Raw genomic sequence first — 72089 nt, forward strand, 5'->3', positions numbered from 1 at the left:
GTGATGAACAGAGTGTCTGAATTGCGATTCTCCTATTTACATGACCAGAGAATCTGGATTTCATTAAAGACACGGAGGCTAACATTATGCATACAACTTTTAATGCAGTCCAAGCATAGCCGCATATGTCACAAAGCAAAAGTTCCAACTTAGAATACATATGAATCAACAATAGCATGAATCACTAGGCAATCAGCCTCTTTTAAATGTGGTGACAATGAAAAAGGAAAAGTCCAAACAAATCCAATGAAACATCAAACTTGAAGAAGGATGACGGAAGAAAACACCATCCACGATTGATCCACAGGTGTGAAATCAAGAAGACAAGTTATCTGCAAGGCAAAGAAAGGTTGTTAATAAATCCCAATAAAAGTATTAAGGACAAGAATAATAAACAATCATCTAAATAACAATTCCTGACAAAGAAAAGGATGTAAGTAATCCTGCAAAGGAAAATAATGTTTGTTTGTAAGTAAAAAATTCAAATAAGCATATCATAACATATATTATATATATATTATATCATTTAATCAACCACCCAGGGAAGGGTGGGAGGGATAATGTTAGCCTCCGTGTCTTTAATGAAATCCAGATTCTCTGGTCATGTAAATAGGAGAATCGCAATTTCATTACAAGACCGGAGGCTACCATTATGCATGTTGGTAGCCATGTAAATCAACATCAGACATGTGAGAAACAGGTTTGCAATAATGATGAGCAAAGGTTCTAGAATTAGACCAATCAGCAGCCTTTAGAATATCATCCAACATACCACCTGAGCAGAATGACTTACTGGCCATTGCGCCTCTAATGGAATGTGGTTTAAAAATATTCAGATTGATTCCAGGAAGTTTCATGACTGTTTTAACCCATCCAGCAATAGAGCTAGAAGAAATTCCTTTATGGGGTTTAACAAAAGAGAGGAGTAACTGAGATACATTCAAAGGACGAAGAGAGTTCATTCTCACATCATATTCTTTCATACATTGAACAACACAGAGTTTAGTGTAAGTATCAAAACGAGGATAGAAAATAGAATCTGACATGGTTTTAGTTCTTCTATGTATTTCAAATTTGACTCCAAACATATCGTAAGATCTAAAAGAAATATCTAGAGCTTTAACATCAGAGACTCTAATGCATGAACTTAAGCAAAGAAGAGTAGCTAATTTGATAGAAAGATTCTTCCTGCTGAGAAGAGAATTAACTGGCCAAGAACAAAAAAGGTCAAGAATTAAATTAACATCCCGAAGAGATTGATAGCTAGGTTGAGGAGGTCTTCTAAGTCTGATACTTTTAAGTATTCTACAAATATTAGTATTTTTACCTACCGTTCTATTGTTAATTAGAGAATGTCCTGCAGAAATAGCAGATCTAAAACAATTGAGAGATTTGTAACTTGAACCTCTATCGAATTGTTCTCCAAGAAAATTAACTATATCAACAATAGGTGCCTCCACGGGATCCAAGTCCCTTTCCAAGCACCAACGTGACCAGACTTTCCAAATGTTGTTGTACCCGTAATGTGTTCCAGGGGCCCATGACTCTCCAAGGAGAGTTGAAGCTGTTGACGAAAGTCTAGCGAGATCGTTAGACTTGGGATGGCCAAAAAGGAGTTACTAGGACAATTGAGGATCGTTCTTGTCTCACTTTCTGAAGGAGTCTCTGGATCATTGCAAATGGAGGGAAGGCATAAGCGTTGATCCCTACCCAAGGTTGGAGAAAGGCATTCACTGCTAGAGCACCAGGATCGGGCATCCAGCTGAAATAAGATATCAATTGGGTAGTCCATCTGCTCGCAAATAAATCTATTTGGGATGGGCCCCAGAATCGATTGAGGGAGTTGAAAACAGAAGTGTTGAGCTTCCAGTCGCTGTAATCCAAGATGAATCTTGAATTCCAATCTGCGCAAAGATTGGATTTCCCTGGAATGTATTCTGCTCTCAGAGAGATTTTGTGTTCTAGGCAGAAAAACCAAAGCTTCTTTGCTAGAATGGAGAGGTCTTCTGACTTGGTCCCTCCTAGACGGTTTATGTAAGCAACGGCAGACATATTGTCCATTTTCAATATGACTGATCTTCCTTGAAGAAAGCGTTTGAAGCTCATTAGAGCATAAAGTCCTGCAGTTAATTCTAGATAATTGATGTGGTGCAGGGACTCTTGTTGGGACCAAATTCCTCCAGTGTTCTGGTTCTGTAGACAAGCACCCCAGCCATGAAGGCTGGCATCCGATTCTAGAATAAAATCTGGTGCTGAACCAAAGATCGCTCTCCCATTCCATGCATCTAGATTGTCTAAACACCATGTTAAGTTCTAAGATTGCATCTGGGTTTAAGGAAATTCGATCTCCGTACCAAAGACCTGACCTGAGAGCTCTTGCTTTTATTCTCTGAAGGGCTCGATAATTCAGTGGTCCCGGAAAAATGGCCTGAATGGAGGAAGATAGAAGGCCTAGAAGTCTTGCTAGTTCTCTTAGGGAGAGATTTTCTTGTTTCAATACATGTCTTATCTCCTTTATTATTTTGGCAATCTTCTTGGGAGGGAGAAGGAGAAGACATTCTGTTGTATCTACTGTGAAGCCCAGGAAATCCATCTTCTTTGAGGGGACTAGAATGGATTTTTCCCAGTTTATGATAAAACCCAGACTTTCTAAGAGGTCTATAACTGTCTTCAGATCTTTGATGATTTGAGCATAGTCTTGAGAAAGAATCAGGATGTCGTCTAAGTAAATGATGAGACAAATCCCTTTTTCTCTTAGAAATGAGGCAACTGCTCTCATTACCTTGGGGCTGAAGAGAGGCCGAAGGGGAGAGCCTGAAATTGAAAGAGATGGTTTTTCCAAATGAACTGAAGCAAGGGTTGGTGTTCCTTTGTCATGGGAATTGTAAAGTAGGCGTCCGTCAGATCTAATTTGACTAGCCAGTCTCCTTCTAGTAAGAGGTCTCTGAGAAGATGGATGCCCTCCATCTTGAAATGACGGTAGACAAGGAATTTGCTGAGTTCCATGAGATTTATAACCGGTCTCCAACCCTTGTCTTTCTTTTCCACAAGGAAGAGAGTACTTATGAATGTCATAAATTCCTTGGGTACCTCTAGAATTGCTCCTTTTTTTTTTTAGCATTGAGGAAATTTCTTCTTCTATGATTTTTTCTTGATCTAGTGTAAGGGGTGTCGGTCTTGGAAGAGAGTACTGTATTGGAGTCTTGGTGAAATCTATACAAAAACCTTGAACGGTGTTCAGAACCCAGGGATCTTGTGTGATAATTTTCCAATTGTGGTAAAAGAATCTTAGTCTGCCGCATACTTTTGGATTCAAAGAAAGGGAAGGGGAAGGAGTACTCACTTGAGGGGTGGAGTCAGCAGGTGCTCCTCGTGCTCGGAATTCTCTGGAGCGGAAACCTCTTCCTCTGGGTGGATAAAACTGTGGTTAGTTGGGTGGTTGGTACCCTCTACCAATAATTGCCTCTGTTTCTTGGGAAGGGGCGTCGATTAAAGCGGCCGGAAGATTGCCCCCTTCTTCCAGCCCTTCCAAAAAGGTTGTGTTGTAGTTAAAAACTTTTTTCATGTTTTGATGCGCTCTATCTAAAGCGGTAAAGGTTGATACATATTAAAACTTCTCCAAAAAGTAAACCTTTTGGATTAATGGAGGTTTCTTTTTCAGCCATATCGATTAATTTTGGACTAATTTTATTGAGGACTATTCTTCTTTCACAATTAAGTCCTGCGTTGGCATTTCCTAAGAGGACAAGTGCTCTTTGGCCCCATCCTCGAATGGAGTGTGTGTCAAGAGGGGAACCATTAAGGTAACTCTCCTCAGCTGCGTCGATTATTTTAGTAAGTGGACCTAGGATGTCGAGAACTTTATCTTGGCAGAGCTTAAGCGACCTTTCCAAGCCTTTGCGTGGGTCTCTTCTTAATTTAAAAAGATAAGTAATTAGTTCCGGATCAAGGTTAGGAGTTTGACAGACTTTACCTTCAATTGAAGGTCTGGTGCATTCTGCCCTCAAAAGATTGCAAGTTTCCCTTTCTAAAGGTTTCCTAATCCATTTAGAATTGAATTTAGAAACGTGCTCATGTGGAGTCCACTCTGAGCTTCTAGGATGTTTAATGTTAAAAGGGGAGAACATTTCTTCCCCTAAACGGTCCAAGATACTATCTTTAGAAGATGAAGGACCATTGTCGTCATTCAAGAGAAAGGAATCAATATCTTGATCGTCCTCATCTAGGTCAAGAATATATTTGTCAGGAAATTCTGAGCCATCAATATCACTTGGATCATTATCTAGAGCACTTTGGTGAATTGTGCCGCGAGGGACACCCATCAAATTTGTGCCGCTAAGGACACCTTTCAGATTTGTGCCGCTAAGGACACCTTTCAGATTTGTGCCGCTAAGGACACCTTTCAGATTTGTGCCGCGAGGGACACCTGAGGCAAATGAGGTGCGAGGACCTCCTGTAAAATTTGAAGTGCTACGACCTCCCGTGCTCTCTGGGGTATAATCAATATTATTACTTTTTTTTATGCCTCTTACCCCATTTTTCGGTGAGATCATTAATCTCAGCTATGTCCAAGTCAGATAGGTCATCATTATCATGGATCAAGGGTCTCTTAGATGACATAACTTGGGAGAGAGTAGAAAACATACATGATCTCATCTCCTTGTGGATAAGTTTTTTGATGGCATCATTATTAAAATCAGATTCAACAGTAATACTGTGAATTGAATCAGAATCTGACTCAGACATATTTTGAATTGAAAAAATAAATATATAAGAATGTCTGAAGCTTATATAGAATTCTTAACCTTTCTCTATAAACTTTCTATATATGTACAGCCTTTTTTTTTTATATGTTTATAGTAATCTTTTCAATATATATATATATATATATCCTCTCCCTTTTTTTTAATTTATTTTTTATTTTTTAATATTACCTTCAAATTACTTTGTAAATATCAATCCTAATAGACTGATTATGGGAGGGAGGCGAGGGTAACACGGATAAATAATTAGATAAATTCACAAAGCGTCGTACCTCACAAGGTTTTGACAAAGTCTAAGGTATTGGGCACAATTATGAACGTCTGGGAGATTGTTCTGAAAATAAAAGCGGGTCACTGTGTTTTTTGAATAATTCGCGCGCGAGAGGAAAGAATTATAACTTTAAAATAAAGACAACTACAGGAAAGGAAAGCGGAAGCCAACCTCCGTAAATTGGAGGTTGGGGGTCTGGGTATAAGGAGTAAAAAAGTGTTACTCTACCTTATAAGATGGTATATAAAACAGGTACATTGTATATATATATAAATATTACTCCTGTAGGGATTAAGGGGTTAATCAGTATATAGTAACAAATATAGATTAATAATAAAATACAAGTCTTAAACATGAAATTACAATATTATAAAGAGCTAAGTAAGGAGGTGACTTATCTTGCTTGGAGCCGCATTTAAAAGAGGCCGATTGCCTAGTGATTCATGCTATTGTTGATTCATATGTATTCTAAGTTGGAACTTTTGCTTTGTGACATATGCGGCTATGCTTGGACTGCATTAAAAGTTGTATGCATAATGGTAGCCTCCGGTCTTGTAATGAAATTAAGCAGACCACTCTTACCCAGTCCAAAGATCAGGGCTTGATCCATCACCGTTATTTAGCTCACTGCCCCATCCCAGCTCAGAACCTGGCTATATGCAAATTAGTCTGTCCCTGGCCCAGTGCATCATGGGAACAGGGCAGACCAAACTACCAAGCCAATTCTTCACCAGAAAGGAGACAAGCTACCGGGGACCGGTTTCTGGCTGGGTAGGAGTGTTCTGCTTAATTCAGATACTCTGTCCATCACCACCCCCTTTCCAGTAAAGAATTGGCTTGGTAGTTTGGTCTGCCCTGTTCCCATGATGCACTGGGCCAGGGTCAGACTAATTTGCATGTAGTCAGGTTCTGAGCTGGGATGGTGCAGTGAGCTAAAAAACGGTGATGGATCAAGCCCTGATCTTTTGACTGGGTAGGAGTGTTCTGCTTAATTCAGATACTCTGTCCATCACCACCCCCTTTATGAATCGTTGCGGTATATTTACAGCCTTGGCTTCACAGATACAACTGCGGACCCAAGAAGTGGCAATAGAAGAGCTGCAAGCCAACCAGTGGTTCACAGAGGGACACTTGCGGGCCCAAGAAGGTTGTTGGGGGTATGCTGGTGATGTGAGAAGAGGGTGCATTACCTGCTGATGTGGGGAGAGGCAGCATGAAAGGGGTATCTCGCACAGACAGAGCTCTGGTATGTTTACAGAGTTGCCTCACAAAGATGGGAGCTGATAGACAGAATCACAAAATGCCTTTTCAATGCTCATAGTGTAACTTATCAACAATTCGTACCCAGGCTCGCAGAGGGACAGCTGCGGCCCCTTGGCTCAACTCACAGAGGGAGAACTATGGGCCATCCGCTCCCAAAGGAAAAGTAACGTACTAACTCGCAGAGGTAGATGTACAGCAGCGTACTAGTTTGCAAAGGTACACAGCTGCGAGCCAACGGACTGGCTTCTAAAGGCATCGCTGCGAAATGGTGATGTTGGGCAGAGGGAACGTAAAAGGTGTATCTCGCAGTGAGAGACCTGCGGTATATTTCCAGTCTTGGCTTCACAGATACAACTGCAGGCCCGATAAGTCACACCGGAAGAGCTGCGAGCCCACCAGTGGTACACAGAGGGAGAATTGCTGGCCCAAGAAGGTTGTTGGGGGTATGCTGGTGATGTAGGTGGAGGGTGCATTACCTGCTGATGTGGGGAGAGGCTGCGTGAAAGGAGTATCTCGCCCAGACAGAGCTCCAGTATGTTTTCAGAATTGCTTTGCACAGATGCGAGCTGGTGGACAGAATCACAAAATGTTTTTCAATGCTCATATAGTGTGACTTATCAACAGTTCACACCCAGGCTTGCAGAGGGATAGCTGCGGCTCCTGGGCGTGACTCGCAGAAGGAGAACTACGGGCCGTCCACTCCCAAAGGAACAGCAGCGTACTAGCTCGCAAAGGTACACAGCTGCGAGCCAATGGATTAACTTCTACAGGCATAGCTTCAAAATGGTGATGTTGGGGAGAGGGAATGTGAAGGGGGTATCTCCCAGAGAGAGACCTGCGGTATATTTCCAGTCTTGGCTTCACAGATACAACTGTGGGCCAGAGAAGTCGCACCGGAAGGGCTGCAAGCTCACCAGTGGTTCGCAGAGGGAGACTTGCGGGCCCAAGAAGGTTGTTGGGGGTATGCTGGTGATGTGGGAATAGGGTGCGTTACATGCTGATGTGGGGAAAGGCAGCATGAAAGGAGTATCTCGCACAGACAGAGCTCCAGTATGTTTTCAGAGTTGCCTCACACAAATGCGAGCTGATGGGCTAAATCACAAAATGTCTTTTCAATGCTCATATAGTGTGACTTATCAACAGTTCGCACTCAGCCTCGCAGAGGGACAGCTGAGGCCCGTGGGCTCCACTCGCAGAGGGAAAACTACAGGCCGTCCGCTCCCAAAGGAACAGCAGTGTACTACCTCGCAAAGGTAGAGCGCTGCAAGTCAACGGACTGGCTTTTAAAGGCATAGATGTGAAGTGGCAATGTTGGGCAGAGGGAAAGTGAAAGGGTTGTCTCACACAGACAGAGCTCCGGTATATTAAATTGCCCCCGGGACCTTTCTTTTATATTTTCACTTGATGCGAGGCACAAAATGGCTGCTAACACTTCCTGTTTTGAAGTGTTTGCAGCCAATCAGAGGACACTTCCTTGTTTGAAGTCTTAGCAGCTAATCAGAGATAAGCTCGTGCTCGGGAGTTAGGCTCCGCCTATATATATATATATATTTTTTCCTTTAATATCGCAAAAACTACTCACCGCATTTACACCATTTCAACAAAATCGCGCTTTCTGGACTAAGACCTTTCTACCTGCCAAATTTAGCATAATTCTGTTCAGCACTTTGACCTGTAGCCTTCTCTAAGGTTTCCTGTGTAAAAGGCATGAGAAAACACATTTTGTGACCCCCTTTTTTCTCAGCCTCCCTTGACCAATCACCCCCAAACTTTCAAGATAGGAGCTGATCAAAAAAGAGAAACTTTTTGGAAAATTTCACAGAGATTCGTCAAATTATGCCAAAGTTATAAACACATAGAGGGCTCCAAGAGGGGAGCCGCGCAACCCCCCTCCCAACATGAGTGAAGCCCCGGGACTGCAGGGACCCTAGCGAGCCCCCACTATTATTTCTTAGGAAATGGCCTCGGAACCTAGCCCACCCAGGGACCTCATTAAAATAAAACGCGGGAACCCGCAACCCCAGCGTGAATTGCGCAGATTTTCTTTTCTTTTTTTAATGCTTTTTTGGGACCCCTTGAGCAGTTTAGGGTTCACGGTGCTTCTACCCTGCCTCCTTCTCTTGTTTTATACCTTTGTTTCTCTGCTTTCTAGTTACTTGCTTCTACCGAGCCACACGATGGCTGCCAACACTTCCTGGTTTGGAGTTCTGGCAGCCAATCACAGTGAAGCTCGTGCTCGGGACTTAGGCTCCGCCCAGATATTGAAATTTTTATTTTTCAATTTTCTCAGAAACTACTGAACAGATTTACACCATTTAAAAAAAGGTTGCTTTCTGAACCAGATCTACCTTTTTGCCAGATTTGGTGAAATTCTGTTCAGCAGTTCGGGCTGTAGCAAAACTTCCTATGGAAATGAACATGGAGAAAATGCATTTTGGGACCTCCTTTTTTTCCTCAGCCCCTGCTTGACGAATCACCCCCAAACGTTCAAGATAGGAGCTGACCTGGATAGACTTTTTGTTTGGTGTCGTTTGACAAATCTTTATGAAATTCTCCAAAGTTATTAGCAAATCAAAAAATGCTTTTCCTATGGAAACTAGGTTCTAACTATAACTACCTACTGGCGACTGCCAGTAGGATGGATATATATATATATATATATTTGTTTGTTTTTTAGATAACTAATTATTAATCAGAAAAGTATTGGTAGTGGGGATCACCTTATCAGAGTTGGAATACCACTCTACGAAATTATTGCATTGACAGTAATTTCAGCAACTATATCAAGGCAAAGAGATGTAGAGTTAAGAATAGTAAATCTATACTTCCCAGATGTACTTACTATGATGATCTAGGCCCCAGTTAGAAATCAGGTAGAATGGAATTTCTATATGGACTTCTGCTCCACCTAATCATGAGCAGTCGGTTTTTTGTGGTGCGAGAACACTGGACCTTATTTTCCTGGCCGAAAAAAAATGGCTGATAAATTTGTGTTTGGTTTTGCAACAACAGCCAAGCCTTGTCCCATGGCTCTACTTGGCCTCCTTTACTACATAGGAGGAAAATGAAATGTTCCCCTTGCCATAATACTCCTTCCACTTTGTTCCCATAACTCAAAACAGGAGGTAAATGTATGCGTGAAACCGCTCACCATGACCTAATTCACATTGTTATTCCCCACCCCGAACGGTCTAACTCACAATTGCATATTACTGCAGGCAATGTGGAATCCTGGCTATATTGATAGTCAATATTGTGGATGCAATATTTTAGTCGACCAATGTTTTTAGCATGATTTAAGGTCACACAACAGTGAAAACATGTCAAATTCACTCATATAAAAACGCAACCAGTACCTTTGGATTAATTTGCCCAATAGGAAGACAAAGTTGGCAACTTACACTATTCATAATTCCCTTGTGACTAAACAGTCCATATTCTGATCGAAAATAATATTTAAAGAGGTGCATTTAGAGCATTTTAAACAGAAAAATCTGCCCTGTATAAATGTCTTGGCCGTCTTGTATCCGCCTTGGCACTTTCGTTGTTTACATTGAAATGCATAGGATTATTCCCTGAACAGAATTATGTGGTACATTTTCATAAAGAAAAGTACTGTCGGCTTGAGTGAATAATAGGCTTTTTCCTGGCCCAAAACCTGAGGCATAAGCATATTTGTTCTCGATTTGCTTTGTTCCATAGAGCATGGTGGTTTGGACTTGCTCCCCAGGGCAGGCTTATAGCTTAATGCACCAGCACGGTTGCTGTAACCAGTTAGGGCTGCAGTGTTTTCATGCAGACAAGAGCAGGATTTACAATTGCTACACTAAAGCTGAAAATCAAACAATTTAAAATCCTTCCCTTAAGCAGAATACTTGTCTATACATGGAGCCTATACGTAGAAATGTATGCCAATAAAACACAGTGGGGTTTGACTGTTTTTAGGTCAGGCCATTAGGCGCCCTTTCCTATTCAAGTCTTGTTTACGAGGTTCAAATTGGCCTATTGTAAAGAAAATCTATCACAGATCATAAGAGCATCATAAACACTGGGTCTGCCTGAGGGACGATTTGAAGGATCCTGCCAATTGTAAAAGAGAGAGAGGAAAATATAAGCACTGACAAAGTCACAAAACTAGAAAACACACTTTCTGTAGTGCTCTACAAGCAGAAGATGAAACAAGTGTACTTGAAAAGACAATGAGTCCCTTATTACAATGTCGGGTGGACTTGTGTCTGCCCAACACTGTTGTGGAATTGGGACCGCATTATTAGGATGCGACCGCACATGATGTGGCCGCACACTCCCATTTCTCTATGGGAGCTTGTGCTGCAGCCGTAAACCAGCCGTAGCACAAGCTCCCATAGAAACATCAGTGTTTTTGTTAATCCCTGAACAGCGCAATAGGCATCTCGGGCAGAGATTAACATTGGGGCACTAAAGGTGCACCTCTGTCCACGAACCGGAGGCCTATGGTCGGAGACTTTCTGACTTACATCGTAATAGGGCCCAAAGTGCTTTTAAAGGAGCCTCCTACAACAGTGAAGGATGGACTCCCCTGTTTCATTGACTTCTCCATCTGTGCACTTGCCACCAATATAAGCATCCTCATCAACTTTGGTTACATGGGCTCACATTAGACCACAAAAGGTTGAGATGCCTGACTCTAGCTAGCCTCTGCCTCCAAGCAAAAGTTGTGGCATTACAAGTGGTGGGTGCATGCACCAAGAATGCTACCAGTAAAAGGGAGATACCTCCATCTGAGGGAGGCTCAGGAGCAGAGCATTGGTATATGCCTTCTCGGTTTTCGCTACTTCCTAAGAAGACATTGAGAGGGATGCTATAGCGGGACAAGAGGACGCCCAAGGCAGTGATGGTATATGCAAGGTTTATTTTGATAGTACACACAGCAATTGAAAGAAGAAAGTCAAAGTCTCTTTAAGCCAAAGAGGGGGGGAATTAGCTCTCCGCTTCTGTCCGGGGTCGCGTTGTCTTCGTCACGGACTCTCCGGTCGGCCATAAAACAAAAGGAAACACAAAAAGAACAGCCTTAGTCTCAGGCTATATTCCGAGGACTTGGGGAAGGAAGTGTAGGAGCACCAGTAGGGACGGGGCCGTGAGGGACAAGGAGGAAACCAGACCCAAGGATCGAGGGTATCCCGTCTTGACAAAAGGTGGGGATCCGGCCCTGCTCAATGGCCACCCCGGGAGGAGCTTCCCGCCCTGGGTCCCGACCCGCGGAATCTATCACGCACCTGTTTTAGCCATGAACTCCCGAGTCCGTGGCTGGGCGCTGCGTGGTGAAGGCCTCCTGGCTCCTGAACACTTGGCTCCGCTTCAGAATCGGCTCCCACACACACCGTCCTGTCCTCCGGTGTTTCGGCTCCGTCCACGGTCTTCTCTCCACAGGCGTTCTCCTCGACGGTCGCGCCTTCCTGGTTGAAGCCCCACGTCTTATGAGCCAGCGAATCCCTCTGGGAGCCGCTGTCGGGGGAGGGGCTAAACGGTGAGTTGTCCTCGGCGTTAAAGGGCCAGAGGCCCGGGATCTCTTGGGTGTCAGGAACACAAACCACCGTCTTGGGCAGCTGAAAGCAAGCGAGGTGTTTATCGAAGGTGGTTTACCAACGGATCCCAGAAGGTCAGGAGGGGTGGAATCATGACACCTCCCCCCATGAGTAGTCCCGTTCGGGGACGTAAGGGATCCGGGAGATAAAGTCAGCATTGGAGTTGTCAGACCCCTTCTTTTGGTAGACGTCAAAAGCATAAGGTTGCAACAAAAGAAACCAGCGCATAACACGTGGGTTGTTACTTTTGTTCCTACTCATCCATACCAGGGGGGCGTGGTCCGTATATTAGCGAAAGCGCTTACCCTCCAAGTAGTACCTCAATTTTTCTATGGCCCATTTAACTGCCAGGCGTTCTTTTTCGATAAGCGGATAATTCTTTTACCGGGGGAACAATTTCCGGCTAATAAAAAGAATGGGTCTCTCAGTACCATCAAGGGAGACCTGAGAAAGGACAGCGCCGATGCCAATCTCAGATGCGTCGGTCTGTAGTATGAAAGGCAAGTCAAAATTGGGGGACATCAACACAGGTCCACTAGTGATAGCTTTTTTCAGTCTGCTTATGGCCTCCAGAACCTGAGGAGAGTGATGTCTTAGGGCGTTGTTGGGGGTTGAGGTCTGTCAACGGTGCTGCTATTTCAGAGTATTGTGGGATGAAGCGCCTGTAATATCCCAGGAGACCCAGGAAGGCACGGACTTCTTTTTTTGTGACAGGGATGGGAACATCAACAATGGCTCTTTCTGGGGCTCAATACACCTGTTTCCTAGCATTTACCCTAGGTATTTGACCTGGTGAAACCCTACCCGAGACTTTCCGGCGTTGATGTGTAGGCCATCACTTTGCAACTCCTGTACTACCAGACGACAGTGTTCCAGATGGGCCGCCCAAGAGGGACTGAAGATCACTATGTCATCGAGGTAGGCCGAAGAGTATGCCTAGTGAGACCTCAGAATTTTATTCATGAACCGTTGGAAGGTCGCGGGAGCACCTTGCAGACCAAAGGGCAAAACAGTGAACTCAAACAGAACGTCAGGGATGGAAAAGGCGGTCTTTTCTTGGTCACTGCTTCGGAGGGACACCTGCCAGTAACCCTTAGTCAAGTTCTGAGTAGTTACATACTTGGCGTTTCCTAATTTTTCCGTCAATTCATCCACCCGGGGCAGGGGGTCTGCATCCAGTTTGGAAATGGCGTTCACTTTTCTTAAATCGATACAGAAGCGAATCGATCCATCCAGTTTGGGCACCAGGACAATGGGAGAAGACCACTCGCTTTGTGATGGCTTAATCACCCCCATCTGTAACATTTTGCTTATCTCTTCCGAGACGGCTGCCCAACGGGCGGCCGGAATCCGGTAGGGTTTTTGTTTGACCACTTTGCCTGGTTGGGTGTCTATATGATGTTCTACCAAACCCGTTTTCCCTGGACTGTCGGAAAAGAGATTCTGATAGGGGAAAAAAAGGTCTACGAGGTCAGTGAGTTGTTCACTAGAGAGTTCTTCATTGACCACTAACTTTTCCAGGGTGCAGGGAGATCTTCCTTCATGGAGGGACAGTTGGACATTTTAAGGAGGGGGCCCCAACCATTTTTTCAGGAGGTTAATATGGAAGGATTGGGTTTTCTGGGAGTTACCTGTAGACAGTACGTGGTCCATCCTATGGTCTCTATCACCCTGTTGGGTCCCTTCCATTCACTTTTCACCTTGGACAGAGAGGAAGGCAAAAGAACCAAGGCCCAATCGTTGACCTGTAAGGATCGCCACCTTTTTCCTTTATCGTAGTGGTATTTTTGCTTTCCCTGATGTTTCTCTAGATTCTGGTGAGCGAGGTCCCTCAGCTTACCGATCCTGGACCTCAAATGTAGCGAGTAATCAAGGAGGCTCTGGGTGTTGTTCTCTTCCTTTTCCCTAGTCTCCCTTGTCATCTCCAACAGAGTCCGAGGCTGTCGGCCATAGAGGAGTTCAAAGGAGGAATACCCCAAACTGCTCTGAGTCTGTCCTCGGATGACAAAAAGGGCCAGGGGAAGGAGGCGGTCCCAGTCGTTCCCTTCACTCGTCAACATTTTTTTCAAGGTTAACTTTAAGGACCCGTTATACCTCTCGACCAAGCCGTCTGTCTGTGGATGATAAACCGATGTGTTGATGTGTCTAACATCCAACAGTTTACACACCTGGGCCATCAGCCTAGAGACAAACGGGGTTCCTTGATCCGTTAATATCTGCTGGGGAAAACCAACCCGAGAGAAATATTCTAGCAACTTGTCTGCTATGACCTGGATTGTGTGAGTTCTGAGTGGGAAGGATTCAGGGAACGGAGTGCAATAGTCCACTAGGACAAGAGTATATTGATATCCTTTTGAGGAACGGGGAAGGGGGCCTATGAGGTCCATGCCTACCCGTTCAAAGGTTTTCCTATGATGGGCAGGGGTTGTAAGGGAACCTGCGGTAGACGATAGGGGTTTTTTAGTTGGCAAACTGAACACTCCTGGCAGTATTTCTTAATCTGCGCATATATGCCCGGCCAATAAAATTGTCTTAAGATATTTTCCGTGGTTTTCTGTGATCCCACATGGCCAGCCAATAAGTGGGAGTGGGCAAAGAACATGACTTGATCCCGGAACTCTTGGGGTACTAAGATCTGGGAAGCTGTGGTTGGGCCAGGAACCCTATAAAGAAGGCCATTCCTTACCGAAAAGGTGGGGTAGGTTATCTTATTCCCGGGTGGAGGGTTTCTGGCTTCCTGCCAGGCATGTGAAAGGGAAGCATCATTAACTTGAGCCCAGTGGAAGTTCTTGTCTATTACCCAGGGTTCCTGAGGCAAAAAGGCAGGGGTGCTATTGTTTTGGCTTGTGCAATGTACTGTTTTCAGAAAGAGAGAAAGAAAGTCAGGGTTATCCGTGCCCAGTATGATGTCCTCAAGGAGATTAGCCATGATACCTACAGTAACGAGGGATGGGTTATCTCTACCCTGACATTGGATAGGCACAAGGGCAGTGGGATAATTGCGTACATCTCCATGAACACAGCGTATGGCGACCTGTCCCCCCTGGTATTCTTTGTTCAGGTAGGATAAAGTGGCTCCTAATCATGGATTGTCGACAGCCCGAGTCCAGCAAAGCCGTGATAGGGTGGGTGTTAACTCTAACACTTACGTAAAAACAAGACCCCATCTCAGCACTATACATGAGGTTGAGAGGTACGAAGCTAACATCCATTGGTTCCTCGGTTTTGTTTCGTGGGCAGACCCTGGCATGTGGCCCCACTCGCCACATTCATAGCACTGGGGCTGTCGAGGAATAAGGGGTTCAGGTTTATGGGCTTTGACTCTCTCAGGTTCTTTTATTGGCCTAAGGGGTCTTCTGGGTAAGGGGTTGACTTTCATCCCTTTCTCCGGCTCCCAAGGGAGAGCCTGTGGTTTTGCTCGTACAAATGAGGTTGCCATCTCGACGGCCTTCTCCATAGTCAGCCCCGCATGTTGTCTCAACCAGCGTTGAGAGGCATATGGAAGAGATTCCAAAAACTGTTCCAGGATTACCGCGTTCATGATGTCATCCTTCATCTGATCCTTGGGTTTTAGCCATTTTTCTGCAGCAAGCTTAAGCTTGAGATATAGAGTCTTAGGGCTGTCCCCGGGGCTTCCTTTTTCTCTGCGGAACCTTAACCGGTATGCCTCAGCATCCATTCCTAAGTGCTCGAGGATTATTGTTTTCACATCCTCATAGGGGGTAACCCCCCCTGCGTTGGCCACCTGGTAGGCGGCTTGTGCCTCTCCTGACAAGAGGGGAGCTAGAAAGAATGGCCATTTTGACACGGGCCATCCTGAAGCCCGGGCCGCCCTTTCGAAATTCAATAGGCAGGCGTCCGGGTCCTCTCCAGGAATGTACTTATGTAAGGAGACAGAGGGCCAGCTTACAGAGGCGCGAGTTATCTTATGGGCAGCCTCTGAGGAGGGAGATTCTTCGGCCACTCGCAACAGGGTGTCAACCTGGGCCCGCATTTGGTCTCTGAAGGTGTCCCTATCCGCCTGGGCGCTGTTGAGCTGGCGCTCTACCGCCCATTCCAACTATTTCTGTCCCTCAACGAGGTGTTGAATGAGCGCCTCCATTTGTACGCGTCAATGGTATCCTATGCCCGCATTCTCCACCACGTGTAGCGGGGCAAGAGGACGCCCAAGGCAGTGATGGTATATGCAAGGTTTATTTTGATAGCACACACAGCAATTGAAAGAAGACAGTCAAAGTCTCTATAAGCCATAGAGGGGGGGAATTAGCTCTCCGCTTCTGTCTGGGGTTGCGTTGTCTTCGACACGGACTCTCCGGTCGGCCATAAAACAAAAGGAAACACAAAAAGAACAGCCTTAGTCTCAGGCTATATTCCGAGGACTTGGGGAAGGAAGTGTAGGGGCAACAGTAGGGACAGGGCCGTGAGGGACAAGGAGGAAACCAGCACCAAGGATTGAGGGTATCCCGTCTTGACAAGAGGTGGGAATTCCGCCGTGCTCAATGGCCACCCCGGGAGGAGCTTCCCGCCCTCGGTCCCGACCCATCGGAATCTATCACGCACCTGTTTTAGCCACTAACTCCCAAGTCTGTGGCTGGGCGCTGCGTGGTGAAGGCCTCCTGGCTCCTGAACACTTGGCTCCGCTTCAGAATCGGCTCCCACACACACCGTCCTGTCCTCGGGTGTTTCGGCTCCGTCCACGGTCTTCTCTCCCCAGGCGTTCTCCTCGACGGTCGCGCCTTCCTGGTTGAAACCCCACCTCTTATGAGCCGGCGTATCCCTTTGGGTGCCGCTGTCGGGGAGGGGCTAAACTGTGAGTTGTCCTCGGCGTTAAAGGGCCAGAGGCCCCGGATCTCTTGGGTGTCAGGAACACAAACCTCCGTCTCGGGCAGCTGAAAGCAAGCAGAGGTGTTTATCGAAAGTGGGTTACCAACGGATCCCAGAAGGTCAGGAGGGGTGGAATCCTGACAGAGGCGCAGTTTTGATCTACACTATTTTAATGCAATCAGATATACCCCAACCAGTGGTCTGAACCGAGGTTTCCAGTGCTCGGCACCAGCACTTAATTGCCCACACCAGTACTTATGACAGACTGTGGCAAGGTTGTGCTGTTTGTTTAAACTAAAAATGAGCACACAACAGATGTTTATTAATTAAATAAACATTTAAAAGGTCTAATACCTGCTGCCCAGGTTAATCTCATAGCTTTGGGGGCCTGGAATAGTCACTATTGTAGGATTGTGATAGTACGTAGCTGTGTTGGTACTAGCACTAGCAGGGCTGGCAGGGACAATAGGTGGTGCAAGCTGAAGAGACCCACTGAGGTGGGCCCTGGCACTTCTTTTACATTTTTATTTTTTACAAATTAAGCACTGGCCTTAACCACAAATGCCACTGCAGAATGCAGCAGTTCACTCTTCTTTTTGCCACAAACCCTGCCTCCCAAATGCAGAGCACTGAGAATTATGATTTCAGACTCTCCATGCAAACTATATTGGGCCTGCTAGAGTTCTCCTCATACACTGAAAAACATTTTCTCTCATTTGTAGTAATTTATCACCAACACTAGAACCGGATTCACCCACTTACTGGGTCTCGGCAGCGGGGGAACCGTCCAAGACTTCCATACCCTTCATACGTAGTAAAAGGAGACACAGGAGCCTTCGTCTGCAGGAGGAACCCAGATTTATTCAAATAGCCCGGGCTATGGAACAGAGTCCCAAGCTCGTCAGAAACAAGACAGAGGAGGCTGCTGCTTTACTCGGCAGCTTACAAGCCTTTTATACTTTTTCATCTCAGTCTTTTGGCTGTTAGTTCATTGTTCAATCAGGGCAGTGTTTGCAATTGATAACCAGATCCAGATGACGTTCGTAGATGGTGACGTGGTCAAGTCTTGGTACACAAATCATTGTTCACTCGGCTTGATCAAGGATCAGTCTTTCAGGTCATTGTTTAATCACCTTAATCAAAGCCCGGTCTTTCAGGTCATTGTTTAATCACCCTGATCAAAGCCCAGCAGTCAGACCATTGTCCAGATAACCTGATCACAGTGTCAAGGATATTTACCAGGCTGGGAGCAGGAGATGGAAAACAAATCATTTACACAGGGTGTGAGTGTCTCATAGCTTTCTGTTGAACTGCAAGAACAGGGGGGGGGTTGGGTGTGCGACAGTTCCTGGGCAGAAATGCAGGCTGCAAGATGGCTGTTGTCATGTTAGTTAGATTTTCCTGAGGCATCAGCAGAAACGACCAGAGGGGTCGTGTGGAAGTGTTTGACAGGAGATGGCAATGAAAAAGCAATGGAGTCCCAGTACAAATGATGCCGATCAGAAGAACACTTTTCCTCAGACCCTCCTTTTGCCATTGAGTGGCAAATACTTCAAGAAATGTAGACTAACATATTGTTTCTGGATTCGGGTGTTTTGGCAGCTGCCATTGTGCTAAGCCAGGGACCTCTTGTGGCTGTCTGTGATTGGTGGTTGCTTCACTGGGCGCAGGTGCCAAGTAGCCCTATGGCGTACCTTAGTCTGACACACCAGCACTACTCTCAGCCGGGAAGATCACAGCCCTACAGCCTACAGGCGCTTGGCGAGGTCAAGGGCAAGCCTTCCCTTGGGGGCGCAAGTATTATCGGTCGGAAGTAGGGACAGTATGGTCGGGAAACAATTGTTCTTGGTGTTGAGCAGAGTTAAGGGAGGGTTCCACCCTTCCTTTCAGTATGCTGTCACTCTCTGCTTCCGTAGAAGCTCTCATATTTCCCCAGACTTAAAAGCCTTGAACTGGCTTCCGTTTGAAGACAGAATTCACCTAAAGATAGCATGCATGACTCATAAGGCCCTACACCACAAAGCACCCAGCTACCTCGCACAGAAGTTGACGATCTCGGGTGGATCAAGAGCTTCAAGAAACGCTGAAAACCTGCTACTGAAACCCCAAAGATTCAACAGGAAGAAAACATATAAACGAACCTTCTCTGGGATGTCGCCCAGGATTGGGAACTCACTGCCCCCATAAACCAGACAAAAAGCCTCTACTGTTTCATTCAAAAAGGAAGTGAAAGAGTTCCTCATGGCAAAACTCACCTACCCTTAGTCCAAGGTATCTCTTTGACCAAGCACCCCCTTTCCTTTGACACCCACTTGGACAAAGGTCCTCCAGACTTTTTAGGTACGCACGCTGACCACTACCTAATTCAACGTTCTCATGTTGTACCCTTATGCCTCACTTTTGTACTTTTGTACTATGTGATTTGTATTCTTGATGTGCCTACATTTACACGTTTGTATACCTAGCTTAACTGATTGTAAAGCGCTCTGATATCCGCAAGGATCTTGTTCGCACTATATAAGACCTTCAAATAAATAAATGCAGTCTGGCATCGCTGAATGGGACAAACGTCAAGACTATTTCTGTTATTAAGTCTCCTTGTCCTTCCCTCACCCACTGATCATAGGGGAGGGGCAGAGGCACACGCCTGCAGTGCGACGAATGCACCCAATTCTTCCAACCTTCTACTTTCACAGCGGTGCAGGTGGACAGCAACACTTGACAGGGCTGTGTCCAGCGGGGCTTGAGGCTCTTAGTCCGTTGAAAATGTTTCAATAAGACATATTCACCAGGTTGGATGACGTGTCCTGGGCCCTCGCTTTTGTCAGGTATGACCTCATGCACCTGGTGATAAAGAGTACGAAAGGTATTAGTTAAACTGTACAGATAATCAGTTAATACAGGGTATTCAACATCAGACAGTTTCTTAGGCAGTGGGACACCCCATACATTGTCAGGCCTCCCAAACACAATTTCATGGGGGGATAGCCCTATTCTGGTGTGGGCCGTTGTTCTTGTGGACAGTAGGGCTAAGGGCAGAGCATCAACCCAAGTGACACCTGTCTCGGCTACTATTTTGGCCATTTTAGTTTTTAGGATGCCATTGTACACCTCCACTAGATCTGCTGACTGGGGGTGGTTAGCTACATGAAATTTGTGTTTTATACCCAATGCTGTACAGACATATTCCATAATTTGAGCTGTAAAGTGGGTCCCGTTGTCACTCCAGACCAAGCGGGGCAAACCGAATCGTGGGAGGTACTCTTTTAATATAACTTTGGCGGTAGTGACAGCGGTGCAGTCTTTGACGGGGTAGGCCTCCACCCATCGGCTGAAGGTACAGACCACCGCTAGGACATATTTCAAATTGTTACATCGGTCTGGATGTAGTCCATTTGGAGGACATCAAAAGGGAAGGTAGGAGGAGAGAATCCTCCCTTAGGAGTAACTGTGCCTTTTCCTGGGTTATACATTAGGCAAATCATGCATGTTTTAACTAGCTTGTCAGCATATGGTGGTATCTTAGAGTTGTACCATGTAGGTTCCAACAGTTTACATATCCCTTTTGCCCTGATGTGAGCAGGACCATGAGCCATCGTAACTACTGGTAGCACGTGACTGTCAGGTAACATCCATTGTCTTTCCATAGTTGTACGGACCCAACAACCATAAATTCCCTCCTTTGCTAATTGCTCCTTCCATACCCTCAGTTCCTCAGGAGTAGTATGGGACTGAATATCAATCACACTCAGTACTGTGTTTTCAACAATGCCCTCGTCTGCCACCCACCTAGCGGGACCTCCTACATTCATTCCTTCCTTTTTCTTAAGAGCTATTTGTCTGGCCGTCTGGTCAGCCAGGGCATTGCCTTTCCCAACATCATCTGTCACTTTCTTATGGGCTTTAAATTTTATGATGGCCACCTTTCTGGGGAGTGTCAGGGAGTCTAACAGTCGGTGAATTAGGGTGCCATGTTGAATCTTGGTCCCATGGGAAGTAAGGAAATTCCTTTCTTTCCACAACCTCCCGAAGTTGTGGGCCACCCCGAAGGAATATTGGCTGTCAGTATAAATATTTACCGTCATCCCTTTGCTTAACTCACAAGCTCTAGTGAGGGCCACTAATTCTGCTACTTGAGCAGAGCACTGCGGAATCTACTACTCGCCCTATTGTCGTGAGGGCGTAGGCGGCTGAGGTGTTACCATCTGGCCCTCTGAGACATGATCCGTCCACATACAGTGTACCTTCTGGTTCTGCCTTCGGGGTATCCTGTAAGTCAACCCGTCCCTTCATCTCCTCCTCTGTCCTTAATATGCAGTCATGTGGGTCTAAGCTAACCCTGGGCGTAGTTCGCGTAGCCGCACTCCGCGAAGCTACGCGAAGACGCACTTGCACTCCGCGAGCTACGTGTAGCTCCGCGGACATGCGTAGTAGCTTGCTAGACCCGTTCGCGCGCCGTTTTTCATCTTCGGGAGCGCGGTGCGCGTGTTCGGGGCGCTGCCTGCATGCTCGCAATAGCTAGCGCGCTAAGTTACTCAATGAGGTTTGTCCCGCCCGCTTGCGTTCCCTTATTTCCGGTTCCGGGTCACAAGTAACGTGTTCGCGTTGTGTTAGACATGTTCGGGAACTCATCTTCTCGTTCGCACTGCCAAAGTGCGTGATCGCGTCAAATATCGCGCGAACTTACCGCGGCGGTCGCGACGGGCAGAGCCATCTTCGATTTCACACTCTGGCTATGGTTTTGGGCCTACTTCAGCATCTCACTCCTATCTCTTCCATCCTGGTCTTTTCCCTCAGTTTTTCTAACTTTCTTTACTTCTTACCTATTTCTGTCTGTGCCTAGGTGTATATTTCTCATTTTATTTTTACTTTTACCACTTTTTTTGCAACTTTTCTCTTGTTTTATATTACTTCCTTCTTTTATCTTTCTTCTTTCTTCCCCTAACCTTTTTGTCTTCAACTTTCCTTCTCCCCTCCACCCAGAACCATGGTGAAGGGTGCCAGCAGAATCGGCGGCTCAAAGGGCAAGGCGGCTGTGCCTAAAAAAAACAGGCTGCCTTGCGGCAGAATGCGCCCGGCAGGAGTGACGCCCCGCCAACTTTTTGGGGAGGAGGAGTTGGCCGCCCTGGTCTTTTTTATCCAACGTCACCTCCCCTTGACTTTGGCAGCAGGCGGCAGGCCCGGCTCCGGATACCAGCACATTGAAGAGCGTCTCCGGCGGTGGGCGAAGGTGCGCCGTGCAGTCTTCCGCTGCTCCGGTATCCGGCGTACCCACCATCAGCTGTCCCACCGCTGGGCCGACATTTTGGACCGGGAGCAGGACCTGTTGGACCTGCTTGGTGTGGAGGTTGTGGGTCTTGGTGAGTGGCTACCCCAAAAATAAAGTGTGTATATATATATATATATATATATATATATATATATATATATATATATATATATATATATATATATATATATATTATATACATATAGATTATATATATATATATATATGTATATACATATATATATATATATAGTTGTATAAATATTGTTATTGTATCTTTGTAAATATTGGCTGAATAAGTAACGCGATGACTGTTGCCCCTAGTTACATTTGCGATGTATTCCGGTATATCTACTGTCATTGTATGACAGTGTTCTTGTTCTTCACTGGCTCTTGCGTGTTGTTTCAACTTGGCGCTAGCTGTTGCTGTTTATTGATGTGAGATTTTCTTTATTGCTGAGAACTGAAGTTAGTTAATGCTATTAATAGAGTCTTGTCCTTCCTTTGTCCGTCAGTGAAATAACGGTGGATGGATAATTGTACGTTGTTTGCATATTGTAGCATTTTTTTCACGGCCTTCTCTTCTGCATGAATGGAATCCTTTTCTTGCAAAGAATGCTAACGTTACTTTGTTCTTCTTACCTCAGCCAGGGCCGGCTCTAGGGGGCATGTGCAAGCTGTGCAACTGCACAGGGGCACCAAACTTCAGGGGCCACCGCACCAATAGATATCCTTAATTTAATAATACTCTAAGGATGGATACATATTTGCGTTGCGGCCCCTGGCATGGATTTGTTGCCTCCGGCTCTGTTCCACTGTAGCAGTGTGATTTGCAATTATGTCTATGTTTCACATCACTCAATGTATTTATCTATGTTTATTATTTTAATTTTTACATGAACCACAGAACCCAGGGGCAAGCAGAATACAGGGACCGAGTCGGCGGGTGAACCACCAGTTACACAGAGCTCCTCTACTGAGGATCCTGCTGCTGTCCCCAGTAAGTCCAACAGTGCTTGTTTTTTCCTCTGTAATGTGTCTGCAGTGCTTTGTCAATTGACAGCAACCAAGTAGGCATCCAGAATGATGTTTGTCTAGTATTTTTGTAAACGTTAGTATACCACTACTAGTCTTGTGGGTATTCTTCTATCTCCTATGGAGTTATATACATATTACACAACTATGTAACTATGCACACGAAAATTGGATGTTGTTGGTACTGATAGGCAGGTTGGACCTTACTTACACCTCAGTCACAGAACTCTGAGGAACGCACAATTCACTGAACGTCAGCCTATATGGCCTGAGTCATTGGTCTATTGTTCAAATCACACTCCTGAACCCCAATACCAAGATGCCGAATGCTTTTAGGACACAAACCGTTACCTAAGAAACCCCCTTTTGCTCACTCACTCGTGTGAGTCTCTAAGACAACAGACACTGAAAATAAACTTCAGAGTCAAAGTGGTCATTCAAAAGCTTTATTTTGTTAGAAGTAAGTAAGTAACATCAATGTTTTTAAGTGCTTCCGTCCAATACGTTGAAGGGCCCACCAGAAAAAATCCAGAGTTAAAACAGGCATAATAAAGTAATCAACATTTGTACAGCTACTAGTGCACAATAGGGAAATGTGGCAACTATCGGAGACCTCTCACCAACGTATACTGGTCAGATATTCCTCTTTTTTTGTAAGCTATGGAAATGTCCGCTTCGTAGAAGGCAATCTTCTCACCTGCCGAAAAATAATGACAAAAGTGGTGCACGTTAGACAGTATTAAATACATTTATGCCAGTTTTATGCAGCCATGCTAAAAAGAAGTTGTAACCTGTAAGCAAACTCTATCCCACAATCCACATAGAAAACTTAAATACGGGCCCTTTTACTTTCCCACCTCTTCAGGTGTATGCATTGAACAATGATGTGTTGCCCCAGAGCGTCTTCTCGTACTGCGCAACAAGCTGCGAGTTAACACATGCGCAAAACTGGATACATTGATGTACAAAGGTTACATAGTTCACTTCCAATTTCCAAGGACTAGAGTAGCAGGACAGATGAGATGAGCTTGGGTACCATACCATAACAATGAATGCTAATAATATGTGTAGTGACTCTGCTGTACTATGCAATGTGGACTCATACTGATTACGTACGTTGGACTTAACTGTTTTGAAGAACTCCATTCTTGGTGAACAAGTACAAAGGGGGCTGTGCATCCATCTAAAAAGGCGTACTTATTTTTATAGGTGCAGAACCCTTACCATCGACCAGTGCCGACGGGGACAGCGGCGCTGCTTCAGCGCTCCCGGCGGGGACAGGAGGAACAGAGGCACCTACACCAGCAGCAGTGGGGGGGGAGCCAACAGCGGCGGGCGATGGTAAGTTACATTCAATAGTGATCTGCATTACTTGGTGGGAGGGGAAAACTTTCTCACTGTACTCTACTGGAAAATATATGATGTTACCTTTACTTGTCATTAGCATGCTAAGCATTACCACTACAGTAATGCAAGTGCCTGATAGCAGTCGGATGCATGGGTTGTTGTTAAAGCATGTAAAGGGGAAAACACAGCTGCCAGCGTGGTTGGGAGACACACCCAATACCGGTGGTTAGTGGATAGTCTCAGCAGCTGCGGTGTTTTGGGCAAACCCAAAGGCAAGGGAAGGAGGGGACGACTGGGTGCATGGGTCGTTGCTGGTGAAACACAAACCAAATAAGGTTTGTTGCGCGGTATAAAGTATTATAGTCTTTACTAGACATGTGCTACTAGCTGCCCCCTGTTAATTAATGTTACTTTGAGAGTGTTCCCGCCTTCCCGGAACAAAAGGAGATATGTAAAAGACAGGTGTTCGTTCTAATGTGTGTGACCGTTGAAGTACACCCATGCTAATAGGGCAGGCATAAAGCCGTGACAAAAAGTCCGAAAAATTAATAGAGGCTGTAGAATGTTCAAGATAGACGCAACACAATTTCTGGTACTCAGCTTGCTTGCTAGTGCTACTGTGCCGCCCACTATGTGTTGAATCAATGTTGTGTTCTTGATTTGCGGGGAGTTTGGATTAACAATTCTGTTTCTTTCTTTATAGTTACTCCTTCCCAAAAACCAACCAGGAAGGAGTTGGCAGTCCGGGCCCGGCAGCGGAAACTGCAGGCAATTGTAGAGGCCTACCGCCGGCTGGTGGATCAGGCCGAGGAGGAGGAGGAGGAGGCGGCGGCAGCAGCTGCTGCCTCTTCCAATGCCCCGGGCCCCAAGCCTGCAGGACTACGTCGCCGTGGTCAGGCAGCCGCCCGCCGCCGCATTGTTACATCTTCGGCGGCCCCCCCACAACAACAACAACAACAACATGCATGCAAGTGTAGGTGCCGTGATTTCAAAGCAAAGATTCTCCGCCGGGTAGCGAAGTTGGAGGAGGAGCGGAAGAAGCAGGAGGACGGTCTAGAGGAGCGTGTCAAGATACTGGTGGACAAACACCTGAAAGCCCGCCGGCTTTGAAATGGACCCTGTTTTTTGCCCCTTTTTTAATCCTTTTGTTGGTGGGTGGGATGTGGGAGTTGGGGTGTACATTTGGGTTGAAATTTGGTTGGGGTTAGGGGAGGGTAGGGACAGCTCTGGGTCAGGGGGTTACATTAGTTATATATTTTATTTTTCTATTATCATTATTAAAATATAAAAATAAAACAAAGATATTATTTTCACAAGAAAACATTTGAAGTTCATTTGTGTTTGTTGGGGGGGTGGAGGGGGGACTGTTTCACCAAATAATGTACGTTGTGCAACATGAACATGCACTACGAACGATAAATTAAGTACTGACTGCACCTGTAGTAGTAGGGTCACAAGTGCATAAATAATTTATATCATTAAATAACATGGGAAAATTGCCCATCACGTGAGTCTGAAGTTACTACTAGTATACTTTAATTCCATGCACATTTGCTCAGAGTCGGCTAAACAATCCTATGCAATGCATTGCATCATTCCTTTAACATACCTGTCCTAGTTGTCAGGGAAGAGGAGCTCGTCCTCAAACTCTGTGCGTTCAGACAGAAGTAGGTCATGTAACCCAGTAGTGAGGACGTCTTCTTCACACTCGCTTTCTTCATCCGGCGGTGATTCACGTACTTGATAGTCTGGTGGTATGAAGCGTTGATTCATTTTTATCATTGTCAGCCGCTCCACGCTTTTGGGGGAGAGACTAGTCCTTTTCGATGTGACAATGGCACCAGCAGCACTGAAAACCCGCTCAGAGGAGACACTGGCTACAGGACAAGCCAGATACTTTATCGCCAGCCTGCTCAGCACTGGCCACTGTCTCCTTCTTTCATACCAATAGACCAATGGGCTTTGCTCCATGAACACCTCTGTTGTGTCATCCAGATAGGCCTGAACCATCCGCTCAATGTTCATTGGTGCTCGGCTTTGCTGGTCCTCTTTTCCCTTTGCAACAGCAACGGACTTACCCATCCCTTTCTGTATAAAAAAAGCAGTTATGCTTTTGGTTGGGTCTGCTGAATCAGATCGTGTAGGTGCTGCTTTTGGTACTGTTGGTGCCTGCTGGAAAGCAGACGCACTGCTCTCACGCTGTGAAGAACTTGCGTCAGGAGTACTTGGACTGGCCTGGGCTGGCAGTGGCAGGCCTTTAAGTAACAGCCGTTCAGTTTCTAACTCATTAGCTTCCGCAGCTATGGAAGTTTTGTACTTGTCAACATCCTCATCTGAAAATGGAATTACTTCGTTACTGCTGACAAATAATTTGTACCGTGGATCCAAGATTGTTGCAGTTATGTAATGTTCACCTGACACAATATTGTTGAGCCTTACATTTTCACACAAGCGGTTGACTAAGCCCTTGGCTAAGGTATATGCATCAACTTTTTGTTCGTCACCTTCGTATGTTTCACAGACCTCCTTCACCTGTTGCTCAAGCATGTACAACAATGGGATGGCTTGGCCCATAGTACAGTCCTCCCTGCTAACTGCACGTGTGAAGACCTCAAAGGGTTGTAGCATCTCTGTGATGCATTTAATGAGGTCCCACTGCCACATCTCAATGGTCAGGGCTTTAAGATTAACAGTAGGATCCCCTAATCTTCTTGACATGACATAAGCATTCAGTGGGATGTACTGCTCAAAGAGACGCTCAAGCATGAAATAAGTTGAGTTCCAACGTGTTGGGACCTCCTGTATCAGTGCTTTGACTGGCAACCTATGCTCTTGCTGAATGACCCGTAGCAGCTTCCGTCCTTTGAAAGAATGGTTAAAGTGCGTGCATATTCTTCTGCAGATGGCCATTATGTTGCTGACTTTGGCTTCATTTTTCAGAAAGTCTTGCACGACTAAGTTTATGCAGTGTGCCAAACAGGGTACCCTGAAATAATGTCCTTCTCTCATTGCCTTCACTACATTACTGCCATTGTCGGTGGAAACAAAACCAATCTTAAGGCCTCTTGGTTTCAGCCATTCAAAGACCTTGTCATTAAAGTCAGACAAAATGTTTTCAGCAGTATGACTTTTGTCCATACCAAACATGGCTATAGTTGCATGTCTGCGCGTATCATTAAAAATTCCAGCAACGTCACGGAGGCCTGAAGTTAACTTGTCTTTAACACCTGCAAAAGAGATCCAGTGTGCGGTGATGCACATGAAATCTGTAGCATCGCAACTGCTCCACATGTCTGTTGTCAGGTGGATACAATGGACAACACTCTGTTGTAAGGCTTTCCCAATCAATTCCAGCACATCGTGGTGTAGTGCTGGAACAGCCACTCGGGCAAAATAGTAGCGACTGGGAACGTTCCATTTTGGGCAGAGGGTTGCCACTAATTCCAGAAATCCAACAGCCTCAACAAATGAAAATGGGAGAAGGTCCAGTGCTAACATTTTCGCAAGTTTGGCATTGTATAAACGTGCTACTGGGTGGTTCCGCTCGTACTTTCCCTCCTGCCTTAACATGCTAGGAATGGTAAGCTGCTTTGCATGTCTTTGAGTTGTGCTAGACGGACCACCTTGCATCGCAGACTTTGCACTCCTTGGTGTTTCCAGCTGACTCTGGTGCCACTGAGAAGTTGCAGATGCGGAGGATGTGGTCTTTACCACTCCAGTGCTGGCGACAGGGGTCGATTGTGTACCACTCCTAGATAGAAGGTCATCGTCTCCCTCTTCTTCTACCTCCTGATCAACCATGAGTGGACCTTGTACCACTGTATCCCCACCAACAGGAGTGCTAACATTTTTTAAGCTTGCAAGGTGGTTCTCCCACCTGATCACGTGTGTTTTTTTCAAATGGGTCGTTTGGCCTCCAGTCCCATAGTTTGTACCAAGCTTACCACGACTAACATTGGCATGACAAATGGTGCATACAGCAATGTTCTCCTGAACTGGGTGAACCGTAAAGAAGTCCCACACTGGGGAGGTAAACTTTTGTCTCCTGCCATAGGAAGAGGAGGACCCACTGCCAATGCCGGATGGACTGGAGGATTGTGGAATTTCACTATGGGACAGCTCAGTCCTAGTACTGCCACTACCTCCTTCTGTTGAAGTGGCGCTTCTGCTGGATGTCGGATGCTGCCGGGCCTTCGCTGTTGAAAAAATTGGAGCTGGTGTTACTGTGGGTGTTGAGTGTGTAGGAGTTATGCGTGGTACCTGCTCATCAGTCATTGCAGCATTTCTGGATAGGGTGAAAATGTTTGTCTCTACATCCTCTGCACCAGGAATAACGCTTGTGATGATGACAGTGTCAGACCCGTCTTTATCACCAGCAGTATCCTGCTCACCTACATCGACCTCCATAAGTTCAAGCCTGCCTGGAAACTTCCTTTTTCCTAGCATGGTCTTCTTGGGATGTCTCTCCTTTGAATGCGCAGATAGTTGTGGCTGCCAATCCGTATCAAGGTCATCGGAAGGGATGCTTTGCGAAGAACTCGATGCACTAACCCTCCTTTCCCTTGGTGAATTCGAAGGAAATAGATCACCTACAGAAGTGGCTTCCTCTTCTTCTTGCTCGGAAGGAGGCTCTACTTCCTGAACTGCCCCGACTTCGGGAGGAACAACTACTACTATTTGGTGCGGAGATGGTGGTTGTTGTTCTTGAGGAAGTACTATTGCGGGCTGGGGTTTTTCAACAACAACTGTTGCGGGCGGTGGTTGTGGTTGTTCAACAACTGTTGCGGGAAGTGGTTGTGGTTGTGGGTGAACAACTCCTATTGCGGGCGGTGGTTGTGATTGTTGAACATCTACTGCTGGCGGTGGTTGTTGAGCACTTCCATCTTGCGTGGATTGTGTACTACTTTGAGACAGCGATAAGTTTAGTTCTGGCTCAGTATCACTGCTCGCAAGCAAAAGGCTGGCTACCTCTTCGACCCTCATCATGTGCTTGGCCCTGGGATGCTGGCTTGCCCCCACTAATGCAGATGTGCTGGTCCCAGCTTGCACCCCAGACCCCGCTGCTGCAGGCGTACCTTTTGGGGTGCCAAAAAAGGTTTTGGGGTCCATACCAGACTTAAGTGACACTTCCTTCTGCTGTTCCTTCTTCGCAGCAACTTTCTTTGTGGTGGAGGACCTGGTAGCTTTCTTAGGGCCCATCTTCTTCTGATGTCAGTCAGCTCACAGCAGCACAAATTGCAGAGATGTCTGGTCAGATGAGTCACACACCACACGTGGCGTACAACTGAAGGAAGTCCGTCTGGCGGTAGAACGAGCGATGGATGAAAAAACAACCAGCACCTCCTCAGTCTTTTTTGTGCACCTACAAGTAAAGAAGGCAGAACAACATCAGTCAAACAAGCAGTAAGGCAACATGAACAATTGAAAGACACACAGGTCAATGTATAAAAGACAAAACAGAAGACTAATAATACCAGTCCAGCAGCACCACAGCTCAAAGGCCACATGAAGTCCAGAAAGAACCAATAAAGTGAAGCAGGCCTATAGATACCAATATGGACAGAAAAACGAGGATGCCTGCTGCACATGACAGGTTAATGTGCAAGGAATAAATAGCCCATGGCTAAGACAGAGGTTGTAAACATAACACCGCAAAAACACATACAAAGAAACCCCTGCCCAGGCTCCCAAAACAACAACCAAATGACAAATTCTGTTTTTTTGGGTGCACAAGAAAGACCTGCAACATTTTTGAGAAACTTTTATGCAACTCGGGACATATTGTCCGCGAGAATGCTAAATCGGCATGTTCGGCAGCGCGAACGGAATAAAAAGTCGTGTTCGCGTTCCCGAGCAAGTACATTGAGTGCGCGAACACGACAAAAAATGTAAGTTCACGTGCTCACATGGTGCGAAGTTACCAAAACTACCCAAGCTGTATTCCTAGGGTTACCTAATGGCAGAAATTGACAGAGTATTTAAAGTTTAAACACACCCAAAACCAGAAATACCCCACACATAAAAATAAGATTTTCTATATCAATCCAAGCCATCCATGATTTTTACATTAAGGGTACACCACAAAAACAGTTGATTAACTTTCATGACCCTATGAGTAGTACCTATGGCCTACTGCCAGAGTAGGCCACAAGGTTGGAGGCCTATGCCTATGGCAAAAGCACAAAGGAAGGACACACAAAATGGCCGCCGACATAGGGCCTGGCCACCAACAACAACATGGCAAAATCACAAAGGATGTATACACAAAATGGCCTCCACCACATGGCCTGGCCACCAACAACAACATGGCAAAATATATCACAAAGGAAGCATACACAAAATGGCCGCCACCACATGGCCTGGCCACCAACAACAACATGGCAAAATCACAAAGGATGTATATACAAAATGGCCTCCACCACATGGCCTGGCCACCAACAACAACATGGCAAAATATATCACAAAGGAAGCATACACAAAATGGCCGCCACCACATGGCCTGGCCACCAACAACAACATGGCAAAATCACAAAGGATGTATATACAAAATGGCCTCCACCACATGGCCTGGCCACCAACAACAACATGGCAAAATAAATCACAAAGGAAGCATACACAAAAAGATCACCACCATAGGGCCTGGCCACCAACAACAACATGGACAACTTTACAAAATGGCCTCCACCACATGGCCTGGCCACCAACAACAACATGGCAAAATAAATCACAAAGGAAGCATACACAAAATGGCCGCCACCACATGGCCTGGCCACCAACAACAACATGACAAGAAAGAGAAGACAGACAATAATGCCTATGGCAAAGGGACAATGCTTTGCTTCAGAAAATGGACACACCACACCACCGCCCAAATTGGTCACCCCACCCCAAAAAAAAAAAAAAAATAACAGAGGAGAGAAAATGGAAGTGGTCCATGCTCCAAAAAGAGAAAAGTACTACCAAAATGAGAACATAACATAAATGAGGAATTTTTAGGTGCACAAGAAAGACCTGCAACATTTTTGAGAAACTTTTATGCAACTCGGGACATATTGTCCGCGAGAATGCTAAATCGGCATGTTCGGCAGCGCGAACGGAATAAAAAGTCGTGTTCGCGTTCCCGAGCAAGTACATTGAGTGCGCGAACAAGACAAAAAATGTAAGTTCACGTGCTCACATGGTGCGAAGTTACCAAAACTACCCAAGCTGTATTCCTAGGGTTACCTAATGGCAGAAATTGACAGAGTATTTAAAGTTTAAACACACCCAAAACCAGAAATACCCCACACATAAAAATAAGATTTTCTATATCAATCCAAGCCATCCATGTTTTTCACATTAAGGGTACACCACAAAAACAGTTGATTAACTTTCATGACCCTATGAGTAGTACCTATGGCCTACTGCCAGAGTAGGCCACAAGGTTGGAGGCCTATGGCAAGAGCAAAGTGGCTGGAAACATTAAATGGCCGCCAACACATGGCCAGGCCAACCACAGAAAGTTAATACAATGAACTCATGCATGCCTACACACTAACTACATGGGGTACTAGGGTCACATATTGGCTTAAAAATTAGAAACATTTTAAATTCCACAAAATGCAATGTTAGAAAAAAATTACAATTTGGGACCTCATGAAAGTACAGGCCTCCATCAATAATTTCATTCCAGGATTGAATACTGTTGTTAAAAAAAAAATCAAATCAAACAAGCACAAGTCTACATCACTCATACATTACACAAACTTACTTGAAAAAGAGAATTCCAATTCAAAAAGTCCTCATTAAATCCAAGGTAAATCAGTAATGCAGCCAACACAGACAGAAAGTGATCCTTCCAGCTCAAAATCCAAAGGAAAGTGAGCACCACATGGACAAAGCACTGGGAGGAGCCTGGTGGACAGGAACAGGAAGTTGTAAACTCAAGAGCCCTTCCTCCTTACTCTGCAAAACAAGAGTAGAAACAAAAAGAGGGGTCCTTCCCCCCTAAAAATAAAGCCAAAGGTACAACTTTAAGGTTTTTTGCTTTTTTTTCCTAACCAAAATGGTAATTTATTATGGTTTTAACATGCTCGCGAGTTATTCTGTGCAAGAATGCAGTTTCTGCGTGTTCGGCAACTCGATCTTACCAAAAAGCATCCTCGCGCATCCTTATGACGCTATCTCGCATCAAAATGACGTTATCGCGTTCGCACAGTCGCACGGGACTGTGCGAGAGTGTTTCCAAACATGGTGGCACAAGCGACCAGGAAAAAACGAACACAGAACGAAGGTAAGCCATTGCCGCGCACGCGATAATGTTATTCAGCGCGCGAGAACTACGCTACGCACCGGATCGCGGAGTTATCGACAGCTACGCGTTCTCCGCGGAACGCGGAGCTGCCGAAACTCCGCAAGCTCCGCGAACGGAGCGTAGTTCTTCGCCCAGGGTTAGTCTAAGCGTGCATCCTGAGTATCCAGTGGGAGTAATGTGGTGGGGTTTAGTACAGTGCATCTTTTGATTTTAATGTGGCTGGAAAAGAGTGTCAGTTCATATCCTGTGAGTCGAGCACTAGTGAGGTACTGTGTCTTGGTGTTATTAAGGAGGGTATCTACAGAATGGGGGACCATCAGAGTCAGGGGGGAGTTCATGACAATCCCCGCACTCTGACGGACCATAAGGGCGGCTGCAGCGGTCGCCTGTAGGCATCCTGGGAGAGCCCTTGCAACAGGATCTAAGGTGGCTGAAAAATAGGCACATGGCCGATGATGACCCCCGAACATCTGGGTCAAGACAACGCATGCACAGCCGTCTGTCTCATGTACAAAAAGAAAAAATTGTTTGTTATAATCAGGAGTACCAAGGACTGGAGCAGTACACACAGCCTTTTTTAAATCTTGGAAAGCCTGTGCATGCTCTCTTGCCCATGGAAAGGAACTGTCTGATATGTCTTTAGTGGTGAGGGCAAGAAGAGGTTTGACCATGGCTGACAAATTGGAAATCCACTGTCTACAGTATGAGGTTAGGCCTATGAAGGCTTGCACCTGCTTTTGTGTTTGTGGGGCCGTCATAGCATTGATAATGACTACATGATCAGCGGTGAGCTGCCTTCCCTCCTTCGAGAGGAGATGACCTAAATAGGTCACCTTCTCTTGACAAAACTGAAGCTTTTTTAAAGAGACTTTGTGATTATGGAGGGCAAGGTGGCATAACAAACAGAGAGTAGCTTCTTTACATGCTGAGGCAGAATTTGCAGCAATGAGGAGGTCATCTACATATTGTAATAGTGTGGAATTATCAGGGAGTTCCAAGGAATCTAGTTGACTTTTTAGGGCTCGACTATAGATACTGGCGCTCTCGGTGAAACCTTGAGGGGCGTGGCAGAATCTAAAGCTCCGCCGACCAAGGGAGAAACCAAAAAAATGTCTGCTGTCAGGATGAATAGGAACGCTGAAAAAAGCATTCTTCAGGTCTATGACAGAAAAGGGCGTAGCGTCAGAAGGGACCATCGTTAAGAGGGCTGTAATGTCAGGGACAACAGGATATTGGGAGATTGTTATTTTGTTAAGGGCTCTCAGGTCAATCACAAATCTGTATATTTTAGGGGAGAGAGCATCTCCATTGGTCTTTTTAAGAACGGGAATAATGGGACAGTTGCAGATATTGCCACGTGTCTCCTCCACTGCGCCCTTGTCCATTAATTCAGATATTATTGTTAAAAGGACCATTTCTCCTTCCGCAGGCAGCGGGGGAGAAGTGCACCTGGCTGGATGCGTACCACATGAGGGGATATGCTGAGACACCCTACATCAGTGTCTGATGATGCCCAGAGGGAGGAAGGTAAAGACTGCAACTCTGTTGGGAGGGGACCTGATAGATACATATAGGAAGCTGCGGAGGGGGAAATTGTAAGGGATACACCTTGGGGACTACATGATATGGTCGCATACAGAGCTTTCAGTAAATCCATGCCTAACACGTTTTCACTGCACCCTGTAGTAAGGATCAAGGGAGTGTCAAAATGTGCAGGGCCAATATCAAGAGGAAGGGGTTCAGAGACAGGGCTGGTCACAGGTGTTCCTGCAAAACCCACTGAGACATTCATATTGCCAGAAAGGGTTGCCTCCGGGACTGACAGACGTGCAGTAGAAGACCTGGTGGCCCCAGTATTCAGAAGAAAATTCTGATCATTCCCCACAACTGACATTTGAACATATGGGCCCCTTTGATCCACTGGAATTTGCACTCTGGTAATACCCCTTTCGTTGCTGTCCTTTGCTTGGTAGGACCCTGTCTCATCAACTTCATCATAATCGTCATTGTAATAAGTGCGTGTTGCTTCGTACCTATCAAATGTATTGGCCGGGCGCTGCCGGATGAGAGCGTCATTCCCGGGCCTGCGTTCTTTATCCTGTGGATGGGGCGGGCCAAGGTCCCTAGTCGGCCTTCCCTCCCTGGGAGCGCGAGGCCGAGTCTTCTCCGTTCGGATGTTTTCAGCTAACACAGGACACTCATCTATCCAATGGTCGTACCCGTTAAAGTAAGCACACTGATCTGTTTGGAGGGTTCCCGTACGTTGAGGGCTGGAGGAGATAGACTGGCGTGCCCTCGGACGTGGTTGGGGTTGAGGTCTGAAATTCCCGCAGGCATCGGGACCTCGGGGAGGGTAAGCCTGCTGCAGAGTGCCTTAGTCTTAAGATCCCTAACCTTCTTACTTTCCTTGTCTCTATCTTCATTCTTATTCAAGTTATAAAGAAATAGTAGGCCTGACTTATTTATTGTAAGAAACACATGCAAAACCTGGTAGGCCTTTAAGTACAGATTGTAAATGCACTGTGTTAAAGCTTGCAGATTGGATCACTGACATAATATCGACAACCAAAATATCGTATGGACAAAATATCGTCGTCATAATATCGACTACAATAATATTGACTACCAATACTTATTTAAATAAATACAAAAATATCGAGTACACAATATCGTCTATAAAATATATCATACACCACAATATCGAATGAATAAATATCGTTAAATTTAAAAACACATACAAAATAACAAAAATATTGAAACCCAAAAGATTATCGTTTTTTTCAATATCAACTATTGAAAAACAGGTAAATAAAATAAATCTTTATTACCAAATATAAGTTTACATTATAATACATCACAAAACACTTAAATAACATAAAATAATTATTTTCAAACACATCAACATATAAAACAAACTTTTATGCAAAATAACAATTATAATAATAAAACAAAATCTTTACAAATTATAATGCTTTCATTATGTCACACTCAAAACAATCTTTAATACATTTTAAAAACAAAAACAACATCACTTTTTACTAACAAAGTTATTAATTAGTGTTTCCCTTATATGGAAACAAACAGCCAAAACAATAAAAACACTTAATTTAAACCAACCAAATGCTCACATTTTAAAATACACCAATGCCATAAAACAACTAATTAAATAAACACTACAAAATCATGAAATGCTTGCATCTCTTTTACACTTCTAACTTAAAATAAAGAAGAAGGTGAAACTCTGCCCGACTGTTTCCTGAAAGAAATTTACCATTACTGAAGAAATCTTTAAAACTGCACTAAGTAAGTTAAACTGTATTTAAAATATAACAATACAACTAGCCTGCATCCTAAATTATTTGTAACACATCATTTATTAAACTTTGTTTTCTCACATTTTTATCTCCTCTACAGATATCTTCTAAAGGCAAAAAATATTTTCTACATCCACACCAGTAAAATATAACTCAATGTAAGTATATTTTAATTTTTTCCTATCCACCTAAAAATAATTTTCCAACGAAATCCACTAATATATATTTTATTTCTTCTCTATCTCCTCTACAGAAAACTGCAAAATCATCAAAATGACTTGCTCAACTCCCACCTAACTGAACAGGATCAAAAGTAAGTATATCATTTTCAATTATTAAACACCCTTAAATACCCACCCAAATATCCCTTTTCCCCTAAAATCCCTATCAGATACAAACAATGTAATCAAATTATTAAAAACAAAATCTCTTACCAACAGAAAATACATGAAGAACATTAAAAAGAAAGCTTGAAATAATCTCCTGGACATTTTTGTTGACATCAAACTAAACATTGTAAGTATATTCACTGAAATGTAACTGTATTTAAAAAATATATAACATTATTTATATTAAAAAAATGTGTTTTTCTAGTTTCCCCTAGCATAACAAAGAACAAGATAACTGAAGGTGCAGAATTTGTAATGTCTCAAAAAAATAAAATGTTATTATGTTACATGGGTTACCTGTATGCACTGGAGAAACAAACTGGTCTCAAAGTATTTTGGAAGTGTAGCAAATACTACTTTAACAAATGCTATGGTAGAGCTATTACTCAAGAAACTACTGTTCTTTCTGTAAAAGAACATAATCACCCCCCAAATATAACAGAGATTGAGGTCAGTGATGCTCTGGAAAGTATTAAAGAAGCAAGTACTAGTACTGATAAACCCACCACCCAAATACTCAAAGAGCAATTATTAAAGGCATGTCAACATACATCAGGACAATTACCCTCTATCGATTCTTTAAAAAGAGCTATTGCCAGACAGAAAAAAGCAACTACAAGTGCCATACCTGCTCCTAAAACATTTGAAGAAGTAGTTATTCCCCCACAATTAAGCATTACTCACACTAAAGAACCATTTTTTTTTATAACTAATGCCCTGATAAAGAATAATTATGTTTGCTACTGCAAACAATTTATTAAATTACAGCAATGTGACACCTGGATTATGGATGGAACTTTCAAAGTCTGTCCAAAACCATTCTACCAGCTGTACACAGTGCATGGATTGTACCACCATTCAGTGTGAAAAAAACATTTAGGAGTCAAAAGATAAAACCTGGACCTAAACAATCAGCATGATATATACACATGAGTATTAATGGCAACAAAATGTTCTAAAGACAGTCATAATTATTAGCACATATATTTATTAGATGTCAAAAAAGTTCCAAATTATTAGGTTTCTCAGATTTAACAACTATAATAATTCATATAATGTCTTTTAATTTCATTAAGACAAGGCACACATTTTATAGTGTCTCAACAATATTCATATCATGGCTTTATATTCTTGAAATTCCTACGCACGTTTCGGCTATCAGCCTTCATCAGGAAGCCATGTGACCTTATAATTACTATGGTGCGTTATCATAGTATATTGATTCAAGAACGTAGCAATTAATTTGCTACCAAATCCGTTAGACGACTGAACACTTATACGTGTTGGAACTCTGCTTTGAACTAGTCACTGTCAGGCAACAGCTACGATTATACCCAGTAGACACCTATTGTGATAAATTTAAGAGACCGATGATACAAGTCCGTGCGTGTCTCAAGGGATAGATTTAGGCATCTACTGGCAATATCTGCCTAGTATGATTAGTCATGAAGCTGATGATAGAAGTCCGTTTGTTACTCAGAGGATGGATTGTAGCATATACCAACAATAGCTGCCCGAAAATAAGGTGAAACGTCTCGCTCTAATAGGGGGTTCTGTTTCAACTAGTCGCCCAAATAGACTGCAACTAACTATTGTTAACGCTACCGCACGTAGCATATGTACCCGTCACTGATGGAGCAGAGCACTACAATATTCTTAGAGAGCCACTATTACAAAAGGAATGAAGACAAATTAAGCCCTCTTCTAGACTACTTTGAGGACACCTGGGTGGGAAGACCACAAAGATCAGGGCATAGAAGACAACCCAAGTTCCACATTCCTTGGTGGAATGTGTACCTAAGTACCTTAAACAAAGAAGCCAAAACAAATATTAGTGTTGAAGGATGGCATAATGCCTTCCAAGCAACTACAAGCAGAGGGAAACCTACTGTACAGAAACTACTGGAATCTATACAGAAAGAACAAAACTATCAAGAATTATGGATGGAACAATCCGTAACTCTAATAGGTCCAAAATTGACTAAACAAACGCAAAAAACTTTTGAACTACTCCAAAATCAGGATACCCTCTACCCATCAACAAGAGGCCTAGACTACTTATTCCTAATAGCCAAAAAGCATCTTATAAACTACATTTCCACAACTATGAATTAAATGTAATTCACAAAGCAAACACTTTACACACATATATTAATATTATATTTTCACAAATAATATTTAATTGGCATATATATTTTTTAATATACTAAATATATATTTACAATTAAATATTATTTATCAAAATATACTGTATATCACAATGATTTATAACAACATTTCCCACCCAAATAAATAGAAAAAATAAACTTATGATGTATGTAGCTGTAGACGATATATTCCAACAAGTGATAATCCTTGCATCTGTCTGTTAATCCATGGTATTAAAAAAAATGCCACAAAAAATGCAAAAATCCAACAGGTCCAATATAAATCCATCCTCGACAAATTCAAATAGTCGAAACTTTCAAAAACCCGAAAAAGATGTAAAAATATAAAAATCGCTCCAGGAAATCCCGAAAAATGAAAGAAAATGTGATAACAATATTAGTTGAACCAAATAATAAACACATCTTAAAAAAAAAACGCCTCTTTCTCCCCCACGCAACATCGATTAACACTAACCTGCAAAAAATATCGAAAGCATACCCACCCACACGAATACAGCCAAATACATTAATTAAATACTCTAACGTTACTTTTAAATAACAAAACAACACTTATTGACTCACAATATCAACTATCTACACTAGGCCTCAAACACTAACTCATGACATCTCACTAAAAACTTACTAACACCTATAGCACACCAAAAACCCGACGACCTAACAACAAATACACTATATACATCCTAACTACACTTAAACATAAGTATTAAGTACGATATAATAATTAAAATTCCCCTTACCTTGCTCAACCTGACGCAGCTCCCAACCGCGATCTTCTCTGGTCCTGAAGGACCCAAAATAACATTACGGGGTTACAAAATAGTCCCTGTGAAATTAAAAATGGCTGCTTAAATATATTTAAAGAAATGAATAAAGTGAATAACATGTATTATACTAAAATATAAATGTTACATATATTTTCCTTATATTGTACAATGTTTTCTACATCTTTAGAAATGAGTTTATAATGTATTATGCTTTGTAAAGTTATAATAATAATTAATATAAATACATATTTATTATTATAATTCCCTATGTATTTTTATTAATTCTAAATATTATTAAAAATACATATTAATTATGAAAAAATGTAAAATAAAACGTACCTGTTGTAATAAGTTATTTACATGCAATGCAACAATGTAATAATTAACATTATTAATATTTTATATATTAATAATATTCATTACATTCATAATTACATGTCATAATATTAATGTTTTTTCAAATGTTAAAGATTGTTAACTACAGCATTATATTGTTACAATATTATTTGAATATCAAACATAGAATCATTTATTTTAATGTATATATATATATATATATATATATATTTAAAAAACATATATTAATGTTAGAAATATAATATTTCCCAGCAACTGTTCTGAAGTTATAAAACAGATATGTTTTGTATATCAAAATTGTAATTGTTCTGTTATAAAATTTAATGATATCTTCAAATGTTATTTTCCCATAAAGATTGCATTAACTAATAAATATGTACAAAATAAACTATCTTCCTGAAATAAAAATTTACGTTTTCTGTATTTTTATTAATGTGTATTCCATTCTGTAAATAAAAATTATTTTTTTCTTTCTACCTACTTCTACAAAAATAAAGCTTCTTACATTGTTATATGTATGTATTATTATTTAATGTTTAACTTAAACGTATTTATTTGATAAATGTACTATCTTAAATTACTTTAAATAAGACATGTATTTATTATTAGTAAATTAAAAAATATACATCAATTGCACAATACAAATACATTATCACTGAGCTAAATAAAAATCTCTTATATTTCTTAACATATAATAGCACATATTGTAATATTACTACAATTATTTATATAAATGTATTAAATACACAGCAAATAACATATGTAATATTAAAATCTTAGATAAATTACTAATGATTTCTAAAACTTGTACATAAACATATATCATTTACTATTCCCAATACACTTAAATAATAGTCAGGGAAGGTGCTGGACACTAACCGTATATAATTTACTATTCCCACTCCAGTTAGGATAAAGTCAGGGAAGGTGCTGGACATTAACCATATATAATTTACTATTCCCACTCCAGTTAGGTTAAAGTCAGGTAATGAGCTGGACATTAACCATATATAATTTACTATTCCCACTCTAGTTAGGATAAAGTCAGGGAAGGTGCTGGACATTAACCATATATAATTTACTATTCCTACTCCAGTTAGGATAACGTCAGGGAAGGTGCTGGACACTAACCATATATAATTTACTATTCCCACTCCAGTTAGGTTACAGTCAGGGAAGGTGCTGGACACTAACCATATGTAATTTACTATTCCCACTCCAATTAGAATAAAGTCAGAGAAGATGCTAGACATTACCCATATATAATTGACTATTCCCACTACAGTTAGATTAAAGTAAGGGAAGGTGCTGGACACTAACCATATATAATTTGCTATCCCCACTCCAGTTAGGATAAAGTCAGGGAAGGTGCTGGACACTAACCATATATAATTTACTATTCCCACTCCAGTTAGGTAAAAGTCAGGGAAGGTGCTGGACACTAACCATATATAATTTACTATTCCAACTTTAGTTTCGATAAAGTCAGAGAAGGTGCTAGACATTAACCATATATAATTTACTATTCCCACTCCAGTTAGGATAACGTCAGGGAAGGTGCTGGACATTAAGCATATATATTATACTAGTCCCACTTAATTCAATAATAATTTTAAGAAAGTACTGGTCAGTAAACATATATTAAAATTAAATCATACACCAATAAACATTAATTCTGTTAAAATGCTGGACAATAAACATTTGTGATATAATATTTTAAATACCTTACCATTTTCCTACAAGAAAACATAATTCCAGTACTCTTTTCATTTTTATAATTTTAATTTATAAAGGCAAACATGTTTGTTTTAAAAACCTCCAACCTTTTCCCCTAATAACCCAATATCCCAGTCCTAAATAAACATTTCATTTCGATTTTAAAAATACATTTCCAATTATAAATTATTTTAAAATGTCTAATTTTAAATGGAATGTGTAATGTGATACTAATATTTTTAAACACTCCTCACCCTTATCCAGTAATTACCTAGCATCCCACCCCTAAAACAAACATATCATTTCTATTTTTTTTATTCTTATTTATAAATAATTTTAAATGTACATTTTTTATTTTAATTTCCAAATTTATAGTATTGTTTTTAAAACACTCCCCACACTTATCCCCTCATAACCCAACATCCCACTCCTAAAACAAACATCATTTCAAAATTAAATTAAAATTTCTATTTTTAAAATATTTTAAAATTTAAAAATGGGAATTTAATACTAATATTTTTAAAACACTACCCACCCTTATCCCCTAATAACCCAACATCCCGCTCCTAAAACAAACATATGATTTCGAAATTACATTAACATTTTCTACTGTGGTATAAATATAAACACTATGACAAAGTCATTACACTATATTAAAGCCTGCAGTCAGATATTTTGTTATAGAGAATCTCACAGATAACCATAGTAGGCTAGGGGTTAGGTGTTTCTTTTCCCTTGTGACAAATTGTAGCAATAGAAAATTTGCATCTTGAGAATCCTTATTATGCCTTTTTAGGGAGGATTGTGTGTTGTTTCCCAACTGTAATGCATGTAGTCATCATTTTATGACTATGTAGACCAATAGTTGCCTTGTGTAAAAGCTTATGCAGAATACAATTGGCCTCAGTTGGGTATGGTGACAAAAAGCCAATGAGAAAAGCTAGAGGCACGATTGGTTCATTTAAGAAAAAGATGTCAGACTAGAGGCCATAGGTGTAAACCCTTTATTATGGAAATGTACAACTAATGCAGTAGGCCTAACTTGTTTCTTGTGGAAATATGTTCAAGCCAATAGGAATTTAAGTGTGGATTGTAATACGCTGTGTTAAATCATATAGGCTGGTATTGAGTTACATGGATTCCTACAGATATCTGTTGAAGGCAAGGGTTTTGATGTTGACTTTTCCCTTTTGAGTTCCCTCTCTGACAAACCCAGTGGGCAAAGGATATGAACTTAGAAAATCCTTGGTAACCCCCTTGGGATGGGTTGAGTATTGTTTTGTTAACTTCTTTACTTGTTGTACTCTTGCTCTACGAACCTCCAGTACTTCACACAAATATTTGTGTTGTCAATCTGACTGTGGTATTGAAATATGTATCATGCAGGACTGCTAAGTAAAGCGTTCCAGTTTGAAATGCTATGACCCAGATAAGTAAGTAGATAAAGATACAAATGCACAAATAAACAACCATGTTGCAAAGTATATGTGCTCTTAACCTGGCATCTGCATTCCACAGAGACCATTACGGGTTAGCCTAAGCATATGACTTTGACAATTCTCTGATCTTCTAAAAGGTGGCAAACCAGTAGAAGGAGGCTAAACACCAGTATTTGTTGATATTTATAAACAGGGAGTTTATTTCCATGTGAATGAGTTCTGCTGGCTCCTTGTGCACATGAAACTGCCCCAGCCCTCCTCCAGGATGTCTAACTATAGACACACTTCCCTATACCATTAACCTGTTCATCATCAGCAATTTTAAAACATTTTCATTACATTTACTCAAGAAAGCTTAAAAAACCTGACAACAATGGATGCAGGTGTCCGTGTTGGAGTGCTACCGTCACCCGGGTTGCAAAACCCAAAGTGTCACTCTGTGAGCCAAGTCCAACAATATGGCCAACATGGAAGGTACAGGGAATTACTGACCCTATATTCATCCATAGTTCCACACAAGAAAGATGGTGGACATGAGACGTCTGTGTGGATATGAATGTTTATTGCACATTCAGTGGAGTGTTGCAGCTGTAGCAATACAGGGCCATGGAAAGTTGAAATTTCAGATTATGGCACAAGGAGGGCAGCCAATTAGAGACAAGCTAGTTGTCGGAGTTAGGCTGTGCCAACATATGTACTTATACAATTACTGTGACGATCCTCACACACTTATAAATTCACAATTAACTCTGCTTGCAGTACTCTAATGATGCAGTCTCTACGTATGTACTTGTACAATGACCGAGACAAAGTTACATAACTAAAGTTTTCCCCCACTGTCAAAGGTAAGATGGTTGCATAAGTTGTCCAGAGCACTATGTAATGTGGTAGGGCCTAGGGGCAGCATGTTGCATACTTAATGAACACACAGACACAGATAGATAGTGGAACTGGATACAGGCATGTGCGCTCCACTCCTTTTTATTACCAGTCACATGTCCAGTTGTGTTACACTGAGATAGGGGCATCAGAAGCATTTAGCGTTAGCGCAGCCAGCAATGATGCTTGGTGCAGGCGAGCCACAGAATCGCAACTCGATGTAAATTGTGAGCCCTGCAATCAGTAGTGTACATCGAAGGCATTAGTAAGCACAGACATCGAGGACATGGAGTACAATTCTCTCTAATAAATAAATCATGTTTCAGTTTAAATTGTGAGCTCTGCTGACCGCAGTGTAGGTATATGGAACAAAAGATTAAACATTTATGGAATACACGGAGGACATCTTGGTTGTTCTCAGTACAGTTGTAAAGTACGGTATTCTGAAGCTAGAATCTGTACTGGTCGTTCATCATATGGTCTACCTTTTCCAGTAGGGAAGAGCTGTGGAAAACAACGAGCTTCCAAACTTGTTTCCTACACACTCATGGGAGTTTGTTTTGCTTTTTTCATCTGGAACAATTCAATTATATGTCCTATCAGTTCTTTTGAATGCAGAGGATGTATAGTATAATGTTCATAAATTTCTTCTTTTGTGGAAAAGTAAATTTTGCCATGTTCTGTGTCCCTACGTGTCATCCATCATATGTTATGTGTGCATGATTAAATATGCATATGCATTCCCCATGTCCGATTAATGACGCAATTACAGTTGTGTCCACCTCTAGTATGCCAGTTTCCAGTCCTCGTGAATACTACGAATATCAGGCCTATGTAAAGCTACGTTGCCACGTTTCTCAGTGTGCACGTTATTCTATTATAAAGTCCCCGTTTCTAGGCCTCAGAAGGGCCTGGACACCAGATTCAGCTCCTGTCTCCTGAAGCCTCGCTGAGGAGCGATACAGCCCCCACCTGTATCCTCGACCCTTCACTTACTTCCTGCCTCGCAGTGCCCGGTCCAGCCTGGCTCTGCCTCTGAGTCTGCCAAAAGTATGTTATAGTTCCAGTTATCAGTTCAGTCCTCCTTCTCTGCATTCCTAAGCTACTGAACTGCATCAATAGTTTCCGTCATTGTCTAGCCTATGCGGCTCCATGTTAGAGAAATACTGCATTTAATGGTCATTTAATATTCTTCATCACGCACTACATGTAGAATAATGCATGGTCCAGTCTTAGAGTCAGTTAGCTTTTCCCCTCATGACTTCTAGTTTGTATCAACATGTTCCCTAAACATCAGATACTAGATAGGGTTTAGGTACATGTCGCTCCGACCCTCCAGACTTTAGTCTCTGCTCCTAGCCCAGAGTTCATAGCCCCCAGCTTCTCCTCGTAACACGTCATTGCCAGTTTGCGCGCACCACCAGGTTAGAGGTCCCGGCTCCTTAGGTAGCCCCCTCCATGGTTTCCGCCCCATTCATGACGTATTCTGTTACGTTTGCATCACATGTCTATGTATACGCCCAGTTACACCTCTTTTCCCCCCTTATCTTTCGCGACTGCTACGCATCACCCCTATTGCTCCACCCACTGCTACGCCTACTGCAATGTAATGCTATGTGTTTGCGCTATGTATATATGCTCATGTATTGTTATTTAAAGTCAGCGCGCTCATCCCAGATGCAGCCCCAGCAGCTGCTGGGCCCTGTCATCCTATTCCTATGCAGGTTGACCTGTTCCTGTCCTTATGCTGTATTAAACCTGCAAAACTCCCACTACCTCGAATCTTGACTCTTATTTATTGAGCTATCTGTTATGATATATGTCTAGTCAAAAATAGGGTATTATTTATTTATTTACCACATAATGGCGCCCGAACAGGGACTTGCCCTTTCCCCACGCGTCGGTGAAGCCACGCCGACCCCCTGACCCTCTGCAGTCGTGACGGAACTCTTCTGCGCAGTGGCAGATATTTCTGCTCAAGTATCCCTCAGGCCCACGGAGGAGACGGAGGAGGCGGTCCAGCATCCAGACGAGACGGTGGAGGAACGCGGCGAGTCCCGACCAGAGCCCAAGCCAAGAGTCCAAGGTCCGAGGTATCCGGAGGTCCACCCGTAACTGAAGTCCGAAGTTCGTCGTCATCGTCGTAGCAGTGCAGTCCAGTCCGAGGCCTTCCGTTCTTGCTGCCCGGTGAGTACCGTTACTGGGGTGGTATCTAGACAGGGTCAATTTAATTGACTCTGGTCTGTGGGTTGGTGGTACACAGTCCCACAAACGAAGTGTTCACTTCGGTGGATACGGGTCCTGACGTGTCTCTTTAAGAGACCGGTAAGTTTCGTACTGTTTCAGCAGTGCATCTAGTCTCTGTTCTAGTCAGTTTCTGTTCTCGAGAAATTTCATGTGTTCTGTTCTCAGTATTTCCAGGTAGTATTCTGTTCGAACTGTTATTTATAATGTTCTTCATGTATTTTAATGTTGTGGTATGAGTGCGACGTGATTTCGTGTTTTCATTGTGTATTGTATTTTGTCCAGAATAGAGTCCAGTCATGCCGCTCTTCTCAAAGTTACGTCAGTTAAAAACTAGAAAGGGTCTGCTGGAAGCAGCAGTTCCCGTCCCGCCTAGGGACAGTCCAGGTCACTTTATGTATCAGAAACATGGCATAAGCGCCATATTGTATCTAGATTTATGGGTAGAGTATACCAAACAGTTAGAAGAAAAGTATAGATGGCCCGTATCGGGTACATGGGATGCCGAATGCATCATGCGAGTAGAAGAAGCATTATGGAAAAAGAAAGCCAGACAGTCACAGAAAGACGCCATCGAGCTATGGCGCAAAGAAGCTCATAAAAGAACTGAAAAAGAAATCAGAAAGTCAGAACTAAGTAGAGAATCCCAAGAACGAGCCCAAGAAAGAGAATTAATCGAGATAGGTGAACGAGTTAGAACTGAGCAATCAGACAGACAGAGGAACGCCCTCATTAAGGGTATGTATCCTCTTCTTGCCGAGGGCTTGCCAAAAGCGACCCCGGAGGCATCCAGTAATTTCCCGCCACCACTAGTTCCGACCAAGCTACGTCACAAACCGACCGCAGCTGATATTTTTATTTCGTCCTATCTGGACGACACAGTCCCCGAATATGCAAATCCTGTTCGCGCTCCGCCAGTCCCTGTAAATCAGGTAATTCCTACTCCCCCAGACACCGGGGTGCCCTTAACAGCCCCCCCGGGTCAGCCCGCCATACAAGTCCAGCCCACGTTACAATTACCGACCCTGCCAGGACGAAAAGCATCAGTTGATGATTCTAGTTTAGGGGCCGCAGGAGGAGGTCTTCCTCAAACTCCGCCGCCATACAAGCGTTTATCAGCACTCGAATTACATGCTCAAGCATCACAGCGTACTCCTAAAAGTAATAAGTCTGTTGCAGAGATCAGGCAAACCCTTGGCGAATGTGTCTATGACCCAGTTCCAGGCGAGTTTAATATGGTTTTATATTCCGTACGCGTAAGGAGAGTGACCGAGTATCTAGTCACCCTGCCGAATATGAAAGAAGATCTAGACAGGATATATCGTTTCATCCGTACAGGGGATGACCCACAAAGTATTAGTGATGCCATGTCTCAAAGGAAAGCCGAGATTCAGCGCATGATATTAAAGTTCTTAATTAACTGTCTAATAAGAGAACAAGATTACCCGTCTAAAGACCCGGAAGAAATGAAAACTCTAACAAAGTGGAGTGATAATATAGCCGAAGGAAAGCACAATACCATTGGTGCCATGGAGAGTATGTACAAGAAAATCCGTAGAGAGATAATAAAGATACACGAACAGCGTAAAGCAGCACAAGTAAGCGAGAAAGAAAGTACCTCTGATCCTGAAGAGGAAGACGACGAGAATACCGCCAGAATAGCGTATGTAGGAAAACCTAGATTTCCAGATCGCCATTTACGTCTAGAACACAAGCCAATTTCCCATCATTCAGCACCAGAACAAGGTTCCCTAGAACAAGTATTTCAAGCTACCGATCACATTCTGAAATCACGAATCGGTTATAGTGAGTTAAGTACTATGCATGAACAAGAAATAGTTCGGTCAGCAGTCCGATGGATTACTGATTCTACCACTTTTCCAGACGAAATAGTGGCACAAATGTTTCTGAAATTGCCCCCAGCCGAGCAGCGACTGGTGGGTATGTATATGATTCAGCACCTCATTACTCTGTATGAGGGTCAACATTCTGATCCAGGCCCGTTACATGATATCCTGAACGAGTTACTCCAGTACAGATGGAGAGGTCTAGGTACCGATTTAATTAGTGTCATTCTAGAACAACGCCATAAATATAGAATGTTCTTGAACCCGCATTTTGTTCATGTCTCACCCCCAGAAAGTAAACCATTTTACATGGAAAGACAGAATCCGTTACGAGAAGTCCACCCAGTCAGAGGAGCGGGTGGCGAAATGCAACGAGTGTTTGTATACACTCCGATCACAAAGATGGAACTCCTCGAAATGAAGAAATTAATTCCCTGTCATGACAAAGATCCAGCAGGGTTCCATAGAGAATTAAAAGACATGCTCCGCATGGGAGAATACACATACCCAGATATCATTAAAATGTTAAAGGTTCTGCTACCCGCCGGGGTGTATGAAAAGCTTAAAGAAAAAGAATGGGAGGTGGGAGAGAAAAAGATAGATTGGGCAGTCCTAGAAGCTGAAGATAAGATACGTGTACCTGGTACTGGTCTAGGAGAGAAATGTAAAGAATTACCAGAATTATTAATTCAAGTTTTACCCAGATTATTGACAACGAAAAAGGAAGACTAAGATGCAATCTCAGCCTGTAAACAGAAACAAGATGAAGATATTAGTGATTTTTATTCTAGGTTTGAAAAGTGCTTTAGTATCAACAGTGGCCTCAAGACAAGTAGTGAGTCATACCCTCACCTTTTCGTTACTAAATTAGTCGAGAATTCAAGTCCATCAATTAAAAACCGAGTTCTGAAAGTCGAAAGTACCTGGCAAGCAAATACTCCGTCCCAGATGCTCCAGATGCTCCAGTATCACCAGAATAGAATCAGGGAAGAACAAGAACACGAAAGAAAACGTATGAAAGACACGAAAATGAAAGTGCTAGTTGCACAATCTGTTCCTCACGACAGTCAGAAGAGGGGTCCGAATCAAGCCAGTCATCCTGCAGCTCCCGTTAAAGGGAATTGCAACTATTGTAAACAGCCAGGTCATTTTATAAACGAGTGTGCAGTTCTGAAACACAACATAGCTACTGGTAAGACTAAAGAAAGACCACGTCCGCCTAGACAAGAGCAAGTTTCACAGATTCCTCAGCCACAGAATGCACAACAGACAGTTACCGCACCGCAGCCTATCGCTGCAACACAGCATGTTACATCGCAGATGTACCAGTATGCACAGTCTGAGTATCCAGAGTACCAGCAGTATTCATGAAACAGCCTAGAGAGGGAGGTAGGCTTGCCTCTCATCGAGATACCTGTAGATCAAGAAGGTCCCTATGTTCACAGTCAAGTATTAGGGAAAGACAGAAAGTTTTTGATTGATACAGGGGCAAGTAGGACCACAATTAGTCACGCCGAAGTTCCAGGGGCTCCGCTCTCAGGCTCAAGAAATGTTTCCCTTGGATTTTCAGGAAAACCTATCGTAAATGAGATTTCAAAGCCAGTTACTCTAGAAGTAGGTCCATTGTCCCGTACTACTGATCTGTTACTTACTAAGTCATGTCCAGAAAACCTATTAGGCATTAAGACACTGAAAGAGTTAGGTGCAGTTATATGCTGTTCCCCAGAGGGAATACGATTGTTCCTACGTGACTTTAAGGGTCACTATGTATTACGAGATTTTGATTCAAGACTGTCTAATGTTCCGCAGCATTTATGGGCGCAAGGTCCAACTGATGTAGGTTACATGCAAATCACACCCTATCGTGTGACTCTCAAACCAGGTGTAGTGTTACCACGAATCAGACAGTACAGATTGCCACCCGAGGCTGTAGCAGCCTTATCCAAAATTATTGACGAGCTCATCGCTCAAGGAGTAGTTGTAGAAACTGACTCCAATGTATGTAATTCTCCGATCATTCCAGTCATGAAACGTACTGATCCAAATGCACCACCAGTATATCGATTAGTGATCGACCTACGAGAGCTTAATAAATGTATTGTTCCTCAGTACCCAGTTGTCCCAGATATCTCTTCCCTATTGACAGCCATTGATTCCGAAGCCATGTTCTTTACAGTAATCGACCTCAAGAATGCATTTTTTAGTGTTCCTATTCATCCAGACAGCCAGTTCCTTTTCGGATTCTGTTTAAATGGAAGGAGCTATATGTTCACACGTGCTCCTCAAGGTTTCACAGAAAGTCCTAGTATTTATAGTCAAGCACTCAAGAGACAACTAGACAACATTCACATGCCAACTGACACTGCCCTGCTCCAGTATGTCGATGATCTACTGATCACAGCCCGTTCTGAACGTGCTTGCGAGCAAGCATCCCTTACAGTGTTGTATTTCCTAGCCGAGATGGGGCACAAGGTGTCCCCTTCGAAGCTTCAATTCTGTGTCCAGCAAGTGGTATACTTAGGACACTTGCTGTCCAAGAGGGGTAGGCAGTTGACACCAGACCGTATCCAGTTAATAGCGAGTCTTCCTCAGCCCAAGACCCAGAAGGAGGTACGAGCTTTTATCGGCCTTACTTCTTATTGCAGACAATGGATTCCCCAGTATGCATTTCTAGCCAAACCACTGATACAGTTAACGACACAGGAGGCAGCCGCATCGACTGTCCTCCCTTGGACATCTGAACATACACTTAGTTTCAATGAGTTAAAGAAAGCTTAATGCCAAGCTCCAGTTCTAGCTACACCGAACTACAGTAAGCCTTTTACACTTTTCGTCACAGAACGTGAAGGTACAGCATTATCTGTTCTCACACAAGATCAAGCAGGACAATACAAGCCCTGTGCTTATTTTTCGAGCACATTAGATCCAGTCGCCCAGGCGTTGCCTGCGTGCCTCAAGTCAGTTGCAGCCACAGCACTAGCTATTAGGCAAAGTGATTCCATAGTTTTAGGACACTCTCTGACAGTACAAGTTCCACATTCTGTGGAAGTTCTTTTAAACCGAACACAAACTCAGCACTTGACAATTGCACGTTTAACAGGTTATGAATTGACACTGTTCCAGCCACACATAGAAATCAGACGCTGCAACATTTTAAATCCTGCTACATTGTTACCATCAGTTAATTCAAATTCTGCCACACATGATTGTGTGGAAGTAGTTAACATTACGACAAAGCCAAGACAAGATCTGACAGATATTCCGTTACCAGACCCCGACCTGACACTTTATGTGGATGGTTCATGTATGAGAACAAGTACAGGAGAACTAGTCGCCGCGTATGCAGTGACTACTGACACTGAAGTTATTGAAACACACCGCATTGATACTCTGTCCGCTCAAGCAGCAGAGCTAGTTGCTCTGACACAAGCCTGCATACACGCCAAGAACCTGAAAGTTAATGTTTACACAGATTCACGTTACGCATTTGGAGTCGTACACGACTTCGGAGTGCTCTGGCAGGAGAGAGGTTTCATGACTTCTCATGGAACCAAGATTCAGCATGGTCTCCTTATTCAAGCTCTGTTAGATGCAATACATTTACCGACATCCATTGCTATCATGAAATGCAAAGCACATACGAAAGTCACTGACATTATTTCCCAGGGTAACGATCTAGCAGATCGCACAGCCAAGCTTACAGCACAGACTCCAGACATTCCAGTTAACATGACACATACTCCAGATCCGATTACATGTATGACAGTTAAGGACCCCACTCAAGATGTCATAGATATCCAGTTACATGCTTCTCCCGAAGAAATCAAGAAATGGTCCGAACAAGGAGGGGTCCAGACAGATCAAGGATGGTTAACGAAGGGTAGAGCCACATGGTTTCTCCCCGACTCTATGGTTCAAGTCATTATTAATACCGCACATAGTCCAGCACATTTAGGAGAAAAAGCTATGTTAGACAGTATCCAGAACATTTGGTTCAACAAGCATTTACGAGCTGCAGCTAAGCAGAAAGTCCGTACCTGTATGATATGTTGTCAGTTTAATCCAGGTAAAAGTGTCCCGGTGGAACAAGGTGGATTCCAGCCCCCTGATCACCCTTTTGAAGTCCTCCAGATGGATTATATTCAGATGGAGCGATGTCGAGGTTTCAAGTATGTCCTTGTAGTTGTATGCGCTTTGTCCAGGTGGACAGAAGCATATCCAGTCCCAGATTACACAGCCGCGACCACTGCCAAGCAGTTGGTCCGTGAGTTCTTCCCCCGTTATGGACTCCCTAGAGTCGTATATTCTGATAACGGCCAGCCATTCTCCTCAGAGTTAATGAAGCACGTTTCCCTTTTGTTAGGGTACCAGTGGAAGTTCCATTGTGTACGCCATCCTGAAGCAGCCGGTCTCGTTGAGAGACATAACCAGACTCTGAAAATCCGTATCGCCAAAGTATGCAAAGAAAAAGGTGTGGACTGGCTAGTAGCTCTGCCAGTCGCTTTGTTTTATATGCGCATGGTCGCACATTCCAGATCAGGTCTGTCCCCGTACGAGGTCGTATTCGGCCGCCCCCCTAACATGTGGGGTACTCCCAGACCCCGAAGTATTACCGATGTTTCAAGTAATATGCTGACAGATTACCTAGCTTCCTTGATGTCTGCCCTCAACTCATGTCGTTCACAGGTTGCTGCCGCATTTCCAGACAATACCGAGGTGGCACCGCATGAAATTGTTCCAGGATCCCTGGTGATGGTCCGCAACTTTGACAGATCAAGTCCGCTGGAGCCTCGTTGGAAAGAGCCCCGACAGGTCCTCCTCACCACCCGTACAGCCGTGAAGTTGGAAGGACGCAAGGGCTGGGTGCACCTTTCTCATGTTAAACTTTTTAATGGACTGAAACCCGTCTTTAAGAACATTTCCCAGGATTCAAAGGATTGCCAGAATATTGTTTTCAAGGACTGTCCCGCAAATGACATTGATTCAACCCCTCCCCTGTTAGAGAAAACTCCGCAGCAGGAGTATAAACAGAAACTACGGTCTAGTAAAATAAGTCAGTCAGTTTGATTGTCTAAGTCCTCCCCTAGGTGAAACGGTTAGACTGTTTCTGACATGTATAAAATAGACCCCCATAGTGAGAGAGTTAGTCAAAACTCAATCCGATGTATCGTTTTTCTATGTTTCATATTGTTTTCCAGCCTTATGATTTCTTGCACCAGTTATGCATTTTACCTATGTTTCCCAGTTTCACATGTAAATAAGTCTGCTAATGCTACAGTAGAGCACACGTTTAGTGATCTGCCCCCTCATGAACTGTCCTACCGCCTCGCTATGCGTAATAACTCATTTATCCGTATGTTACATTACTCACACCAGACCAGCAATGCCACTAATTGTTGGGTGTGTGGTCGACTCCCCCCTTTCCAGACCCCGAAGGGAGTTCTGCCACTTTTTCCTTATCCATTTTCACATAATGGTTCGTGTGGAGCATGGTCCACGTTAACGTTATCCTCAACAGATATGTCTTTTCTTAACAGTACATGTTTCCCAGACAAGTAAGGTCTCCCCCACCGAACAGGGTTAGATCTAGAGAATGAAGTGTATAATTTAGGTAATTATTCGTCGAATTTCATGGTCCTGAATGTTCAGTCTGATACTACTCCAGACTTACCTGCTATTTCAGTACTACCAGTCAAAGGCGAATTATGTGTACGAAATAAGGGTTCCGTACACGTAGGACATAGTGATTGTACTACTGTTGTCAAGTATAGTGACAGTGGGACATCTATTTTTAAAGCTTCACGTCATTCATATTTTATTTGTGGTCAGACCGCATATGTTCGTCTGCCCCTCGATTGGGAGGGAACCTGTTACATTGCCTTCCTACTGCCACCAGTTTTCCTAGCCCCACCTGATTATCATAGAAACACACATCTAGTACACATTAGACATAGAAGGGAGTCCCCGATTGTCGATTATACGGAAACTACTCTAGAACAGTATACAGATTTCAATAGAGGTTTCTTTTTCTTTATAGGACCTATCCAGAATAGTAAGTTAATCCGTAGATTAACCAGAACCCTTGAAGCTGTAATAAATGAGACTGCCTCTGCTCTAGGTAACTTAACCGAAGAACAATCTGCTATGAGATTTGTCGTTTTACAGAATCGTCTCGTCCTTGACGTCATACTGGCCGATAGGGGCGGGGCTTGTAGAGTCATCGGATCTAGTTGCTGCATTTTCATTCCAAATAACGCGCCGTCTGTTTATTCAGCTATAACCAGACTCCATAAAATTGCCCATCTGATACACCAAGATCCAGGCACCTGGACATGGTCCGGTTGGTTCTGGAATAAAATTTCCGCATGGGGATGGAAAGTCTTGTCCTTTCTAGGTATAGCAGTAGCGATCATATTCAGCTGCTGCCTCTGTATACAATGTGGCCCTGCGATTTGCGGCATGTGTGCTACATCCTGTATTCCTAGTATAACTCCTAGTCCCAAGCCCCGTTCTAAATCCCGTTCCAGGATAATTCGAGACGAGCAAATGATACTGTATGAAATGATAGATGGTATCATGAATATTGATGTTTCCTGATGGAAACGTAGTGACAAGGAGGGAATGTGGAAAAGTAAATTTTGCCATGTTCTGTGTCCCTACGTGTCATCCATCATATGTTATGTGTGCATGATTAAATATGCATATGCATTCCCCATGTCCGATTAATGACGCAATTACAGTTGTGTCCACCTCTAGTATGCCAGTTTCCAGTCCTCGTGAATACTACGAATATCAGGCCTATGTAAAGCTACGTTGCCACGTTTCTCAGTGTGCACGTTATTCTATTATAAAGTCCCCGTTTCTAGGCCTCAGAAGGGCCTGGACACCAGATTCAGCTCCTGTCTCCTGAAGCCTCGCTGAGGAGCGATACAGCCCCCACCTGTATCCTCGACCCTTCACTTACTTCCTGCCTCGCAGTGCCCGGTCCAGCCTGGCTCTGCCTCTGAGTCTGCCAAAAGTATGTTATAGTTCCAGTTATCAGTTCAGTCCTCCTTCTCTGCATTCCTAAGCTACTGAACTGCATCAATAGTTTCCGTCATTGTCTAGCCTATGCGGCTCCATGTTAGAGAAATACTGCATTTAATGGTCATTTAATATTCTTCATCACGCACTACATGTAGAATAATGCATGGTCCAGTCTTAGAGTCAGTTAGCTTTTCCCCTCATGACTTCTAGTTTGTATCAACATGTTCCCTAAACATCAGATACTAGATAGGGTTTAGGTACATGTCGCTCCGACCCTCCAGACTTTAGTCTCTGCTCCTAGCCCAGAGTTCATAGCCCCCAGCTTCTCCTCGTAACACGTCATTGCCAGTTTGCGCGCACCACCAGGTTAGAGGTCCCGGCTCCTTAGGTAGCCCCCTCCATGGTTTCCGCCCCATTCATGACGTATTCTGTTACGTTTGCATCACATGTCTATGTATACGCCCAGTTACACCTCTTTTCCCCCCTTATCTTTCGCGACTGCTACGCATCACCCCTATTGCTCCACCCACTGCTACGCCTACTGCAATGTAATGCTATGTGTTTGCGCTATGTATATATGCTCATGTATTGTTATTTAAAGTCAGCGCGCTCATCCCAGATGCAGCCCCAGCAGCTGCTGGGCCCTGTCATCGTATTCCTATGCAGGTTGACCTGTTCCTGTCCTTATGCTGTATTAAACCTGCAAAACTCCCACTACCTCGAATCTTGACTCTTATTTATTGAGCTATCTGTTATGATATATGTCTAGTCAAAAATAGGGTATTATTTATTTATTTACCACACTTTTCTTGCAATGTACACTTGAAATATGTGTTTCAACTTCTAAAGTCATTTCTTCTTCTTCTACATTTAAATTTTATAGTAAATATTGTTTTGCACCAGATATAATGTAGCCTTTTGGACTTTCGTGACATGTACTAACTCTTGCCATATTTTCCGACTCGTTGTGGGTGTACCATAAACAAGAATGACTACAGGTTCAGTATTGTCTCTTTCTACACTAACAGTTTCAACATTTTTCCTAAAATCTAAAGGTAAATACACAACTCTTCCTTTTAAACCTCGTTATAGATCTGCAGAAGGCAGCTTACCTGTTTTAGGCTGTATACGAATTATAGCCTGAAAAGGGTGCACAGATTGTATAAGGACGGCCTTATATGTATTTAAATCTGTAAGTTTAGGAGGTATAGCAACTAATTCTAAGTCATTATGGACAGCTCTAGCTGGCATTTTGTTTTGCTCTAATTTATTGCAACAATATTTACAAATACATTGTACAGTACGTAACTTAAAACGAGCTTCCACAAACAGATAAGCAGGAAATTCTTTCTATTTATCATTGTTATCATTTTCACTTTTTAAAAACACATCTACATTCCTAATTTGAATTTTATAATGAGTACGTCGAGAACAAATATAAACATAGTTTGGATTTTCAGCAGAAACTAATTTAAACTTTGTTATTCTTTTTCAAACTTCACATCAGTATTATCTTCCATCTCTTTTTCAACACGTACACTTATCAAACTGTTATTTTCTGTACACTTCTCTTGACTAGCAAAGAAACGTAACTCTATATCATCACTTTATATCATTTATATTAAAACTCGATTTTGTGCCTCAGCAAGACCTAGACTTATCCAAATGATTCCTCTTGACTTTGAATATTAACTTGCAGATGTCTATCGATCAGAACATTCGTAGGATCCAATTTCTCCATGTGAATGCATCTTCAAGCTGAAGCTGTACAATTTTTTGCTAAGTGTCTTCTCCTGTGAAATTACTTTCCACATTTCTTTCAATTCTGTCTTCTCAGACTTGGTAATATATGACCTGACATAGCGAGAAACAGCAATTGAGGTATCTGAAACATACTGTATGTCCACCTCTACAAAATCACCGGATTGTAATCATTAATGTACTTCGATTCTTCTGTTCTTTTTATGTTATAAGTATTTTTGGGTGAATTTCGAAGTGATAGTATGCCTCACTGCTGACATAAAACTGTTCACTCTTCCTTGCGATGACTTATGGTGCACTGAGTTAGTAGTACCTTTGGCGCTCAGCATGTACGTGCCCTGCGATGATGGGTGGTCCGGGAAGGCTGCACTCGGAGCAATGTTTTTGTCTATTGAATTCTGCCTCAATAAGGCCATGTGGCGATGATTTATAGTGCACTGAGTTAGTAGTACTTTTGGCGCTCAGCGTGTATGTACCCTGCGATGATGCGTGGGCCGGGGGGCCGCACCCCGAGTAATGTCTTTTGTCTATTGAATTCTGCCTCAATAAGGCCACGTGGCGATGACTTATGGTGCACTGAGTTAGTAGTATCTTTGGCACTGAGCATGTATGTACCCTGCGATGATGCGTGGTCCGGGGGGCCTCACTTGGACCAATGTCTTTTGTCTATTGAATTCTGCCTTAATAAGGCCATGTGGTGATGACTTATGGTGCACTGAATTAGTAGTATCTTTGGCACTGAGCGTGTACGTACCCTGTGATGATGCGTGGTCCGGGGGCCAGCACTCGGAGCAATGTCTTTTGTCTATTGAATTCTGCCTTAATAAGGCCACGTGGTGATGACTTATGGTGCACTGAGTTAGTAGTACCTTTGGCGCTCAGTGTGTACGTATCCTGCGATGATGCGTGGTCCGGGGGGCCTCACTCGGACCAATGTCTTTTGTCTATTGAATTCTGCCTTAATAAGGCCATGTGGTGATAACTTATGGTGCACTGAGTTAGTAGTATCTCTGGCACTGAGCGTGTACGTACCCTGTGATGATGCATGGTCCAGGGGCCCGCACTCGGAGCAATGTCTTTTGTCTATTGAATTCTGCCGTAATAAGGCCACGTGGTGATGACTTATGGTGCACTGAGTTAGTGGCACCTGAAGGACTCAGCGTGTGTGCACCCTGCGATGATGCGAGGTCCGAGAGGGCCGCACTGGGAGCAATGTATCTTGCGTACTGGACTGCATCATCTGCAATCGCTACTGCATCTCAATTGTGATGCCTGCTGTTCGCAGTGTAGATCGAAGGCAGTAGTCTGTACAGACATAAGTCTGGTGTGCTGTGCCGCTGGGTTGGCAGGGGGCCTGTGTAAAGCAGACCCGCTGTCATGGCGGCAGCCACGTGGCAGGGTGAGGTTCGCCGCTCTGGCAGACTCGTTGGTCTTCACAGTTCACAAGTGAACCACACCCAGAGCCCCAGCTTATTTATTCATACTTTTACGCTGGATTGGCATACGTTGGACCAACCCACTGCACTTCCGCTTCCAGGGGAGGACAACACAGCTACATGTCCGAGATCTTCTCCACTGCCTGAGGTAACATGGTTGCGTCTATTATGCACAACACTACATGCACCAGCAGTATATGTACAGATGGAGAGGTTTATGATCTGCATAGTGAGGTCTGTCCAGCACATCACCGCTACACTTGGTATTATCAGTCAGTCAAGGAAGACTTTATTCGATTAATTAAAAATCATAAAAGCAATGACAGTTACAGTAATTCATCCCTTCAATTAAAAACAAGTACAATTTCAAATTCATCATAATAATAGATCAAAGTAATAAAAATACCATAATAAGGGTTAAATACACACTTGAGCAGAAAAAGAAAGATCACATGGGGGGATCACTGGCCGCTATTCTTTTGGCTTTGTTACGAACAGCGGCCACCAGAAAGCTAGCCACCCCAAAAATTACCTGAGTACTGCTTAACAGTTGTAAATAAGTAAGGGCAGGCCTAACTTGAACAAATACTGCTTCTCTCAGTATTGGAACTAAAAACTGTTTTCTGATATCAGCATAATGTTCACAGAACATAATAAAATGCAATGTATCCTGATTAGAAAAGTTGTCACAACTACAAGGAATAGAGGATTCCGGTTTGCCCCATACTGGGAAATGACCCAGAGTGAGATAAATTATGTTAAACCTGAATCTAATTAAAAGATGACAGTGAAAAGGGATTGTGCCAATCTTTAGGTATGGCTCGATGAGTAGTGAGGTGGAAAGAACATAGTTGGCTCTAACACAGGGTTTCCTCAACTCCACTTCCTCCCGTTCCAATGCTAGAACGCCCAAAAAGTTATTCTTAATCCAGCTCACATCGTCCTTTCTTATCAACTCTGGAGAAGAGTACAATTCTGGGCGCCCAAGTCTTAAAAACATCTCTTTAATATAGACTAACCAAGAAATCTTCTTAACCTTCTCTAGTGCCATGCAGTCTCTTAAAATAGTGTGATTCAATGTGATCTCACTGTTCAACCAGGTTTTTGCCCAACAGATTAATGGGGCCAAACGCAGTTGATCAGTGATATACCCCAAGCCTAGCTCAGAATGCAATGAGAATGTGGGGTAGATTGTGGGACCACTAATAAAGATCTTAAAAATGTATTTTCAACGATCTGTAGTTTATCCTGGGGTAAGAAACCCCACAGAGAAGCACCATAGGAGGCTATGGACAGACATTTTGACGTATATACTGTTAAGAGGGCGTCCATGGGTCGGGACCCCCAGCCGCTTCGCAAATCCCAATAATGCAGAGGTTGATCTAGCTACAGAAATACATTTAGCTTTCAGTTGGAGACCCCAGGTGCCTTTCTCATCAAAAATGACACCTAGGTATGTGAAAACCGGAACCCTAGAAACCTCCGCCCCATTACAGGTAAAATGTTTTATTTTTTGGGCCCTGGGACATTTACCCACAACCATAACGTGCAACTTTTTATTATTAACCTTTAGGTCTAGCGATCCCATGAAGTCCCCAAAAGCGTCCAACAGACTCTGCAGCCCCCGTCCGGTAGGGGCCAACAACACGGCGTCGTCCGCGTAAAGGAGGACCGGGACTACAGAGTCTCCTGCTCACGGGACATCTAAAGAAGCCCCCTCAAATGATACCACTTGGTATTGTGTGCATTATTATTATTGATGGATGAGTTTCGTCCTTCACACATGTTTGCTTGCCATATCTGCCAAAGTATTGTGTGGCTGAGGGACCATGTTGTTTTTTGAAGGACCCCTGTCCTGTTCTGCGCTGCCTCTGTGGTAGTAGGGAGGGGTGTGGTCCGGGGGGGGACGTCTTGAAGCTGGTGGCAGTGAGTGTTGTGGCCTTCATGGGTGTTTGAGCTGCGTGATCAGTAACTCTATGACATATGTAGCGCTTCAGATGTGATTCTGGGTTGCGATCCCTTTCACATTGTAGGTAGTTATCCTGGTTTACACCAGTAAAATGCAGATGTTAGATTCCTACTGCAAACGTGGCTTATTCCCTGTTTTTGGATCGCACCCCAGGTTTGGCTGCTCATTGAAAATATTGGGAACTGGTGTCTTTGTGTTCATTTTTGCACGTTACGTCTACTCTGTATATTATTACTGTTAGTTGTTCTCATTTGTGACAAAAAAAAATGTGGAAGCTATTGCTGGAAAACTGGGTATATTGATTGTTTTCACTAGGTTGATAATGAAGTGATAATTTAAAATCACTGAAAAAACTATAGGTTTAAAGAAGAAAATAATTAGAAATTAGCATTTAAAAAACCTTTGAAATTCACTGCAAAAACCATAGGTTTTAGGGACGTTATAGTTACAAATTAACATTTAAACAATCTTTGAAATTAACTGAAAAAAACAAAGGTTTCAGGGATGTTATAGTTAGTTGGACATTTCACTCATACAAACCCATAGAAATTCCGCCGTATAGTTAGTTCAGCTAACTATAACTTGCACCCCCGCAATGCACTGCTGATGACGTCACATATTACATAATTCATGACTTGGTCAGTGACATCACTGATAGCATCTCAAATTACATCACTGATGACATCATCCACGTCAAACTCTGATGCACCCCCTCATACCTTAATAAAACCTTTGTACACCCATTCGAGAAATACAGACTACATGTTTGAAAGAATAGAGACACCAATACCAGTTACTTAGGGGTCGATTATGATGGCGGTGAATCCGCATCCTCCGGGCCGGTGGAAGCCACCTCCGGGCCGGAGGATGCGGATTCAGCGCCGCGGTCCTTGAAAACACCCACTGCCAGAATATGATGGTGGTGGGATCAGCGGCGGACGGCAGGTCCGTCCGCCGCTGATCCGCGGGGTGAGGACCACAATATAGTGGCGGTGTCTGCAAGACACCGCCAGCCATATTATGATGTGTGCGGAGACATGCTTTTCCGCGGCGGATATTCCGCCGTGGAAAAGCATGTGGACCTTTGCTTCTGGGGGCCCCTTGCGGGCCCCCAGGGTGTTGGGGGGTGGGGGTTGCACATGGGGGGTACCTATGGTACCCCCCTGCATGTGCATGCACAAAGCGGCAGGCACCGTGCGGTGCCTGCCGCTTTGTGCATGCACATGCAAAGCATGCATTTTTAACTTTGCGGCGGGTGCTGCTTTAAGCAGCAACCGCCGCAATGTTAAATATACAGGATGTGACCGCCAGGGTGGCGGTCACATCCTAATTCCTATGGAGGGAACGCCGCTGCCCCTGCGGACGGTCCCTCCACCTCGGGGGTGGCGGACGGACGCAGGTCCGTCCGCCATCCTAATCGACACCTAAGTACGCATTCACGGATTCCTAGGTCTACACACAGATCAGGTCAGTCATTCATACAGTTAGTCATAGATGCAGTGACTCATCAATACAACACTATAATAGGCACTCATACACCTATACAAACACTCACACACCACCACTCATCCAGAGTTACTCAAACACCTAGTCAATCATGCAAAGAATCAATCACACTTCTATTTACTCACCTATACAATTAAACTCACACAACCTCACTTATTCATACAGATACTAACATAGACTTACTCTCTTATACAATCACTGATACAAGTACACACTGATCAAATACAACCACTATAACATATGTAGTTACATGGACATGTACACCCCATACACACACTCACCCACCTATACATCTATTTTGCAAGCACTTTTTTTTTTCTTTTTTTGTCCTCATTTACTACCCTGGTTATACAATTAAAGTCTGAAAGGGAGTGACACACTAGCTCAGAAGTCTGGATGACAAAGCCTTAGATCAAGATAGGCTGCGCCAATAGTGAAGTCATACCCCAACAAGACCTTCGTACAGAGACCAGCGGTAAGCTGCATTTGCAAAACATCTTGCCCTCATTCAGGACACAGCCTGAGGTATCAAGATAAACCATGAGTGAAAGCGAGGACAGCTTAATCATTGGACCGGGGGAAAGAGGAAAAAAAAAACCCGGCCGAAATCTCACTGTTGACCCCAATTCAAAAAATGCCAAAAGGCTCTCTTATTCAGATTGCCCGATCTCGATAGGTGTAGCCTAGAAACTTGCAATATTGATGACTGCCAATCTTGTAAAGAAGGTGGTGAAGAGTCTTTCCACTTTTTGCAAATTTCTCTTCTGGCCAAAAGGATGGAATAGAACAGAAGGTTTTTGTCTGGACCCGTAACTCCGTCTATCAGTCCGAAAATTACATGTGCTGGATTTATGACGATTTGCCGATTGAGAGAAGTTGACAGTAAACTACATATAAAATCCCAAAAAGGAGATAAGATTGGGCAATCAAAAAACATATGTAAGTCCGAGGCAGCAATTTCTCCACAGCTCATACAGGATACGGGCATTCCTTGTGAAAATTTTGAAAGCCTCTGTGGTGAATAATAGGCCCTATGCAATATGAAGAAATGATTAAGTCGAAGCCAAGCCGGTTTGACAATATCCCACAGTGTCTTGAAAGAATCCACTCAAAGGCTAGTCACATCCTGGGCTAACAAAGAGCTCCCCCAGAGTTTGTCGGCCAGTTGAAATTTGCCATCAATCTCCTCTAAAATTGCATGGTCCCAGAAGGAGACCTCTTTCTTAGCAGGGATTTTATTTAGCAGCTGGAGCTCAAGATGGTTACCTCCACCTACTGGGAATCTACTCTTGATTATGGACTGTGACTGAGCCCAGCTAACTATCTGCAGGTATTTAAACTCTGAAAGGTCTGAGCCAGTCCTATCTCTAAGAGATTCCCATGGTAAAAGAACCCCTTCTACAAACAGATCGCCCCATACTTTCACCCCTCAAGGGTAAAGCAAGACTATCCTTAAGCCAATTCGGACTCCCCGGTGAATCCCAAAGAGGTGCTTTACTGGAGAAATAACCCAGCAGGACGGAACTACGCAATTTAAACCATGTTTTAGCCATACCTTGTAAAACTTTTAGTTTTATTTTCATAAAGAATTTGGGGTCCCCAAATTTAAACAGAAATTCCTCCTGTGAAAGGCTTGCCCCACTAAGCATAGCTCTAAACATGCAGCCTATCCCAATGTTAGTGGGCAACTTCAATAGCATACGAGAATGGGTAAATTGAAATGCCCATGCATACAATTGAAGATCAGGAGCTGCTAAACCTCCCTTTTCCCTACGACGCCTTAGTTTTTTCCAGGCAATCCTAGGTAAATGTTGTGCCCAAATAAATGAGTTGATGTCGCTCTGCAGCTTTGTTAGAAGTGAGGGTTCAAAATATAAAGGAATAGTGTTAAACCAAAAAGTGACTTTAGGCAAGATGCACATTTTTATGAGGTTAACTCTACCCAGAATGGACAAAGGTAATGTAGACCATGTTCTCATAAGTTTCGTACAGTCCTTTGCTACTGCCAAAAAGTTTGTTTCAGCAATTGTGTTAATATCCTGAACAATAGTGATACCTAGGTATCTCATTTTTGAGCTAGGCTGCACTCCCTCCACTAGCTCCTCATTATTCCAGCCCATGATGCACTCTTGAACCAATACACCCAGTGAATGAAGCACTCACACATCTATGCACAGTCACACGCCTCCAATCCACCCACACACACACTCATACAAATACTCATGCAACCAATCAATAACCCATATAGACACTCATATAGTTACTCACCAACCAATGCAGCAGCTTACACACCAATAAATAGAATGATACAGACATTCGCACAGTTTAGTCAATAACCAATGCATTCAGTAAGATATATTTAATCACTCACTTGTACAGTCAGTCACGCACCTACTAAATCCTCCATCCAGACACTTATACTCCCACTCATTCTTCAATACATCTTTGCATATTTATATAAAACATATTTAAACTTTACAGAAACACACAGTCAATGGATGATGTAATCAGTGATGTCATTTTAGATGTCATCAGTGATGTCATCAGTAATGTCACTGACCATGTCATGAATGATGTAATATGTGACGTCATCAGCAGTGTGTTCTAGTGATTTTAAAAACTGCGCACTTTCCCTCACCTGCACTCCGGTTGGGGCACTCATCCTTACTTCCTGACTCCCGGGCAGTCGATGTAAACACCGCCACGGGATAGGAAAACGCCATTCCCGCCATCAGCGAGCGAACCTGCAGTCAGGCCACGCCCACTTGTTAAGGCCACGCCCCCCACGACTACTTAAAGCGCCGATTACCAGCCCACATTCAATCTGTACTCCTGAGGCACAGCCGGGAGCTTTTAGCTTGTAAAATTGCAATTTTGAAAAATTGTGTGTTCTAGTGATTTTAAAAACTGCGCACTTTCCCTCACCTGCACTCCGGTTGGGGCACTCATCCTTACTTCCTGACTCCCGGGCAGTCGATGTAAACACCGCCACGGGATAGGAAAACGCCATTCCCGCCATCAGCGAGCGAGCCTGCAGTCAGGCCACGCCCACTTGTTAAGGCCACGCCCCCCACGACTACTTAAAGCGCCGATTACCAGCCCACATTCAATCTGTACTCCTGAGGCACAGCCGGGAGCTTTTAGCTTGTAAAATTGTAATTGTTAAACCCTATACCAACTGTGCACGTTGTAACCCAGCCGCTCAGATCACGGGAAAGCTCGGATTACAGATGGGCCTCCTTAACTGTCGTTCCCTCCCCAAGCATGCACATGAAACGAACCTGCTAATACTAGATCTAGAACTGGACGTATTGTTTCTCACGGAAACTTGGCTCTCTGCTAGCTCAGACTCTGACATTGTCAATGCCCTTCCCCCGGGCTATCTTATTTAAACCCTGCATAGACCTAAAGGGAGAGGAGGGGGGGTGGCAATAGTCCACAGAGAACACCTTGTCTGTAGAACCAACAATGCCCTCATTGAAGACTGCGAAAGCTGTCATTTCGCCATTCAAACCTCCCCGATACACTCCCTCTCAGGACTGTTGATCTATCGTCCTCCAGGTACACCAGGAAAATTCATCAATGCCCTCACCGAGACGGTGTCACAATTAGCCTCCTCCGCCCCTAATTTCCTCCTTGTGGGCGATCTCAATCTTCACTTTGCAGACCCTACAGATTCTATAGCATCTGATCTCCTTCAGGACCTGATGTCATTTAACATCCGACTGGTCAATCATGAACCCACCCACGACAAAGGACACCTCTTGGATCCTGTCCTCACCAACATTGCGGACATCATTACTGGACCCCCCTTCCCCTTCCATGGACAGATCACCTATTAATCCCTATTTCCTGTCATTTCCACATAACACCTCCCCAATCCTCTAAAATCCGGGCTACCGACCGTCGTTGGCACAAGCTAGTACCAGCCGAATGGGCCAGGACTCTTTCAGACTCCATACCCAGCCTCTCTACTGATCCGGTCATTGCCGACGAACAGTATAATTCCTGGATCACTTCCTCATTGGACCAACTCCTCCCCAAATATACCACGCTCAAACATACCAAACGAGTGAATCCCGCTCCTTGGTATACGCAGGAACTTAAGTCTCTGAGACAGGAATGCAAGAGAACGGAACGCTCCTGGAGGAAGGATAAGTCCAACGTAAAGAAGAGCGTCTACCATACCGCATTACAAATGTATAAATCCTCTCTTCGTAAGACCAAAAGTCTATTTTTCCAAGAAAGAATAGAAAATTCCGCTAGCTCCAGCAAGGAATCTTTTATTATTTTAAAAGAACTCCTTAAGGTTCCAACCCCCGGGCCTAGAAACCCACCAGACCCTAAGGCAGATGAGGAAAAATGCTACAAATTAGCTAACTTCTTCACGGAGAAGATCCAGAAAATCCTCGACTCTATCCCAACTACAAACCTGAGCGAAAAGATAGAGACCATCAATACTCCTATCTCCCCCTGTCTCACCTCGTGGGGACAGGTGACGGCCGAAGAGGTCGAAAGCACTCTTAATAACATCAAAAGTGGATCACCCAGGGACCCTGCACCGCTACGTTTCCTCAAAAGAGTAGCACCCACGATCGTTCCCCCTCTTACCCATCTCATCAACGCCTCACTGCAACAGGGAGTCGTCCCCTCCAACTGGAAGGCGGCGGTCGTCAAGGCGCTACTTAAAAAATCCTCTCTAGACCCTGTGGACCTGGCCAACTACAGGCCAATCTCTCTTCTCCCATGAACCAGTAAGGTTGCCGAAAAACTTGTGAACAGAAAACTTTCACATTTTTTGGAAACCAACAATCGGCTGAAAAACTCGCAGACGGGATTCCGCCCAGGGCAGGGCACCGACATTGCCCTCCTTGTGGCGGTGGAGGAGGCCAGAACACTTCTAGACGCAGGAGGATCAGTGGCAGTGATCCTCCTCGATCTCAGTGCGGCCTTCGACACCGTCAACCACCATCTCCTTATTCACCGACTCAGGAGTGTTGGTGTAGAAGGAACCGCTCTGTCCTGGCTATCGTCCTTTCTGGAACATCGCTCCTTTCAGATCTGGGAGAATAACACTCGGTCCTCCGAAACACCCCTCCAATGTGGCGTGCCTCAGGGCTCCTCCCTGAGCCCCACATTATTCAACATCTACATGTCCCCATTGGAGGAGGTTGTCACCCCTTTCGGAGTGAAGATCGTTAGCTATGCCGACGACACCCAATTAGTGGTGTCCTTATCTCACCCAAGCCAACAACCTGCGGACTTATACAACTGTCTAACGCAGATACATGGATGGATGTGCTAGAGATCGCGGGTCACCCGACCAATAATGTCGCCACTTCTGGCTTCGGGCCCATATACTTTTTTTTATCATATACATTGATCAGGTGACCACACAATCTACTACCAATAATTGTGAGTTCCCTTTCGATTTATTTCCAGTGTACCCAACTTACCATCCACCGTTATGGGTACCTATGACCACGATGGGTCAGGGAGCTAGCTGTAAAGGAAAGGCAGCAAAATACAAACCCAACTTTTATACTTTATTTTATGAAATGACCACGGACAACTGGAAATTTTGAAAGCTTTATCTTAAATTCAAATAAAGGGCAGTCATACAGCTTTGCCAAAAGAATGCTAGTGCGACAGGGAACCCGCTAAGTGAGAGGAAAACTAAGATAAGGGCAAAGTGAACACGCTATAAATCTGAGTTACTTTAGTCAGTTTTACGAGAGAAAAACCAAGACCATAACAGGAAGTTGCAAACTGCAATACAGAAAATGATTTCTAAAAGGTAGGGTAACATAGGAACACGCTATGAAATCAAATGCAAACGATTTTATGAAATGCAATGGTTGCAGGAGAAAGCATGGAAAATTATTCACGTGCAAAGGTATGTCTTTATTGAAGCAAAGACAGAAAAATAGAAAGGTGCAGTTTAAGAACTCAGAGCAATATTTACCTAGACTGGTGTGAAAACCAACCCTGGCCACGGGTCAGTTAAGGACAGGAAAACCCTCAAGGAAGGATAACCCTCAGTGGGACAGCAGGTGCAGAATGGACACCCCAGGACAGGACAGTAAACCCAGATTTGGATCAGGACAGGACCACCAGGATACGACCAGCACCCGCAGTTCGGAAGCAACCCCTGCGCTCCACCCTCTCTGCAGCTATCAGTCAGGACCCCGATTGGGTCAGCGAATTCCCCAGCAAAGTGCTCCGCCAGCACTTAAGGTTCAGTAAAACCTTCAGAGTCTATGGTCAAATTTCGGACAGAGAGCTCCGCAGCACCTCTGTATCAAGTCACCTATTGAGTGTGTTGGGTCAGTGACAGGTCAGCTATTCAGACAAGTCGGACAATTTCTCTAGTTAAACCTAGGCTAGTTATACTGTTTAGGACAGGGTACCACCCCCCAAATGTTGCAAAATGTCAGAATCCCCAATTTGGATTGGTCCTAAGGTAGGCTTTGGTTAACACACCAATCAGAACAGACTATTCTAAGGCCTAATTTGCATCCTAAGGTGCCGCCTAGCAAGATTGGGGTTCCCACGAGAAGTCGCACAGAATACAATGAAAACTTATACAATGTATTACAATATAGCATAATCTAGATGCTTCTGGCTGGGTGAAGGTGCACGTTCCCAGGCAGGCTCTGCCAACAACCTTCTTTGGCTTGGTTTCAATGCCGTTTCACTGCATCTGCTCATGCGCCGATCTGCCCTCCAAGATGGACTCCCCATCCCCATTCACCCCTCAGTGCCAAAGATACATGAAAAGTAAGCGAAAACAAATTAGTACATAAAAATAAATGAATGTATTACATGTCATGATTTCACATTTCAGGTTTATCATTATAAAAATATACTATGCATTATTGGTAAGTGCAACAAACAATTTCACAAGAGCAGCAGCACAAAGCTTCACCACGTTATAGCCATCTTATTGCTTATTACGCATGTGCACGCTTTCCCTCCAAAACTATCTCTACACGAAGTCACGTGAGTGTGACTGACGCATGCGCAGAAGAGGAAAGTCAAGCAGCGGCCATTTTAAAAACACGGATTAATCGTATTAGTAAAACACATAAGCAAGCTTCTCTATCATACATATATATCGAAAATAAAAGATATTAGTAAATCGTACAATTCGTTACGAGGTTACAACGGTTTCGAGGTTCATGAATCGAGCAAGTCGCGATGCGAAATCTTGCTCTATCAATCCCCTCTTTGATGATATTTACTATCATCACAAAAAATGGAACCAGATGCCAACTTTCTTTCACACCTTGTACATCTCTATCTCTTCCAACAGGCGATTCAATTTTTCTTTCTCATTTAAAGTAGGGTGAGAATTTTTCACCTTTTTATAAATCTTATTATTCATTTCTTCTAATTCAAGCTCATCCGCACTTCGTTTCACTCCTCTCGCATTCACTTGGTATTTCTTTCGGCGTTTGCGACATTTGCAACAGACGAATATGAGAAATAGGATAAGACCTATCACTCCAATTGGCATCAGTACCTTTAACAATAAGCTTTTACCTAAACTAGCAAACCAATGACCTACATTGGAGAGACCATCAACCAGTCTCTTCCAGGCACTGTCAACCTCGAGTGGTTTGAGTTCCTTTTCCAAATTAGTAATGTTTTTCACATATCTTTTGAGCTGCACGCTTTTGTCCGGAATGTAAGTGCAACAATGTTGCGCCTTCAACATCCGGCAGATTCCGTCCTCTTTTGCTAATAAGGTGTCAAGAGCAAGTCTGTTCTGCAAAACCATTGATCTGATCGCAACCATTTCAGTATTGACCAGCAGAAATCCATGAGCTGTGTCAGTAGACAACACATCCACTATAGTGGATAATTTGCAAATTCTGTGAGTGTTCAGAACCACTCCCACTCCAGGTATCAGTGCACTAAAAATACTACCCATTATTTCACCTACGCTTTCTCTTTTACTACGCACTAAGCCATTAGTATTTTCACTGCTTCCAGCAATTTCATTCACATGGTATATTCTCGGGAAAACAATGCCAAAATAGCAGCTTCCATACCAGTGATCCGGCAATTTGAAATAAGCCTTGTCTCCACATATATAATATATTCCAGGAAACACAGGCTCTGACCCATTTTTGAATCCCCAACCTCCAATTACCTTGTAATTATGTTCACATTGACTGGAACCAATGAAAATGTTATTATAATAACTAGTCTTCTCGCGATGAAGACAGAGTTTCCCTTTCTTCTCGAAATCCAGCAACAAAGCAGGCCCTGCCCCGCCATTTGAGGTGCTTTCCATGTTCTCAGCCCATTTAGGTGTTTTCTGCCTTTTGTCATTTGCCTTCCTTTGGAAACTCTCCCTTCTTTTCTCTGCCATGTTTAAAAATATCTTTTCTTGTTCATGCAATGTACAGGTCAAGTTATCTCTGTGTGCTTCAGCTATGTCTATATTGCCTATAGTCAGAAAATAGTCTCCCATATATCGTATTACGTCACTTTTGGTATGTACAGGATTCAGATTTCCACGAATGGGAAGTTCAGAAAAGATCACGTCATTATTAGAATAATAGTACTGTAACGGTCCTCTTTTGTAAAATAAGCTTGCTAAAATACTACAGGAGATTCCATAGGTCAGAGGTAGGTGATGATATGTCACGCCTTCAGCCACAGAAGTAGGTAGCTTCATGCAGACATAACAATCTTCTATTTCCATAGTTTCTACGTAATGCACTAACAAATTTGCGAAAACATTTAAATGTGTCTTGTTTCTAACTCCGTGGTAATGTAGTCCTTCCTCATCTGATGCTTCTAAGTATCGTTTTGTCTGTCTGAGTGCTTTCTCACGTCTTTCTACACTTCGTGTTGTCAGTTCTTCAGTGTCGGTAATCTGAGTAGGGTCAATATTAGTATTTTTGCTAACCATAAAGGGAATGAAAACTGTTAATCCTATCCAAATTAATATTACTATAACTATACTACATATACACACTTTGCAGCATGTTTTGCAACAACTGCGGCTAGGTCTACCACTCACGTTTGTATCAGACATTTTGGCTCAGAAGGAAATTTTAACCCCTCTTTGCAGCTCTTCCCAGGTATTTTTATTGCTGAGCAATTTCACGGAGGTTCTTCCTCTTCCTCTGCAGAGTAATCAGTAATCCGTTCTCCGTCGCTTTCGTCAGTAATATCAAGATCCTCAAAGTTTTCCAAGATTAAGTAGGTCCACTCTGGATCCTTGTATTTTTCGTTTTGTCTTTTTATTCTTTCACTCCTTCTCTTGGAGTTATCTTCAGGTATTTCTGCAATTCGGGGACTTTTTCTTATGTCTGCAAGTTTCTCTTGGACTGTTTTTATTCTTAATCTTAGTCTCTTAATATACCTTGGCTCAATGTGCTTATTTTTCTTGAGTCTTTTAGCTGGCACTGTTATTTGGCTTTCTTCTAATGTCCTTTTATTTTCACTTGTTTGTGGCACTTCAATTTCTGTCTTCTCCCTTTCTGTCTGACTAGTCCCAGGTCTTGTATCTATTTCTTCTGCCTGGTTACTAAGCTGGTCTTGTTCAGGTGTATTTTGTGTTTCGCTTTCAACTGTCTCTGTTTCTATGTCCTGAACATGTTCTCCTAGTTCTGTCTGATCCTGCTCGAGCACTTCGATCCCTTGATTTTCTTCTGCTCGAACTATTACACTATGTCTAGTCTGTCCCTTTTCGACATCAGGAGTCTGTGGAGGAGTATCGATCACTTGTTCTGTCCCTGTCTGACCTTCTTCTTCGTCCTCAGTTTTGATGTGAATCTCAATGATCTGAGGGTCTTCGCCTGTGCCTTGCTCGACCTCTCTATTCCACTCTCTATCTTCTCTTATTCGCTCTCTTGTTCTCAGTGGATCTCCAGTAAGATCTATTATGGGTATCCAATCTTCTGGCCAAATCCTTTGCAGCTCGTCATCAGCTACTTTCGGACCAACGTCTGTGGGCTCCTCGGCAGTACTGGTGCTTGGCCATACGTCATCGGCTGCCTCTGGACCAACGCCTAAAGGACCCTCAACGGGACTGGTGCTCGGCCGTCTGATATCAGCTACTTCAGGACCAACGTCTGTAGACCCCTCAGCTGAACAACCTTCAGCTCCATGTTCCTCATCTGGTATCACCTTCTTGGTATGGCTGGCATGGATCCACTTGGGAACGCCTGCACACTTCACTGCTGTCGTCGTTACCAGGATTACTTGGCGCTTTTTTCCCCACCTTGGCGCAAGGCAACTTGAACGAGTATGCTTCTTTATCTTAACCCAGTCACCAGGAACCAATTTGTGAACTGGAGTTGTCGGGTTGGCGACGGCGTCTGCCCCAATCTGGCGAGAGATAGAACGCACTTGGTCACCCAGTCGCTTGCAGTATTCAAGTACCAAATCATCAGAAATGCTTAACAGTTTGTATCCTGGTACCCATGCTTGTCTCATCACTCTTCCCATCAATATCTCATGGGGGCTCAGGCCTGTTCTTCGATCTGGAATGCTTCTGAGTCCCATCAGAACAAGAGGCAGGGCATTTATCCAGTTCAAGCCAGTAGAATCACATATTTTTGCCAATCTATTTTTTATAGTACCGTTTATCTGTTCTACCACTCCAGAAGCCTCTGGATGATAT

At 43.4% G+C, this 72089-nt stretch overlaps 1 protein-coding gene across 1 annotated transcript; it reads right to left on the bottom strand.

Annotated features, from left to right (window-relative positions):
- Nucleotides 1-23421: 23421 nt before the first annotated feature.
- LOC144798608 (zinc finger BED domain-containing protein 6-like) lies at nucleotides 23422-29158 on the bottom strand. The gene is made up of 2 exons (XM_078669566.1): nucleotides 25946-29158; nucleotides 23422-23686 (listed from the first exon to the last, which is right to left on the bottom strand). Exon 1 carries the CDS (start codon nucleotides 28780-28782, stop codon nucleotides 25951-25953), a length of 2832 nt encoding a protein of 943 aa, XP_078525692.1. The 5' UTR covers nucleotides 28783-29158; the 3' UTR covers nucleotides 23422-23686; nucleotides 25946-25950.
- Between the last annotated feature and the right edge of the window lie 42931 nt (nucleotides 29159-72089).

The sequence above is a fragment of the Lissotriton helveticus genome, chromosome 12 (assembly GCF_964261635.1).
Source record: "Lissotriton helveticus chromosome 12, aLisHel1.1, whole genome shotgun sequence".
Taxonomy (NCBI): Eukaryota; Metazoa; Chordata; class Amphibia; order Caudata; family Salamandridae; genus Lissotriton; species Lissotriton helveticus.

Excerpts from the sequence above, each read along its gene's own strand:
- LOC144798608 (XM_078669566.1), bottom strand. The coding sequence starts at position 28,782 with ATGCTAGGAAAAAGGAAGTTTCCAGGCAGGCTTGAACTTATGGAGGTC.